General features: G+C 38.6%; 1 protein-coding gene and 1 pseudogene across 1 annotated transcript; one reads left to right on the top strand and one right to left on the bottom strand.

The window, feature by feature from the left end:
* The first annotated feature begins 272 nt into the window (after positions 1-272).
* Positions 273-7,579, top strand: Utp23 (UTP23 small subunit processome component). The gene is made up of 3 exons (XM_026393871.2): positions 273-541; positions 4,642-4,816; positions 5,448-7,579. Exons 1-3 carry the CDS (start codon positions 354-356, stop codon positions 5,829-5,831), a joined length of 747 nt encoding a protein of 248 aa, XP_026249656.1. The 5' UTR covers positions 273-353; the 3' UTR covers positions 5,832-7,579.
* A 40,150-nt stretch (positions 7,580-47,729) lies between these two features.
* On the bottom strand, positions 47,730-48,337 carry LOC113186416 (grpE protein homolog 2, mitochondrial pseudogene; annotated as a pseudogene).
* Positions 48,338-60,948: the final 12,611 nt, after the last annotated feature.

Below are 60,948 nucleotides of genomic sequence, written 5' to 3'. Positions count from 1 at the left end.
GTCTTTGGAGGCTTGCTACGTGCAAAAGAATGACTTAAAGGAGGCGAGATCACTATCAGGCCGAAGTCAAGGTGCGCCCCGGCCAGGAATCGCGCGCTCCAGCGATTTTCCCGCGCCGGCCCGGGCCCCGCCCCCGAGAGCCCGCCCCTTAAAGCGCGGGCACGACGCTCCAAGCGACCGAGAGTCTGTGAGTGACGTAAGCTAGAAGGCCGGTGGGGGGAAAAACCCGGGCGATTGCTTCCGGGGCCATAGGTCCTTCATTTCCGGGAGGAGCCGGCACTGCGGGACCCAGCCGTGCGTAAGGCTTGTGCTACGGTGTTCGGCCTGGTGGCCTCGGTCGGAGTAAGCCAGCCATGAAGATTACCAGGCAGAAACACGCCAAGAAGCATCTTGGCTTCTTCCGCAACAATTTCGGAGTCCGCGAGCCGTACCAGATCCTGCTAGACGGCACCTTCTGTCAGGCAGCGCTGCGGGGCCGCATCCAGCTGCGGGAGCAGCTGCCCCGCTACCTTATGGGGGAGACGCAGCTGTGCACCACCAGGTGGGCCCGGCGAGGAGGCGCAGGGGTTGGGGGATGTGCTAGAGGCCTGCGTTGTGAACCCTCGAGGTGTAAAACGGGGCCCACGAGGAGTTGGTGATAAGTGGAGGCCCCCTGGCAGTTGGTCTAAAATCTTCGTAGTAGGCAGTTGTGCAGTACCCTGCGAATATCAGGTGTGGCTAGCCTGGCGAATAAGAACTAGTGTTTGGCTGTCAGGGAGACCTGGCGTCGAATCTCGGTCCCCCTCTTACCAGCTCTGTGATTTCGGCAGGGTTACTTAGTCTCTCAATCTCAAATTGCTCAGAAGCAAAAATAGAGATTATAAGTACTTATAAGATTGTCTTAATGTCATGTAGAGCATTTTTCAGCACACACAAAAAAAAACTCCTTTAAATGGTTGCTGGTATTTGCATAGCTGGTTAACGTGTGTCGTCTATCTAGTTCTTTACACATGTGTACACACAAACACAGCTCTTAACTGTGTACACTGTATTTTTTGTCTGCTTTATTCACATCACACTATTTCATGGACAGGTTTCCACAGGTGGAATTTCTCAAGCAGCGCCTGAACTGGGTTGCAGATACCCTCAAATTTTTGATGCCCTTAGTCTTCAGTGCTGCCAGACAATGTCTTCAATAGCCTGGGCCTTTGAATTCGTCGCTTCAGGCTATAAGCATTTTGTCCACTTAGTCTCTTGTACCACAGAAATATTACCCTTTAAAAAATTGTTTTGGGCACCGGGGATTGAACCCAGAAGCACTTAACCACTGAGCCACATCCTCAGCCTTTTTTATTTTGAGACAGGATCTCACTGAGTTGCTCAGCCTGGCTTTGGATTTGAGAGCCTTCTCCCTTAGCCTCCTGAGTTGCTACATTATAGACATGCACCACCATGCCCAGCTAGAAATATTACCATTTTAATAGCATAGTACCAAGAAATTTAAAAAGGTTGAGAAGTTCTGCATGAACATATGTAGTCTACAGCATTTCTTTTTTCAAGAATTTAACTTCTGGAAATTTTCAGCAACACAAAAGTAGAATAATGTAATGAAACTCACCTAGCTTTTGCAGTCATCAACATGGCCAATCTTGTTCACACTTTCGACTCCCCCTTTATTGATGGTTTTTTTTTTATTTATTAACTATTATTATTGGGCTTGTATCATGAAGAGATAAAGAAGTCTTTTTAAAATAAGGATCCAGCTGGGCATGGTAGTGCATGCCTGAAAAAAAAATCCCAGCAGCTCAGGAGGCTGAGGCAGGAGGATTGCAAGTTCAAAGCCAACCTGGGCAATTTAGCAAGGCCTTAAGTAACTCAGGGAGACTCTGTCTATAAATAAAGTATTCTTAAAAAGGCGGGGGTGCTGGGGATGTGACTTACTGGTTAAATGCCTGTGGGTTCAATCCCCATTTCAAAAAAAAAAAAAAAAAACCCTAGGATCCTGCTGGGTTTCTGTTCTCCCGACTAAAAGGCTCAGGGGTCACTCCAGTTAAAACTGGGCTAACTGGGCTGCACAAAATAACCACACAAGAGACACAAATACCTTTTTCTTTGGGGTTGCTGTGACAGCTCTTCTGACCTTAAGGGTCCTCAGAGAGAGAGAGAGCAAGAGCATGCACTGACACCTTTTATTGAGGAGAAGCTATTCAAATGAGGCAAGGGGTCAGGTTTCAGGAGGCTGAGTCTATCTTCATGATGTCCACTGTCAGCAGGTTGACTGACACCTGGGTAGGCCACACCCAAGGACACAGTAAGAGAAGGGGACACACACAAGGCACTTCCATGAAAGATTCTATCCTAAACAGGGCAAGGAATTGTATTACAAAGGAACAAGTGAGCACAGCTTCACCCATGAGGCTGTAGCAAGACACACCCATACACCCGCCCTCGAACCAAAGAAGGTTGGGGAAAGCTCTGCCTCGTTTCTGTGACTGAGCGCCTCAGCACCCAGCTGGGGAGTGTGACCCAGTCACGTGTAAGATTGGTCTCCCACAGGATCCAAACAAGATATATAAATAGCTTTCATTCTGCAACTCTGTAAGATTTTCAAAATTATAACAGTTTATCCTTCCCATTTTTTATTTTTGAAATGTTTCTGAGATACTGGGGCATGCACTTGCTAGACAAGCAGTCCACCTGCACACCTGCAATCTCAGCAGCATTGGAGGCTGAGGAAGGAGGATAGCAAGTTTGAGGTCAGCCTCAGCAACTTAGCAACACCCTGTCTCCAAAAAAAAGGATAAGAAAAGGAAAAGGAAAAAAGAAATAGTGCAAGCTTAAACCTGGGAGATGAAAGGCATCACCCAAAATTTTTGTAAGGAGACTGCTGAAATAGGTAGGACTAACCAGCCACTGATGGGATATGGGTAGGAATGAGGAAGAAGGGTCAGTTATGATTTTAGATTTCTGCCTAAGGTGTCTGAAAAAATAATGATTCCAAAAGGATACTAAATCTTAGAGGAGAAATTTGCAATTAGGAAAGTAGTTTGATTTTAGACATGGTGGATTTAAAGAGCTGATAGAAGGACAACCAGGAAATATTCAATTAGTCTGCAATTCCTGAAACAGGTCAAAAACTGATTACTGGGGCTGGGGATGTGGCTCAGCGGTAGCGCGCTCGCCTGGCATGCGTGCGGCCCGGGTTCGATCCTCAGCACCACATACCAACAAAGATGTTGTGTCCGCCGAGAATTAAAAAATAAATATTAATAAAGTTCTCTCTCTCTCTCACTCTCTCTCCTCTCTCACTCTCTCTTAAAAAAAAAAACTGATTACTGAAAAAAATTAAATCATCTTTCTTAAAAAACAAAATGAAACTAATGAGATGATAGAGGAGATGAAGCAAGGAAAAGTCTGGCAAGGACTGGGTAGGGTTGAGGAAATCTCTGGCTCATTGGTGTTCTCTCTCTCTTTTTTTGTTAGTGGGAACAAGTGCCTGAATAGCCTTTCTTATTAAAATGCTAATACAAGTGGGTCTCCATAACTATGAGTGCGCATCTGTAGATTCAAGGAACCTTAGAAAACATTTTGACGAAAAAATTGCATCTGTAACAAATGTGTAGTCTTTTTTTTTTTTTTTGTATTATTCCCTAAACAATGTACTATAACAACCCTATGTAGCATTTACTTTATGTTAGGTGTTAGAAGTCTCTAGAAATGGTTTAAGGTATACAGGAAGATGTGTTTAGATTATATGCAAAGACTGTGCCATTTTATAGAAGAGATGAGTATTCCCAGATTTTGGTATCAGTGGGGATCCTAGAACCAATCCCACAAAGATATGAAGGATGACTGTACTTGGTTCTTCTATAAGAGATGCAGACTAGGGGATGAGAGAGGAACTAGAAATTTTAAAAAAAAATTAATATCACTGTGTCATTCCAATTTGGGTAGTTTATACATGAGACTTTGAGAAACATTGACTTATATTAATATGAAAATGAAGATTGAAAAGAGATTATGATTTTAAACATCCTCATGACTTGAGAATTTTTACTTTTCTGAGTTGAAAATATACAAATTTTGAGAGTATACACATTTGCACTTGAATTAGAAGCCTGTCCACTGGTGGCGAGCAAGGGATCTGTTGTCAAACTTTGGATTTATGTCTTGGCTTTTCCACAGTTGCTTGAATTGGAGTGTGTTAATTGAAATCTCTCAGAATGGGGTGCTCTAAAATAAGAATAATTTTAAAGTAACTTCATAAGTTATTTTGAGATAAAGCAAGAATTTATGTGAAGAACAATTTGAATGGGCTGAAGATATAGTTCAGAGGTACAGTGATTGCCTAGCATGGACAAGGCCCTAAGTTTGATTTCCAGCACTGCAAAAAAGGGAAAAAAAAGCAATGTGCATGCTGTCAGGCACATAATAAGTACTAAGTAAATTTTAGCAATTATATTCTTTCTGCTTGGTCCATGCATTTTCAAAGTCTTTTAAGATTAAAATAGCTACCTTATGACAATTTCAAATCATAATGGTATAGTTTTACATTTTAAAAACTTCAGTATTGTGTTTTATACTTCCTTTTTTTTTTTTAAAAGAAATATCTTTGTTACAATTGTGGGCTACTAATAGCATTTTTTTCTTGTTTTTTTTCAGATGTGTGTTAAAGGAATTAGAAACATTGGGAAAGGATTTATATGGGGCAAAACTGATTGCACAGAAATGCCAAGTTCGAAATTGTCCCCATTTCAAGAATGCAGTGAGTGGATCAGAATGTCTGCTTTCCATGGTTGAAGAGGGAAATCCTCATCATTATTTTGTGGCAACACAGGTATTTTTGAACCACAAATCAATTTTAACTATTTCTGTATTTTTAAGTATATGGAGCTTTTTGTAATCAGAAAAAATTTGCTGAAAGTGATTTAAAAAATATAGATCTTAATTTTCAGTCAATAAAAGGAATTGTCATTTGAGGCTATGCAAGAACCTGCAGTATATTGAATTTGCTCTTATCACAAAAGTTTCTTTTTTGAGAATGAGGACTTATTGATATAGAAATGTGTGATTTGTTTTAGGGTTCTTCAAGGGAAGATGGTCAAGAAGTTCATATGCACACTGATTTGCTTAAATATTTTCTTCCAGAATTATAAACTTACATAGAGGCAAAGCTGAATCTAGAATCCAAGTCTTAATTTCTGTTTCTCTTAGCACTTTTCTTCCTTCCTTCCTTCACCCTTGACTATTGACAAATCCAGTTCATACTTCTGCTACTTACACTGCTTGATCTCAGTTTGTGTTTTCCTTCCTTTATTATAAAATATACCCTTAGTGAGACATACTTATTTAAAAAATATAATTTATGTTTTATTTTTAGTGCACCCCTCATTAAGTTCTTACGAGCGTATATAAGTTACCTTAATTGACATATTTGAATTAAATAATTCTATTTTTCTTTTTAATAGGACCAGAATTTATCTGTGAAAGTAAAGAAAAAGCCTGGGATTCCTCTAATGTTTATCATTCAAAACACTATAGTCTTGGACAAACCTTCTCCCAAAACAATCGCCTTTGTTAAAGCGGTAGAGTCAGGTCAGCTTGTCTCAGTGCATGAGAAAGAAAGTATCAAGCAACTCAAACAGGAACAGGGGTTAGTGAAAAATCCTGAACAGAGAAGAAGAAAAAAGCGCAAGAAAATAAGTGGCCCCAATCCTCTTAGCTGTTTGAAGAAAAAGAAAAAAACAGAGGACACAAAATCACCTGCTTCTAAAAAGAAAAGAAAAAGAATAAGAATCCGGAACAGATCTACCTCCAAAGTACTTTCTGAGAAGCAGAATGCAGAAGGATAATGAATTCTTTGGATACTTTTAAAGACATTCACGTGTGAAAAATTAATTTACTTTAAAGACTATATTTATGATTAAAGATTAAACTTATTTTTATAAATGAATAATGACCCATATGCTTTTTCCTAAAATAACTTATAAAATAGAGTAGTTAGGTTTAGGTATGATAGAGTGCACTTTTTTCAGGGTTTTGATAGAGATTTTTCATTGTAAAATTATTGTTTCCTATCTCTCCCAAATGTTATATGCAAATAGGTTTTAAAATCAAACAGTTTGGGGCTGGGATTGTGGTTCAGTGGTAGAACGCTCGTCTAGCACATCTGAGGCCCTGGGTTTGATCCTCAGCACCACATAAAAATAAAGTTATTATGTCCAACTACTTCTAAAAAATAAATGTTTAAAAAAAATCAAACAGTTCTAAAAGGCTTGTGACAAAAAAGAAAAGAGGCAGTGCCTCAGATATACAGAGGAAATTTCCTCTTTCAACTTTATAGAGTTCACATTTCCAAATTATATGGATATTGCTACCTTCTATCCATTCTTTATTTGACCTACTACTACAAAGAATGGAGATTGTGTTACTTTGACTTCTCTCCCATTTTTCTGACACATATATTTTAGTTTTTGTACATCACAAATTCCATGTTTGTATTATTAACAACTAGAGTTAACAGACTTTTCAAAAATGTTCTCTTCTGAACTAAGTGGTATGCTATGATTACATTTGTTTATTATACCATTATTTCTGACGTTAATGTCCTCATTTTTTTTTTTTTTTTTTTTGGCATCTGACTTAATTTTGCAGTATTTGCCATTAACAATGTAAAGGACTTCACAGTATAGTTTTCCATATGGTTATTACCAGGTCATTCTTTTCCCCTGGATTACTCAGGTACCAATGTGCAAAGTATTCTCTTGAGCATTTCCTTGTCACCTAAGTATTCTTTGCCTTTATCCAGAGGATTTTGTCACGTTCTTTGCCTACATTCTTCGTTTTATTCATCCATATTTTTACCCTAAAGGAGCACAGAGTATATAGGAAATATATATTTTGATTTTTTTTAATTTGCAGTGCTGGGGATTGAACCCAGAGCTGTGCACATACTAGGTGAGTGCTCTACCTACTGAGCTATATCCCCAGCCCAGTGTTTGATTGGCAGTGTGTCTCTGTCATATTTGTTGCACTGATAATCTAGCAAAGTATAGGATTCCTGGTTGAAGATAATTTCATTCACATTTCCTTAAGAACCTCTCAATTATAAGTTGCTAGGGGAAAAAAGTCCCTTTACCTTCTTTGAGTTCCATTTGTCCTGTGGGTTGATAATTTTCTTTTAGATGTAAATGTCAACTTCAACAGCAAGAATCCCAAAATAAGATTGTATTGTTCAAAGTGTACAAAGATTCAAATGTTTTTGCATTGTAAGATTGAATGTATAAAATTATTGGAAAAGTGAAATCTGATCAACAGCTCCTGACTTGGCCTTGATGTCACCTTAGAGCAGTGGTTCTTAATCTACCTTCAGAGCATCATGATGAGGTACAAAGTACATCATGAATAGCTATTAATAGCTAAACTGACATTTCTTATATGTGAGAATTGTAATTCCTACAGAAATGTTATTTTCAGTTGAGGTCAAGGATACTTTGGAAGTGTCCATTTCAATATGCTAAATGCATGTTTTAGGCTTTCATTCTAACAAAATTATCTATACTCATTCAGCATTGATCATCTGTTAATAGTCTGAACTAGAACTGAAGAGCTAGGAAAACATTTATGCAGTAGTTATTAAAATATTAAAATCATTAGTATTTTGAAACTGATTAATTACATATTTTTCTGTAAAATTACCTTTAAAGATATATTTTAAAATATTTCATGTCCTTGTACTATAGTTCTTTAGTGAATGGTACCGTTTTGTTACCTCCACTAAAATCCGAATCACGACTTTCTCTCTAAAATTTGGTGAAGGGAGCCCTGGTACTATACATATGAGATTATAACCCATCTTGTAGTTTTGGGTAAAAATGTTGAGAACCTTTGCTTTAAAGAGTAGTTACTAACTTTATTGGGCATAACACTTGGGAACATTGAAACTTTACCAACCTAATAAATAATGTTTCTGAAGACCATTATCTCTTATGAATAATCCAAAATAATTTGCAGTTATGTTTAAACAGGATTTGGTCAGATTCCCAACATTTTTACAGCCTTTTGGCCTCTTCTCATTCCCACAGAAAAACTGAAGTTTGAAAGGCAGAATTATTCTCCTCTTTCTCTTTATTTGTGCAGAGTTAGGAGCTTGTATTTTATGTTTGCATCTAGGTAAAGCAAGGTGGTTGTGATTTGACAAGCTTAATAGTTTTTCATGTGCAAGTAGAAAGAATAGTTTGAAACATTTTATTGTAGTATAATTTCCATTAAGAATTCTTATTAGTTTAGATGTAAATTAAAAAACAAAAAGGATTGCTTACACCAGTTAAATACTATGAAAGTCCTGACCAACCACAATGCATCTCAATTCATTCCCAAGTTCTTAGTATGTGATGTTACTTACATCTTTATTTCTTAAACATTTCCATCCAAATATTCCCTGATTAGAGGATCATGGAAGTTTTCTCTTAGAACGTCATGAAATAATTATCCACCTCCCAAAATTTAAATAATGCTTACTTACTATCCCCCTACCCCTGCCATTGCTAACTAGATTCCCAAAATACCACTAGTCCACATTTAAGTTTGTTACTTTGACTCAATTAACTAGTCTCCTATTGAAGTGTGTGTGTGTGTGTGTGGGGGGAGTTATGATGATCAAGTGACAAATCAACTGCATTATAGGTCAAGTTTCAATCTAATAGGCTCAGTAGTTTTGTGAGCTCATCCCTTGTTTTCCCCCAGTTCCAGAATACATACTAGTTAACAGCTGGTTGTGTTCCCATATTGGCTCTCATTTATGGACCAAGGGTCATTAGGGTAGAGAAAGTTAAGTGGGAACTGTTGATTTCTCCATCCTGCCAGATAGTGACAAAAGATAGACACAATGGAGTAATTGCCAGGATTACTATGGTTATCACATACTTGAATGAGGCGGAAGTGTTGATTCCTATTATGTCTTCACTTATTGGGCCTGGGCAGAAAGCAGATGGACCTTAAAATAGGACTGGATTAGAGAAATGAATTACAGTAGATGGGGTAGAGAGAGAAGATGTGAGGGAAGGGGAGGGGGGATAGTAGGGGATAGGAAAGGTAGCAGAATACAACAGTTACTAATAGGGTATTATGTAAAATTGTGGATGTGTAACCGACGTGATTCTGCAATCTGCATTTGGGGTGAAAATTGGGAGTTCATAACCCACTTCAATCTAATGTATGAAATATGATATGTCAAGAGCTTTGTAATGTTGTGAACAACCAATAAAAAAAATAGGACTGGATTATTTCAACATTAATTAGAGGTGGTTTATTGGTAGTTTTTCCAAGTGTAATACCTTTGCTAGAACAAATCAACCTGGTATGGAAAATGCTACCTCTCCCTCTACCAATTTGCAAGGACCACCAAAAGAACTTTCCTTTTCCTTGACAGGATCAATAGTATGCCTTTGGTCTTGCTCCATGTGTATGGCAGCTTACTAGCTCAGCCATAATACAGTCTTCAGAAATTTTGAACATCTTGACATTTTGCAGAATATCACACTGGCCCACTACATTGATGACATTGCACTATGAAAGTCCTGAAATTGGATTGCATGAGCAAGGAGTAGCAAGTAGTTGCACTGGAAGTAGCAAATGAGAAATGTTTAATCAAGCTTTGTAAACAAACTGCAGATGGGAGATAAACACTATGAGAAGTCAGAGGGCACTCACCTCTGCTATGTATATGTCATTTACAGTGCCAATTGGGAGATGGTGCTCTGAAAGTATGGAGGTTCGTTCTGCAAGATGAATATAAGCTTTGAATCAGAGACCAATTGTTATGGATTGGATTTGGAACGTTCCCTTAAGCTTCATGTATTGCTGACTTGGTCCCCCTCTAGTGGGGGCAATGGTGGGAGAGGTGGAAACTTTAAGGGGTGGAGTCAAGTGGAAGAGATAGATCACTGGGAATGCGCCTTTATGGGGTTTATTTCCCTGCCCTCCCTTCTGTCTCCTGGCTGCCATGTTGCTCTGCTGCACCCTACTCACCATGCTGTTCTCCCTCACCACAGGTTCAGAAACAGTGGAGTCAAATGACCAAAGACAGAAGCCTTTGAAACTATGAGCCAAAATAAACCTTTCCTCAATTCAGTTGTTTTTCTCAGGTTTTTATCACAACAACAGAAAGCTGACCAACACACACAGATAGTGTATCTCTCCTATAAGAGATATAGGTTCAGGAATTAAGGGGTAGAACTAGGAATAGCTCCTCTCACTATTACATTTTGTAACCAACTACAAACATCAGAAATAATTCCTTCTATCTAACTGCACCCTTGTACCATTGGCCATCCTTTCCCTGTCCCTTTCTCCTCACACCCTTCCTAGACTCTGGTAACCACTGTTCTATTCTCTACTTCTTTGAGATCAACCTTTTGGCTTCTACATATAAGTGAGAACATGCAGTATTTGTCTTTCTGTGTCTGACTTATATGTAAAGCCAACACAATTTCCTTTAGATTCATCCATGTTGCTGCAAATGGCATAATTACACCTTTTTAATGACAGAAGAGTATTCCATGTGCATGTGTACCACATTTTCTTTATTCATCAGTTATTGAACTCTTAGGTTGCTTCCATTTCTTAGGTATTGTAAATATTGCTATAGTCAACATGGGAGTACAGATGTCTCTTCAACAAACTGATTTCATTTCCTTCGGTTACATACTCACTAGTGGGGACAGCTGCATCATATAGTAGTTCTATTTCTAGTTTTTTGAGGAAGCTTCATGCTGTTTTCCACGATGACAAACTTACCTTTCTACACTCTGCCTTGTGCTGCTGGAGCTGCAGCTTTGTAAATCACAAATCTCTGGTGGCAGCTACTCCTCGTGAGCTTCTGTCAATAAGGGGTTCTAGAGTCAGGACCTGGAAGAAGGGTAGAGGAAGAAAGGCTTGCTCCTTCCTGTTGATTCTGCTACTTGTGGCTCTAGTGAGTGTCACTTCATTATTTGATCAGCAGCCCTTTCTTACCAAACTGTCCCCCAAATCCAGCTCAATCCAGTTCATAACACTTGAAGAACTAGATTTATCGTCTCAACCCACCTCCCCATCAGAGAACCAGACAAACCACAAGCTGGTTGGAGCCATTCTTGTGAGATTTCTCTGGTATCTGGCCTGTGGGACCCTCCTCTGAGATGGGGGATGAGCATGGATGAGAGCCTGTTTTCTCAGAGGTTTCAGCTCCACAGGCCTCCTTAACCAAATATCTCAATTTTAATAATTCTAGCCCCTCCCCTTTTCCTCTTGACTTAAGGGGAGAACCTTCTTCCAGCAGTTGCTACCTCCAGAATTCTTGATGCTTTTTTTTTTTTTTTAAAGCTCTTTGGTTATTCAGTGAACAATTTTATATCTAACTAATGTTTGTTTATATTGAATTCTCTTTGCTCATGTAACTGGTGTGATTTTTCTCTTGATCTAACATAAGGTTTCTAATTGGCCAGTCATGCTTCCTGTGTCCATTCCAGAGCTTAGAGCAGAGGGTCAGCTCTACCTAAATTACAAAGACTGAGATTGGATAAGGGGTGGTCAACTCAAAGAAAAATGGGGTACTATTACCAAGAGAAGCATAGGGGGATCAGGCAAAAATCACATCTGAATGTCAGGTCAATCTTCAAAAATTATAAACTGTGTCTCAAACTTTCTTTCTCTTTCTAAAACAAATTGTATTTGTTCTTTTTAGTCATACATGAGAGTAGAATGCATTTTGACATATTATACATATATGGAGTATAACTTCTCATTCTTGTGGTTGTAAATCATGTGGAGTAATTCTGGTTGTGTATTCATATATGAACATAGGAAAGTTATGTCCAATTCATTCTACTGTCTTTCCTATTCACACCCCACTTTCTTCCCTTTCATTCCCCTTTGTTTAATTCAATGAACTTCTATTCTTCTCTCCCCATCCCTATTGTGTGTTAGCATCTACATATCAAGAGAACATTCACCTTTGGTTTTGGGGGATTGGCTTATTTCACTTAGCATGAAAGTATTCAGTTCCATTTGTTTACCAGCAAATGCCATAATTTCATTCTTCTTTATGGCTAATGTTCCTGTGTCTCAGCCTTTCTCTGCTCCCCAAAAACCTAAGTTGTGAAGGTGAAAAGATAAACCACAGAATAGGAGAAAATTTTTTTTTTTTTAAAGAGAGAGTGAGAGAGGAGAGAGAGAGAGAGAGAGAATTTTTAATATTTATTTTTTAGTTCTCGGCAGACACAACATCTTTGTTGGTATGTAGTGCTGAGGATCGAACCCGGGCCGCACGCATGCCAGGCGAGCGCACTACCGCTGAGCCACATCTCCAGCCCGGAATAGGAGAAAATTTTTGCAAATAATATATAATTTATAACTCATAAAGGACTTCCATCTAGAATATAGAAAGAACCACTGTAATTCAATAATAAAAAGACAAGACCATTTTTGTCAAACGATGTGAATAGACACTTCTCTGAAGAAGTATACAAAACACTGATAAGCACATGAAAAGATGCTCAGTACTTCTAGTCATCAGGGAAATGGAAATCAAACCACAACGAGAAGCCATTTCACACTTAGTAGAATGGTTATGATCAAACATGAAACAGAAATAACAAGTGTTGGAGAAGAGGTGGAGAAATTGGAACCCTCATATATTGCTGGTGGGACAATAAAATGGTGCAACTAGTTTGGAAAATGGTCTGGCTGTTTTCCAAATAATCGAACATAGAATTACCACATTATCCAGCAATTCCATTTCTAGTTATATATCCAAGAGAAATGAAAAGAGATATCCACATAAAACTTGTACACAAAAATTCATAGCAGCATTACTGATGATACCGAAAGTGGAAAAAAACAAATGTCCATCAACTAACGAATGGATAAACAGAAGGATGTGCAATGAAATATTATTTGGCAATAAAAAGAAATGATACAATATAATATGTTTGAACCTTAAAAACATGCTCCGTGAAAGAAACCAGTCACAAAGAATTAAATATTCTATGATTAAATTTGTATAAAATTCCCAGTATAGGCAAATCTATGGACAGAAAGTAGATTAGTTGGTTATTAGGGTTGGAGGAAATGGGGACAAGAGGGAAGGTATGAAGTGTAGAATTCTTTTCATAGTAATGAAAATATTCTAAAGCTGATTGTGGTGACTGATACACAGCAATGTGAATTTATTAGAAGCCATTGAGTTGTATTCTTTATTATTTTTTTCTTGGGTTGTATATTTTAAATGAGTGAATTGTGTATTCGGTGAATTATACCTCAACAAAGTTGTTTAAAAAGCACTGTATACACAGTAGGCATGTTACATATACTCATGAATTAGTCATGTAAACAAGTAGATTGAACAAAATATACTTCTGCATTTAGATGTATTTTAGGGGTAACTAAAGGAGAAAATAAAATGTATGCAATTGTTTCCAGATCTTTCAAAGGAAGGAAAAAAGCAAAATTTACTGACAATCCATGTGGTTGCTGATATCTCATTTCTTTTTCTCTCATGAGTTAATCTCAAGTGGGTCTTTGCCAGCTTGCTAATGCTCACTGTCCGCCACCTGATACAGTTAGAAAGCTGCCATCTGTTTCTTTCAGATGCCAGAACGTTATAGATTACCCACAGGTAGTAAATGTTGAAAAGATAAATCTTCCAAACACTCATCATTTTGCACAACTATCTTACAATGATGTTTTGATCACCTTGATGTGAAAATGATACTCCCATGTGATGAAATATTTTGATCTCCAAATTGTATCAGCAAGTGTAAATCTTTGATAGAATAAGCAACATGAACAGGATGTAGCTTAGCTATCTGAAATAATAATGGTCAGACTGCCACTTGTGCAATTTTGTACATTCAAAAGGGGAGGACGTGAAAGGAATGCTCTCAAAGTTTAGAAGACCCACGTTTGGTAGTAGCATGTACTGTCTCCATCTGAGGCCACTCGGATAGCTGGCCAGGTAGGTGGTACCCCTGACCTTGACAGCTCTGTGTTTTTATGTCTCGTCATCACTCCCTGAAATAATACATTTAGATACCTGGACCCGTCACTAGGAGATTCTTTGGTTAAAGTTCAAAGACATTGTTTTATTTTACCATTGTTTTGTAGTAACGCTTGATGTCATTTATAGTATGTTGTGCCTAATAAATGCTAAATGAGTGGTTGAATGAATGAATCAAATTGAATGAAATTAAATTTATTATTGTCACCTGTATCGAAGAGTCTCTACCCTTCCTATATCATGACTGTCAGGATCATAGTCTAGTGTTCTTGTTTTTACATGAGACAAAACAGAGGCTTTGATGCCCACATAGCACACACATTGCTCAAAACATTTTTTTTTTCTGGAGCACTTTGGCAGTTAGGAAAAGGAATCTTGAATTTGGGTGAAAAGGAAGAACTATGTAGAAATATATTAGTTGGCAAAACATCATGTATCTAAACTGAAATATTAATAACTTCATCTACCTCTAAAAACTATTTAATACTTTCTAGTCGCTCTGCTTTATGAATTATTCTGGTTGGGGTAATCTGATTGCAGGTGTGTACATGTGTATTTGCTCTGTTGCACATACAACACCAATAATGTTTTAGAACAAGTGGGGTCAGAGCGCGTGGCCACCTGCGCCCTGTCCTGACCCTGGCAATTTGAAAGCTGTTTCCCAAAGATTACCACTAAATCCAAGGGAACAGAAGATCATGTCCTTGCTTTCTGTCGAGAAAGAGAAAAAAAGAAAGGCTTATAAGAGAGCCATCATCCCATGCACGTCCTTCCCGCTGTGTCGTTGCCCTCTGCTCTGCGGTACACTCTGTCCTGGCCTCCTGGGAAGAAAACACGTAGCCAACCCCCATTCTTTCTCACTGCAGTGAGAGAGCACTGTGGCTTTTCTGGATGTGATGGCCTATCATTATGCACCCACGCCTACGGTGCTGCCAGGCACTGGGTAAATCCATTCAGGACCTTCTGAGAGGTTTGTTTGTTTGGGTGATTTTGGTTACCTGGTAAAAAATGGGAGGAGAGGAAAGTGACTCTGCTGTAGCTTAGAAAGGAAAAAGGAAGTCAGAAATAAGTACCTTTATGATCAGTGTGAAAAGCAAAATGCTGAGGGACAGAGATTCCCCATCTTTGCCATGCACTATAATCCCTGGGAAATGGGAAAAACTAGACAGATATGATGCCAGTCCAAGAGATCTGGATTCCCTTAGTCAAAGCTGGGTTCAGGTGTCTGTGTAATTTAAATGTATTTCTGATGGGCGGCCTAGTTGAAAGCTCTGGTGTAGAAAAGAACTTGAGTTTCGGATTCAGGTCATTCTAGGTTCTTCTTAAGCTTCTCTCTATCTCAATTGTCTGGGAAGATGGAGTTAATATGAATTGTAAATAAGTTAGTGTCTGGCCCCTAGTTCATGTTCAATAGTTTAGATTGGAGTACTATGCAGCCATTAAAACTCATATTTTAGAAGGCTATTTTACCAATTTAAGAATATAGATGTTCCCTCATTCTCTCTCCTCACCCCTCCAGCAAGCTTTAGATGTAACATGTACACCTGGCCATTTTCCTTCCTAAGGACACTATGATTGACAGCAGCATTTCTTACCCCTTGGCTGCAAGTTTATCTCTAACAAAATCTTTCAAAAAATTAAATGAGACTCTCAAAAGGACATGGGTAGATTCTGGAATCATTTAAAAACTCCTTAAGTGATTTTAATATAAATTCAAGGTTCAAAACCACTTAATTGGGGCTGGGGTTTTGGCTCAGCAGTAGATCGCTCGCCTAGCAAGTGCAAGATCCTGAGTTCAATCCTCAGCACCACATAAAAATAATATAAAGATATTGTGTCCATCTACAACTAAAAACAAAAACCAAAAAAATACTTTATTGTCAAACTTTGGCATTCAGACTCATTTGAGTTTTTATTTAACAAATCTCAACTGGGTGTGGTGGCACATGCCTGTAACTTGGGAGGATAAGGCAGAAAGTTGGTGAGTTCATAGCCAGCCTCAGCACTTTAGCAAGGCCCTAAGTAATTCAGTGAGACTGTGTCTTTAAAAAATAAATAAATAAAAAGGGCTGGGATGTGACTCAGTGGTTAAGCACCCCTGGGTTCAATCCTGGTATGAAAAAAAAAATCTCAGGTTTTTGGGTCTTCAGAGAGCCTGATTTAGCAGTCTGGAGGAGGACCTATGAATCCACATCTTTAACAAGCTCCTAGCAACTAGGACCAGCACCTGTCAGCATCATTTGAGAGCTTTTTAGAAATGCAAAGTAATGAACCCTATTGCAGAAGAGCTAGTCATAATCTCTGGGATGGGGTCCAGAAACCTTTATATTATTGTTGTTATCATTGACTTTTTTTTTTTTTAATAAGGATGTTGCTATGTTGCCCAGGCTGGTCTGTAGGCTCAAGTGATCCCTTCCACCTCAACCTCCTGAGTAGCTAGGAAGATAGGCATGTGCTATGTTCCACCGTTCCTGGGAACCTCTGTTTTAACATGCTTTTCAGGTGATTCTTAGCATGCTAAAGTTTAGGAACCATCTGTGTTCATTAGCACATACTAAAGTGATGTTACGCGCATGTGCAGATACATCACAATAAATTCCACTACTATATATAATTATTATGTACCAATAAAAAATTTAAACAAAGAGATTACTTGAAGAGAAGAGGGGCAGCATCAGGAATGTGGGACATCACTGTGATTCCGCGTGCCCAGGTTTGGATCAAGTGTGTAATGGTAGACCCAGAGTCTGAGGCCACCCTGGCAAACCAAAAGGATTAGACATGAAGGAGAGACCAAGCCATCCAAGGAAACTCAGATAACCTTACCAAAAAAAAGGGAGAAAGAATGTTAAGCTAAAGAGCTATTTTCTACAAACACCTATATTATGGAGTTGTTTTGAGGATGAAATATAACAATGTATGTAAAAATGCTTTTTGGTGTCTGACACATAGATATTTAGTCAATTGTGGGAATTACTTTTATTAAAGCAGCATATTGTGGGCATTCAGTGTAATTAAAATGGGAAATAAAACCTTTATGTTTCTGAGGTTTATGTTTAAGTCTATGATCTATCTCAAATTAATTTCTGCCTAATGAGTGAGTTAGGGGTCAAATTTCATTTTTTCCCTATAGAGTTATCCAGTTGTTACAGCAATCTTTTAAAAAGACTTTCCTTTCCTAATTAAATTAACTTGGCTCCAATTTTCCCATTTTGATTACATACTTCTAGAGGGCTTAGGCTTTGTATTGTGCTCCTTTGTATCTGTATTAATTAGGATTTGGTTCAGTTCTGAATAATAGAGAGCCAAAAGACAGTAGCTCAAACAGATACACCAATTAGGCACCCTAAAAACACACCATCCCCAAACTCATTGGCTTAGATGATAATCCTTTATTACTGTCAGCTACTTGGCTCATCTGGGCAGAGCTGTACTGCAGAGTTCTCAGGTTGTGGTGGCTGAGCACTGTGGATCCCACTGAAGGTCTTGGTTTGACTGGAATGGCCTCTGGAGGGAGGGGGTCTTTTTTTTCTTTTTTATTTATTTATTTTTTTTGGTACTAGAGATTGAACCCAGGGTGCTCTACCATTGAACTTGAGTCCCCAGCTCTTTTTATTTATTTTTGAGACAAGGTCTCGCTAAGTTGCCCAAGCTGGCCTCAAACTTGCAATCCTCCTGCTTCGGCCTCCCAAGTTGCTGGGATTATAGGTGTGCAACCTGTACCCTGAAGGCTGCTTCTGGCTTACTGCTCTTCTGTGCTTGACCACATTGTCAAAGTTCACTCATGGACTGACATGACATCTTCAGCTCTAGCCATTAGGTAGGAGGAAGGAACAAAGTAGGAAGGGGACAGATGGCACATGTCAACTGTCCTTAGAGAAGGCTCCTAGAAATTGTGACATGTCACTTCCACATCACAAGGACATGCTTTGTTGCAGCGGAGACTGAAAATATAATCTTTATCCTAGTTAGTCATGTAGCCAGGTGATCAGGGAAACTTTTACCAAGAAGGGAAGGATAGATATTGGGAACAAGTAACAACTAGGACAGCTCACTTTGCCCAGAGTATGGGTTCAGTAAATACATGTTGCTCTTATTTTAATGTAGGTACTATAAAACACTAGTTGCTATTTTTTGTGTGAGATAAAAGAATAGTACTTAGCAATAATAAGATCATAAGAAAAATACTTATGAAAATTCAGTGATTTGAATTTGTTACAAGTGCTTATATCAGATCCAACATTTACGACTGAGAAACATTTTTCTAAAAAAAGTATTCGGTCTGTACTTCTAGACTTAATGCATTGCCTTCGGCAGACAATTAACTGAATTAGAATTAGAATTAATAAAATTGAGAATCACAATGGGGTACCTCTTAAAATGCCCAAATTAAAAAAAAAAAAAACAAATGTTGGCCAAGAAGAGAAGCAAGTGGAGGTTTCAGAAGTTGTTGACAGTGATGCAAAATGGTACAGGTACTTTGGAAAATAGTCGTAAAGCTAAACATTCACTTATCAATATCCAGTGATCCCATTCCTAGGTGTTTATTCAAGAGATATACAGATACATGTCCACACAAAAATTTGTTTATATCAGCTTTTACTCATAATCATTAAAACCCAGAAGCAACTGCTGCATACATATTCATTGCATATCCTTGCAATGAAGTACAACTGGTTCACAAAGATAAATTAATTACTGATACATATGGCAAAAATGGGTGAATCTCAAAAGAATTGTGCTAGTGGAAAGAAGCCAGAACCAAAAGCTACAAACTATATGATTTCATTTAGATGACATTCTGGAAAGAGCAAAACCTCAGGGACAGAGAATAGGTCTGTGGCTGCTGCAGGCTGGGAGCCACGAGAGCAGATTATTAAAGGGCACAAGGAAACATTTTGAGGTGATGGAAATGCTCTTTATCTTGATTATGGTGGTGGTTACAGAACTGCATATGTTGCCAAATTTCATGGAATTACTCACCTAAAGTGGGTGAATAATTTACCCCAATAAACCTGACAAAATTCTCTGCTTAATTTTTTTTAATCTGCCACCACCTTCCCCCACCCCTCCAAAGTTATACAAATTTAAGAAAACTCAAGAGGGAAAAGTGATTTAGGTTTAAATTTATGGATGAAACTTTTTTTTTAAATTCTTTAAAAGAAAACAGTGGAGTGAGTGAGTTATTTCCACAAAGATTTATATACAGCATAGAATTAAATCTAGCTTCAAAGAATTAATTACTTTCACATTTTGCATTTTAGACTAATCTCTGCAATTGCACGATATGAAACAGATAAGCCTCTTTGGGAGAATGCCTGTCTCTCAGCATCATCTGATACTGACTCAGACAAGTTACAGTCCACTGGACATCGAAGGGCTAGAAGAAATTGTTTTCATAATGCAAAATGACATATCCTGGAACCATGGAAATGATATGAGGAAATTCTTTAAGAGTAATTGTTCTGTTCTGGTAAAAGAGTAATAACCTCTCTTTCACAGACTGAAGATGCAGTTCTTTGCTTTCATTACCACCTTGGCTTACTCAAAGAACCACCTGGGTGGAGGAGATAAGGGCTCCAAGAATGAGCTATCCGGGGAGTGGAGGATACTGGATGAGTGTTGTTTCTGGGTGGGAACTGCCCCATCCCATTGGCAGTGAAGAGCCATTCTAGAAAGTAGAGCCATGCTATGTGCACTTTGAATAAGTCACATTAGTAATTCTGGGGAGTGTGGAAGGAAGAGAGGGGTAAGAGTGGGGTGGACAACGGAGATGCTTATCCCACTAAGGAGACCACTGCAAAATTCCAAGTGAGAGACGATGGTATCCTGAAATGACAATGGGGGGAGTGGATAACTTTGAGAGAGATGGCAGAGGACATCTTCATCTGCAATCTACTATTCAATCTACAATCTACTAGTGAATATTTATTGAAATTACAAATAGTAGGGTAAATTTTTCACTGAAATAATCCCTCGTATTCACTCTGTGGCTAAAATTAATAATACAATCATTAAAATTAGACTTCAGGATAAGGTTTGAGGAAGATGCAGAACCTTGGAGAAGGATCAGTCTATTAAAATCTGCTTTAGAAGCTGTGTCGGTGGCTGGCTGCAGCTCACTTACGTGATGTCACCCATCACACTGTCACTTCTCCACACCCTCCTGTCCTGCATATATCCTCTTCCTAGTTTCACTCTCAGGCAGGGTTGTGAGAGGATAAATGGCCCAACATTTTCAGGCTTGGAGGGAAAAGGCCCGGTGATGGGGACACTGGCCAAGTCTCTGTGAGGTGCTATTCTGAGGCTGTCAGAGTGGGAAGTTGTGAACATATTTCTTCTAGAGAAGAAGTATTATCAGGGGAATAGTAAAAAAAAAAAAAAAAAAAAAAAAAAAAAAGACTGGGAAATAAAAAAAAATTACAAAAATTTGAGTTCATTGCATGTTCCAAATCTCCACAATAGGAAGAGTTTTGAATTGTTATAAAATGGTATGAAATACGGAGCCATGTTATTGCACAACTCATGACCAGGTCTGGAATCCCCGGGTGCTCTTGCATTTGGCGCCACCGCATGGCCGATGTCTGCTCTGTCTCGATATCTCAGAACAGTTATTTATCACCTAAATGGGTTCCTTTTATTTTCTGGAGCAAACGCAGTACTAGACAAATACCTGGGTGAAAGGCACAAACTGGTACCGTCCCAAGAAAACTAGAGCACATGGTCGCCCTAATTCTCAGTCCTGCATCTGGTTGGGACTTCCAGGAACTTCCTGGTTATCTGATGCTTATTTCTTCCATCTATTATTGGAACATAAAACCGGGGCAGTGAGCATCCATCCTCTGTCTCTTTGCTGCCAGAGATGCTGGCTGTATGTGTGTTTTATTTCATGGCTTTCCCCGGCCTTTCTCTCTATTGTTCATGGCCACCCAGAACATACAGATGTTAACCTGGGGATGGGGCCAACTTGCCTTGTGTTCATATTGTCATCACCAGGCTTCTGTTTTTCTATATTATATTGATAATCAACAAAAAATAGCAAAAATTGCAAAAATAAATCATCTTGAGTATTTGTATGCCTTTGTATCTTGAATACATACGTTTTCTCTGTATATGTCTTTTTCAGTTCCTAGCACATAATATCATCGGTATCACTCTCTCACTAGACGGTGGGCACCCTGAGTAAGAGCCAGGCCTTCTTTTAACTCTTTCCTCATTATTTCTTATCACAGTGCTTGGACCTTGTCTAGCATTTGTTCAATTAAACTGAAGTCTAATTTTAATGATTGTATTATTAATTTTAGCCACAGAGTTAATACGAGAGATTATTTCAGTGAAAAACTTCCCTCGACTATTTGTAATTTCAATAAATATTCAATAGTAGATTGTAATACACTGCTCAATCATGACAATATTTAATCTCTGATCTTCTTGGCAGTGATCATAACAGGTAAGTACTGTCATACAAACCTGATTAAGAGCATGAAATTAATTTTTGTTAATGTTTTTAGCTTCTGAGGAACAAACTAAGCTAAGGGAACTAATTTCTGATTTATTCATTGGCTTCAGAGCTAAAACTTAAGATTTTTTATTTTTTAAAAAATATTTATTTTTTAAATTATAGGTGGGCAGTGTCTTTATTTTACTTTATGTGGTGCTGAGGAGGAACCCAGTGCCTCACTCATGCAAGGTGAGCGTTGTACCTCTGGAACCACAACCCCAGACCAAACTTAAGATTTTTTAAAAAACACTTTTGACTTTGGTAGGCAGTGGAGAGGCATTTTGATAAATGTTTAATAATCAGCTCTCCTAAAAAAACCCCCTGATTTTAGAGGTTGCCATTCTTTAAAATTTTATTTTCATATTTTTTTATGAAATATATGACAGTAGAGTGTATTTTGGCATATTATACATACAGAGAGTATAACTTATTCTAATTAGGATCCCATTCTTATGGTTGAACATGATGTGGAGTTTCACTGGTCGTGTATTCATACATGAACCCAGGAAAGTTATGTCCAGTTCATTGTACTGTTTCCTATTCCCATTCCACCTCCCTTGGGTTTGCCGTTCTGTAGTGTAGATACTCTGATCATGGCTTATTCCAAGCTATCAATGTGATCTCACTCCCTGAGGACCTGGAAAGAGATGTACATAATCAGTCTTTGCAACAGGCTCTGGCATACCCAACTAGGTCAGCTCAGAACTGACAAGGACCTGTGGCTGATGTCATCTTGTAGTGTTCATCCATCCAACAAATATTTATTGAGCAGCTACTGTACATATACTTGGGATTCTTAGGGACAAAATATATAAAGATTTCTATGTTGGTTAGGGGAGTTAAATTCTTTTGGGGAGAGGGAGAGTGATGATGAACAAATGAACATATTCATAATAAGTTATATTATTACAAGGAGGCAATACATGAATAAAACGTAAATAGACCGGGATAGGTAACAGACGGGGTGCAAGAGCTTGTAATATTAAGTGGGGTCATCTGAGCGGGCTGCTCTAAGAGGATGCCATTTGAGCAGAGATTTGAAGGAGGTGACAGAGCAAAATTTCTGGATATCTAGGGCCAGGATTTTCTAAGCAGAGCAAACAGCCAGTGGTGGGAGACTGCAAGACTTGACTAAATGGGAGCAGAGGGAGAGAGGGGAAGGGACTCTAGGCAGAAGGGAGTAGGTGGAAGGGGATGTCCACAGGGTGAAGGCTTAGGGAAGGCGTGTTGCGAGGACTCTGGATTTAATCAGAATGAGATAGACAGTCACTGCAGACAGAGAAGAAGGTGACATGATCTGTTCAGGTGTTAGAAGTATCACCTGAGCTTCCATGTCCAGAATAGACTCCAGCTGGGACAAAAGTGGATGTAAGGAGACTAGTCAGGAGACTGGTAAGGAGTCATGTTAACCTGGACGTGTGCTGAAGGTGGAGCCAACAGGATTGGCTTACACCTCTCATAACTGGATGAAGGGTGGCTTCAGTTTCCTAGATATGCCATAAAAGACAAAGGGGGTGGTTGAAGTCGTGTAAAGCCATCATCTCACAGTCCTGGAGGTTGTGCATTGGAAAGCAAGGTGTTGACGGGGTGATGTTCCCTGTGGGTGCTTCACTGCCCTCCTGCTCTCCGTGGCTGCTGGCAATCTCCAGTGCCCCTTGTGCTGCCAGTGAAGCATCCCACCTCTGCCTCCAAGGCACGCAGGCCCTCTCCCCTCATGTCAGTCTGTGTGTCTCTCTTCTTCTTGTAAGGACATCAGTCACATCTGAGTCGAACTCAGATGGTCCTTGACTTAACAGATGACCCGACTTATATATATATATATATATTTTTTTTTTTTTATTTTATGATGGTGTGAAGTGATGAGCATCCAGTAGATACTGTAGTTTGAATTTGGATCTTTTCCTGGGCTGGTGATATGTGGTACGACACTGCTTGTGATACTGGGCCACGGCCCCCAGCTGGAAGTCCCAAGTCAGCCAGGCAGTCACGAGGTTGAATGGCCCACACCCTATGGTGAGCCACACTGCTAAGTTGTGCTGTCCCCACAGGTTGGTGTGTTCAATGCACTTTCCACTTAAAACATTCTCAGCTCACAGCAGGTTTATCAAGACATGACCTCATAATAAATCAAGGAACATCCATGATGTCATATTCCGAGGTTCTCAGAGCTAGGACTTCTACCAATCATTTTTGGAAGCACAATGCAGTCTACAACTGGGTAAAAATAAAAGAACTAAGGATGACTCAGGTTTTTGACATGAACATTTGGAAGGATATTGTTGGCCATCAGCCAAAATGGGAAGGGCTGCAGATGAAGCAAATTTGGGGGGAAAGATACCAAAGTATGCCAAATTACAGTCACAAAGACCATCAGCTTATTGTCCCATGCCTATAAAGAAGGGAGAGATTAAATTGTTGTGAATTTATGAGGATTCTAGCAAAATAACTCTGAGAATAACTGCTCTCATTAGAAAACCATATATATTCTATAAATAGTTATTCAGTTTCCTGAATAAAAACTTAAATTGTTTTAATTAATGGGAAGTTTCTAAACATTGCCCTTCACTTTTGTGAGAAGCTGTCCCCCCCCCCCCCGCCCAAATTCACCTTTAGTATACAGAGGGTTAAAGCATGGAGGAGGAAGAGCTCTTCGAAAATCTCTGAAAGCTTTCTGAACTCTTTAGAAAGACAGAAATGATTCTTAGGGGATGAGTCTAAGTAAACTCTTACCTCATTATGTAAATTAGTCGTGGGCATCCACATCAGGGTGATATTTCAGTTCAAGGTTCTTAAGTGCTCCAAGCTTTGAATCACCTTCAAAGGGTTTCATCTTTCTCTGAACATCTTGGCATATTCCTGTCTTAGGGATTATTGTGCAGACTGAAATCAGTTCAAAGTGACATAGACAAAGAGAAGATTCTAGTACACTCAAGTGTCTCCCCAAATCTCAAGGAGGATAGAGAAGCTGGGCCTCATGAAAACCAGGAATTGGGAATTGGAAGTACAGATCCAAGGCAGCTACTCATTCCTGCTCCATGTCTTTCTCCCTAAGCATTCTCTGTATCTACTCCATTTCTTCCCTGTCCAGACGGCCAGGTGCCTCTTCTCGGCTTGCCCAGGCCCCTTCTCCTGCCTCCAATGATGCTCCTGACCTCAGAGTTTATATCACTGTACCAAGCCAGGGATGATGGCTCCTAAATCTGTTTTCTCCAGAATCCAAATTGAAGTATTTGAAGGACAGAATCTGGGCCAGGATCTGAAATTGTCAGAGGAAGATGTCCATATTCACTCATTAAGCAAGAGTTATATTGAGAGCTTACTTATGGGCTTTTTGTAGGTCCTGAAGGGACTTCAGGGAGTAGAGTCCTCACTCTCAATGCAGCGTAAAATCCACTGTGTACACACATACACAGGATCCTGTGGAAAAGTCCCCTCCTGTGTATGCGTGTACACAGTGGGCTGGTGTTTGAGAAGGACAGACAGGCATCCTAAAGGAATACCGCTTTCTGGAGTCTGCCCAATTTAGAGATGCTGCATTTGTCTGGGATAAGCTATACTTTGATTCTTTTGATTGCAATTGCAGTAAAGGGATTCACTGTCTCTTTATATCTTATCAAATGCCCTTATCACTCCCACCAGCATTTCTATAAACTGTGGTAGGACTCACTGCCAGTTCTCAGTGTGATCATCTAGCCTTTTATTGTCATTGTCATATGAATACAGTGCTATTAAGGGCTGCATATTTCTGTCCCACTCCCAACCCCTAAACTCTTATGTTGAATCCTAACCACAAAGTGATGGTATTCAGAGGCTGGTTCATTGGGAGCCAGTTGGATTATGAGGGCAGAGCCTTTTTACAAGGCCCAGGAAGCTTCTTCCCCTATGTGAGGACACAGCTAGAAATTCCACCTAGGAATCAGGAAATGAGCACTCATTAGACATCAAAGTTTCCAGTATCTTGATCTTGGGCTCCCAGCCTCCAGAACTGTTAGACATTTAAATCAGACATGGTGGCCCATGCCCATAGTCCCAGTAATTTGAGAAATTGAGATAGGAGGATTGCAAATTCTAAGCTAGCCTCAGCAACTTAGTGAGACCTTGTCTTAACATAAACGTGGCTCAGGATTCAATCTCCAGTACCCCCTTCTCACCAATGTCTATTGTTTATAAGCTACACAGTGTTTGTGACATTTCAACATGGCAGCAGGAATGGACTAAGACAATATCCAAAACCCAAATGCAGAACTTTACAATGTATCTTCATCTGTCACTGTCCATCCTTTTCATTTTCTTCACCTGGTTTTAGTTTTCAGATGAAATTAACAGGAAATTGGGATAATTTTGAGGAGTAGTATGATAAATGCATATGCTTTTCTTGTAGGATTACATTCTAGAAAACACACAAAAATTCACTTTCTCCCCAAGATACTTTGAAAAGTAGATTGTAAAGAACTTAAGATTTAAAAAACAAAACCCAAAAATCTTTTATTGGTCTTGATTATTAGAAACGTTTACTTTATTTAGGAATTCTTGGTGGCAGAACTAGCAGCCTTTTGAATTTAAATTTAATTCTAACATCACATAAAAATGTAATAATGCAAAATATACATAAAATCACTGTAATACATTGTGTATATCATAAGACTGATTTTTTTTTTTAAAAGCAGCTTCAATATCAGAATACTCTATAACTCACACTGTGCCTGGTATGTAGTAGACACCTAATATTTGCTATATGACTGTGTAATCCAAGGAGAGTTGTTAAATCTGTCATTTTGTGAGATTTTTTTCTGGTGACCTTGTATCTTAAAGCATTAAAAAGTTTTGTTTTTGTTTTTGTTTTTCCCTTAAAAAGGATGTTTGCCTTCAGAGCCAGTGCTACATTTTGGAGACTACTTCATCTTGGCCTCTAGGGGGAGCTCCAGTCTCTGTAAGCCTTACCAGCAATCCCCTCCAAGTTTTTCTCATTCCATGTCCAAAGAGAATTGAGAAGAATCTGTTAAGGGTAAGAACATTCCTCAGGCATGTTTCTTGGTGTGCGGATATCTCTAGTCCAGGGCTACTGCTGTTTGGGACTGTCTCTCTGAGGAAGGTCTCCCAGTTGTTGGATTTCAACACCCATGTTAAACGGATTTAACATATGTTATTTGAATGCCTACCAGGCACAGTCTAGGGGCATAGAGCAGTAGTTCAAGTGTCAGGAGATGACATTTCTTGGAGTCTGTGACCTGCTGTATTTTTAACATCTCTGCCTTAGTCCTTAGAAACTCTAAATACAGATACATCATCAGTAGGCTTGCCAAGCTCTCAGCCTCCTAGGAATCTAAAGTGTTCTAGGTCTCTGCATTCTGGCAAGGGTAGTTTCTTAAATATTAATTGGCACTGTGATAACATGAGTCCTTCCCCCTTCCTTCTTGGGAGGAACAAAGCTGATTGGCCAAGGGGAGGGCATCTGATAAATAGTCCACCTCTAGATCAGACGACAGGGTAGCCTGGCCTGAGAGCTTCATTCAACAGAAACCATGTTCGTGAACTTGGACCCATCGGATTCTGTCTCATTGGAACTTTTTGACTATGAGATGCTGTATTAGTTTGTGAGGGCTGCCATACAAATACCTGAGACTAAATGGTTTAAACAATAGAAATATATTCTCTCACAGTTTTGGAAGCTAGAAGTCCAAGATCAAGATGTGAGATATGTGGACTTCTGAGGGGTCTCTCTCTCTCTCTCTCTCTCTCTCTCTCTCTCCTTCTCTCTCTCCCCCTCCCTCTCTCTCTTTCTCTGGATTATAGCTGACTATCTTATCTCTGTCTTCATGTGGTCTCCCTCCATGTGGATTTGTATCTTAATTTCCTCTTAGGAAGACACTGGTCAGATTAGCACTTTTCTCCCTAATTGGGTATATTTTAATCTAATTACCATCTTAAGCATCTTATCTCCAAAAAACTGTCACATTCTGAGGTATAGGGGTCAGGACCTCAACATGTGAATTTTGGGGAGACCCAAATCAGCCCATAGCAGGTGAAAAGAGAATGGGTTAGTTAGTGATGGGAGGAAAACTAGACATTATCCCATACAAAGTCAATGTCATGAAGAAACAAGACCTCTGAGTAGGCAGAAACACAGAGGTGATGAGCATATCAATAGTACTTACATAAAACAGGTATTAAAAGCATTAATAGAGTTATTATAAATAAAATGCTAGTATGTTTGTCTGGGCCAGTATGTTTTTAGATATGACCCAAAAACACAGGTAGCAAAGGCAAAAAAATAGGCAAATGTGGATGGCATCAAACTAAAAAAGCTTTTGTACAACAAAGGAAACAACTCGCAGAAGGGGAGAAAATATTTACAAACCATAATCAGATACAAGGAACAAAATATAGGAAGAATGGAATGAGTCAATAACAAGAAAACAAATAACCTCATTTAAAAAGGACAGGGAACCTGGGCATTGATAAAAAGGAAACATATTAATGACTAACAGAACATGCAAAAATGCTCAGCAGCACCCTTTGGGAAATGCAAATTGAAATCACAATATAATGTCACCCCACACAATTAAAATTTTTTTTTTTTTTTTAGAAAAAGGAAAATTAAATTTTATTGTTTTGCTAGCAAAGGAGAAACACAACGGACTCCTGTTCCAGAGGCTGTGATTCTACCCATTACAGGGAGCAGGAGTTTTTTTAGACGTAATTTGAAGGCTATATCCCAGGTGTGCTCTGATGAAGTTGTAATGGACTTGTTAATTTGGGAGCTTTCTTCTTCTTCTTCTTCTTCTTTTTTTTTTTTTTTTTGGTACTGGGGATTGACCTCAAGGTCACTCAACCACTGAGCCACATCCCCAGCCCTATTGTGTATTTTGTTTAGAGACAGGGTCTCACTGAATTGCTTAGTGTTTTGCTTTTGCTGAGGCTAGCTTTGAACTCAAGATCCTCCTGCCTCAGCCTCCGGAGCCACTGGGATTACAGGCCTGTACCACTGCACCTGGCAATTTGTAAGATTTCTTAGATATTCCGGTGCCACCCCTGAAGTCTGAATACTTCATTCCTATGGTGGGTGTACGCTCAAGGACAGAGAACTCAGCCTAGGGTAGGGAAAAAGGGTAACTCTCACCCTACATCCTTTAGAATGGGTTGTATAAAAAAAGAAAAAAGATGAAAGATACACATTGGTGGGATGCAGAGAGAAGAGAACTCTGATGCACTAACTTGATTAATCATTTACATTGTATTCATATATCATCACCTTGTATCCTATAAGTGTGTACAATTATGATTTGTCAATCAAAAATAATATTACTACTAATAAAAATTTTAGCTGTTGATTAAAATTGATTTAAAAATGCTTATCAAAGTGTTCCATATATATTAACTCTTCATTTTCTTGTTTCATGTGAAGAAATGGAAGCTCAGAGAGCTCAAATACTTTGACCACATATAAACATAAGTGGCAGGCTGCAGCCTGAACTCACATCTTGAAATCAAAGTGGTTTCATGCATGGATGGGGTGAGGGGCAGAGTGGAATCTTTGTGGCAGGGTGGGATTAAAATATTTAGCAGCCATCTGCAAGATTTATACCTTCACTGTGGTGGTTCTTTGTCCTTTGAGGAGGAATTTGACTTTTGGAAATAGCCTCAAGAAATTTATAATCAGTCTGGGAGAATAAAGTGTTTGGGGGAAAAATGGATGGGTAAGAGACATTAATATTTTTTGTTCTCTTGTGTGCTTTTGAAACATGTTCTGAAGATAAAATTTCAAATTTAGGAGAATTTTTTTTTAGTTGTACCTGGCCACAAGTGTTCATTTTCTGAACACTTACATGTGTTTGGATTTGATGATGAATAAGCTACAGTGTCTCTTCATGAAGTTTGTGGTTCTCTTTGGAAGGCAAATAGTTAAATAAAGAGTTTTATTACATTGAGACAGTGTTATAATAAAACTCCTTCCAGCCACAAAATCCTTCTATTGCATGATGTATAACATCAATTTTAATTTATTTTTTGGCACAAAGCAAGAGAAATTATAAATGAGTAAATGGATACATTTATTTATAAATAGTTTTTTTTTCAAAGAATTCTTCTGCTTGGGAGCTTTAGGAAAAACAGAACAGGGAGGTGACATTTGAACTAGGACTTGAAGTACTCTAATAACGATATGAACCAGAGACAAAGAGGTGTTCAATGAGAGTTTCTTTAGTGAACAAATGACATAGGAAGCCTGTAGCTGTAGCCTGTATCTGTACCATTATGCTTTTGTAAGAACTGATTATCCTTTATTTAAATTATGTTCATTCTGATCGAAAAAGCCTTATATAATAGTTTAACCGAATGAATAAATGAATACAGCATAAACTACCAGATATAGGCCAAATAATTTTATGGTGATCAACAGTAAGAAGGCTTTGGGGTGGGGGGGACCAGGGCCCAGCAGCCTTGGTTTCATGCCTCCTGCTGTTCCGTTCCGCCATCCCCCTAAGGACTTGGTAGCATTAGTTCACAGTTTAAGGAGCTTAACACTTTCCTAGGTTACAGACTCTGTAATTGCATAGGATTAACTGCCCTTTAGTGTTACTTTTCTAAGTAATTTCAGGCCATTCCTTGTGAAGTCATGAAGACAGGAGCGGAATAAGAGCTGGACCACTCTCTCCCTCATTCTCACACCATTAAGCACAGGCAAAGTTGCTTCTGGCTTTGGCCAGTGCTTCTCCAGTGTGGTCCATGGAACCCCTACATCAGCATCACCAGGAGCAGCACTTGATTAAACACAGATTCCTGGACCCCACTCAGAACTACCAAAGCACATTTTTGTAGAGATGCTTTGTGCATTTTTAATAAGTACTCGGTGATTATTATTCTTATGTACCCTGAAATTTAAAATCTGTTAAGAAATTACATTCTTACTCCTTCCTTCTGTAGTTTCTAGATTTCTTAGGAGATGGCCAAAAATATGGTAGCCCCTCTGCTAGTGGTTGCCCTTCACTTCCACCCTCTCCTCATGTAATAACACTGTGATGTTTATATCTTTATCTTACAAACAACAAGGTTGGTTACAAAGGTTGAGTGCTCTTTTTTAAAAAAAAATATTTATTTATTCTAATTTGTTATACAAGACAGAAGAATGCATTTCAATTCATCATATACATACAGAGCACAATTTTTCATGCCTTTGGTCGTACATAGAATCACACTGTTCATGTCTTCTCATACGTGTACTGATGGTAATGATGTTCATCTCATTCCACCGTCTTTCCTACCTCCATACCCCCTCCCTTCCCCTCCGTCCCCTTGGCCCTATCCAAAGTCCTTCCATCTTCCCATGCTCCCCGCCCCCATTATGGATCAGCATCAACATATCAGAGAAAACATTTGGCTTTGGTTTTTTGGAATTGGCTAAATTATAACTTATAACTTAGCATTATAAGTTATGTTACAACTTATAACTTAGCATTATATTCTCCAATTCCATCAATCCATCTGCAAATGCCATGATTTTATTCTCTTTAATGCTGAGTAATATACCATTGTGTATATATACCATAATTTCTTTGCCTATTCATCTATTGAAGGGCATCTAGGTTGGTTCCATAATTTAGCTATTGTGAATTATGCTGCTATAACATTGATGTGGCTGCCTCACTGTAGTATGCTGTTTTTAAGTCCTTTGGTATAAACCGAGAAGTGGGATAGCTGGGTTAAATGGTTGTTCCATTTCAAGTTTTCTAAGGAATCTCCATACTGCTTTCCAGATTGGTTGCACTCACCAGCAGTGTATGAGTGTGCCTTTCCCCCTCATCCTCGCCAACACTTATTGTTGATTATATTTTTAATAGCTGCTATGCTGACTAGAGTGAGATGAAATATTAGAGTAGTTTTGATTTGCATTTCTCTAATTGCTAGAGATGTTGAACATTTTTTTCATATATTTGTTGATCCAAATCTTCATCATGTCGGATTAGGCCCCGACTTCCTTAACACGACTCCTATAGCGCAAGAAATAAAATCAAGAATCAATAAGTGGGATGGATTCAAACTGAAAAGCTTCTCAGCAAAAGAAACAATCAGTGAGGTAAAGAGAGGGCCTACAGAATGAGAGCAAATTTTTACCACACGCTCATCAGGTAGAGCACTAATCTCTAGGATACATAAAGAAATCAAAAAAACTTAACACCAAATAAACAAATAATCCAACCAATAGTGGGCCAAGGAACTGAAAAGGCAGAGTGCTCTTAAGTTGACATGTAGCTTCTGGCCTTTGGAACTTGGGGGCCTAAGTTGAGGGTTGTTAAGTGATTGCTCTCAATGACTGGTCTGCAGAGGAGAGGGAGTAGGAAAGCATGACTGAAATCCAGAGAGGCATTGCACATTATAAAAACACAAAAATGTGACTTGAAAAATGCAAGTTGATATCTTAAATGTCCTCAAGAGGGAAAAGGTGAAATAAAACATGGCAGATATTTATTCTATTGAATTCTATGTAGCCATTAGGATAACTGAGGCAAGGATATGTACATTGCTACAGAAAGAAGTCTAAGGCATGTGAGGTAAAAAGCAAGTATCAGAACATATTATAGTATGGGCACATATATCTTTAAAACAACAAAAGATGCATGTGGACATATGTACACACAACACACACATCACTTAGATATACATGATATATAAATTCATAGAGAGCAAAAGCGACACTTACTCATAAAACTGTTGGCCATAGAGTAGATCTGAGAGAAAGAAAATAAGATTTTTGTGTTTCTGTTTACTCCTTTTTTAAAAAATTATTTTTCACCAGGCACAGTGATGCACACCTGTAATCCCAGGGGCTTGGGAGGCTGAGACAGGAAGATCTCAAGTTCAAAGCCAGCCTGAGCAAAATCGAGGCACGGAGCAACTCAGTGAGACTCTATTCTAAATAAAATACAAAATAGGGCTGAGGATGTGACTCAGTGGTTGAGTGCCCCTAAATTCAATTCACAGTACTTCCCACCAAATTATTTTTCTGTGTAAATAGCTGTTTTAAAAAATATGTCTGGGCTGGGGATATAGCTCAATTGGTAGAGTGCTTACTTCATATGCACAAGGCCCTGGGTTCTAATCCCCAGCACCACCAGTAAATAAATAAATAAATAAATAAATAAATAAATAAATAAATAAATAAAAATAAAATATATGTCTATAATTTAGAAAACTACTGCAACATTTTCTAGATGAACCATGTGGAGGACCTCATAAATTTCTACCTTTGAAGGGAAAGCCTAGCTAAGGTGAAAATGAAGAGCTTGGGGTGTGTGTGCTCATCTCTTCATCCATAAATATCAATTTGCCAGATGTTGGATTAGGCATTGGAGTTTCGTGGTATCCAAGTCATCACCACTACCCCATTAGTGTTACTGAGAGCTCAGTCCTTGTCCCTGATGCCAATCCAATAATGAGGATATGGTTTTGAGAAAACAGAAAAAGAAGGTTTATTGCTTTGCTAACAAAGGAGGAAAACAGAGGACTCCTGTCCCAGAGGTTTTTAAAGAGATGATTCAAAGGTTACATTCCATGTGTTTGTTGGGAGTTAAAATTCACTTGTTTATTTGGAAGATAGTCATTTCTGAGATCATCTGGTGCATTCCCCAAAGTCTGGATTACTTTGTTCCTAAGGTGGGTGTGTATTCAAGGACAGATAAACCTGCCTAAAATCTGCCTAGTCATGGAGATTAGGAAGGGGGAGAGATTAGGTAGGAGTGGGGAGAGAGGAAGAGAAAGAAACATGTCCATTTTAAAAATAAGTTGCAGTGGCAGAACAGCAAGGGCTATATTCAAAGCACAAAGTGGATCAGTGTTACAGGATCTTGGGGGTGACAGAAGAATAAAAAAATAATAATAACTCTATTATAGTTCCATAATAGAGCACTTGCCTAGTCTGAGTAAGGCCACAGGTTTGATCCTGACACCAGAAAACCAACAAAATAAAACACTTGAAATAGTTTGGTAGGTGCCAGGATTGAGATGTGTAGAAGTATCAGAAAGTTGGGATTTGGGAAATCAGGGAACATTTCCAAAAGAAGTGACATGCACTAAGCCCTGAAGGATGTGCTCTTATGATTCTGAATGGCATTGAAAACATGCTGACCTTGTTCCATACATGTTTTAAACATTGTGGAATTTTGCAAACAAATATAAATTTATAACTGAAAAGCAAAACTTTTGTGAGCCAGGCATGGTGGTGCATGCCTGTAATCCCAGCAACTCAGGAGGCTGAGACAAGAGGATCACGAGTTCAAAGCCAGTCTCAGTAACTTAGCAAGACCCTGTTTCAAAAATAAAAACAATAAGTAAACATTAAAAGGGGGTGTTGCTGAGGATGTGGCTCAGTGACTAAGCACCCCTGGATTCAATCTCCAGTACCAAGAAAAATAAAAAAATAAAAAATACTTGATGATCTGGCCACAGTGGCCCTTTAGAAGGGGCAAGAACCCTTCACAATTTGTCTCATTCACTTGTCCCTTGCCTGATTCCTGCAGATACTTGAGTTGTGACCTCTTCTATATGCTTAGATCTTCCCTCTGCTACCTTCAGAAATCCCAAGGAAGACTGATGACTGTATGACTGCACTTAGGAGAGAAGTAGGAGAAGCTTCTATGGCATCATAATGGTGGTGAATACCTGAATAGAGTTATAGACAGCAGTCTTACTATTGGGAAAACAGTCATGGAACTGTCACTGAGAATTCAATGACAGTACATTCAAACAATGCACATTGATATACAAGTTTCCCAGCACCGTTTGGTTAATAGACTCTTTTCTCCACCAAATTCCCTTTGCACATTCAAAAAAAAAATCAATTGAAAATCAATGTGTTGGTCAATTTCTGGACTGTTTGTTCTGTTCTATCAATGTATTTGTCTATCCTAATGCTAATAATGATGCAGAGGAGGATTCCTGTGGAGCAGAGTGACCTTGGGACTCTGTATCCACAAGTTCTTGCTATCTTGCAGGAAGAATTTCAATTGATTTGTGCAGAGTAATAAGCAGAGTTTGTTAGAAGGTGTTGGGCATAGATGCTCAGGACAGACTGAACAGGTCGACTCAGGGAGGTTAACATGGCCCTGACAAAATTCAGGGTTGTTAAGGGTCTTGAGTCTCCTTGTTCTTGCCTCAATTTCGCGTGGTCACTTTATAAGTGACCATGGTCACTTTTATAAGTTTATTACACTCTGAATAGGCCTTGGCCAGCTTTCTCGGTGAGGGTCTTGATGTTCTGGTCTCAGGGGTGGTTGGAGTAGTTTTGACAAAATTTCAGTGATAAGGAAGGGTGGTGGCTACCTGGTCTCCAGAGAGAGTGGTGACATGATCTAGAAATAGTAGTTCCCTTAAGGGATTATCATTAACTAGGTTGGGATAGGTTCCCATTTCCCAGAAGTTTGTTTGCTTTGATAAGGTTTCCCAAGTTTTTAAGTAATGTTTGCCTTAAAGGATTATAATTATCTATGGCTTGGGGAAGGTTGGAAATTCTGGCTCGCATTCTCCAGATACTTGCCTGCCCAACAAGGGCTCCCTGTGGTCTTAGTTTTGGATTTTTGTTAATGTTTATGTCTGATGTCTTCCCTGTACATTACTGCCCTTCGTTGTCCTTCCTCTCCCCATCTGTCCATGGCTGACTAACCTACCCAACAATACCATACTTTCTTGCTTATTGCAGCTTTATAGTGAATCTGGAAATGAAGTAGTGAAAGTCCTAAACTTTGTTCTTTTTTAAAGTTGTTTTGACCATTCTTAGTCCTCTGCTTTCTAATTAAATTATAAAAACTGATCAATTTCTGCAAAAAACAAAACAAACAAACAAACAAAAACTACTGGGGTTTTCATTGATATTGTGTTGAAATTATAGAAGAGTTAGGAGACTTGATACTAACAATATTGAGTTATCTACCCCATAAACACAGTTTTTCTCTCCATTGATTTAGGTGTCCATTAATTTTTCTTTCAGCAATGTTTTTGTTTTTAGAGTGCAGGAGTTGTGTTGGTTAGATTTATCCCTAAAATATTTCATATTTTTGATACTATTATGAATAGTGTAAATTTTTGAAATTTCAATTTTGACTTGTTTATGGCTTGTGCATATAAATACAATTGATTTATGCATATTGATTTGGCATCCTGTAATCTTATTGGACTCACTAGTTCTAGTGGCCTCATTCCAGTTCCATTGGATTTTCTACATAGATGATCATGTTGTCTGCAATGAAGACAGTTTCATTTAATTTTCTAGACTGAGTTTTGTATGTTGATTTTGTAACCTTCTACTTTGCATCTTTCAAACAACATCTAGATTGATGTTGTTTGTTTTCTGCCTTATTATATTGGTTAGAATCTCCACTACAATTTTGAATGGAAGTGATGAGAGTGGATTCTTTATCACAGGGGGAACAATTCTGTTTTTCATTATTGAGCATTATATTAGCTATAAGTTTTCTTCCTACCTCACTCTCCCCCTTTCTTTTTCTACGATTTTTATTGGTGCATTATAATTGTACATAATGGTGGAATTTGTTACATAACCTTACATGCCTACAATATAACAGCATAATTTGGTCAATATCACTCCCCTTCACTTGCCCTGTCCCACTCTTTTGTTCCTTTCCTCTCCTAGTCTCCCTTTGATTTTCATGAGATCCTTCACCATCTTCCCCTCCTTTTTCCTTTCTAGTTTCCACATATGAGGGAAAATATATGACCCTTGACTTTCTGTGGCTTATTTTGCTTAACATAATGTTCTCAAGTTCCATCTATTTTCTTGCAAATGACATAATTTCATTCCTTCTCCTCCTCCTCCTTCTTCTTCTGTACAGGGAGGGTATCGATCCCAGGGACACTTAACTACTGAGCCACATTCCCAACCTTTTTATTTATTTTTTTGAGACACGGTCTCACTAAGTTGCCACTGGGATTCCAAATGTGTGCCATCACACCTGGCAATTTTATTCTTCTGAATAAAAACTTTATTATGTATATATGCCAGATATTTTTTTCTTATCCATTCAGTCATTGATGAACACATAGTCTGGTTCTATAGTTTGGCTATTGTGAATAAACATGGGTATTCAGGTATCCCTATAGTATGATTACTTTAATTCTGTGGAATAAATACTGAGGAGTGATATAGCTGGGTCAATTGGTGGTTCCATTCCTAGTCTTTTGAGGAAACTCCTCATGGTGTATCTACTAATTTACAATTCTACCAACAGTGTAAAATTGTTCTTTTTCTTCACATCCTGTCTAGCATTTGTTATTATTTGTGTTCTTGATGGCTGCCTTTGTAACTGGAGTGAGATAAAAATCTCAGTGTAGTTTTGATTTGCAGTTCTCTAATTGCTAAAGATGTTGAGCATTTTTTTCATATATTCATTGGCCGTTTATAATACTTTTGAGAAGTGGCTGTTTAGTTCATTTGTCCATTTATTGAATTATTTTTTTGTTGTTAATTTTTTTTGAGTTTTTTATATATTCTAATATTAATCCTATCTCAGAAGAGTAGCTAGCAAAGATTTTCTCCCATTCTGTAGGTTTTCTCTTCACAATCTTAATTGTTTCTTTTGCTGTGCAGAGATTTTTAAATTTGATGCTATCCCATGTATTAACTCTTGGCATTATTTTCTGAGCTTTAAGAGTTCTCTTGAGAAAGTCATTGCCTGTGCCTATCTGTTGGAGTGTTAACATTACATTTTCTTCTAGGAGTTGTGTGAAATTCTGGTCCAATTTCTAGGTCTTTGACCCATTTTTAGTTGACTGTTGTGCATGGTGGGAGATAAGGATCTAGTCTCATTCTCATCCTTTGACATACGGACAGCCAGTTTTCCTAGCACCATTTTTCAAAAATGTATTTTCTTCGATGTATGTTTTTGGCACCTGTCAAAGATCAAATGACTGTAGATATGTGGATTTTTCTCTGTGTTTTCTATTCTGCTCAACTGGTCTATATGTCTATTTTTATGCAAGTATCATACAGTTTTTGTTATTGTAATTCTGTAGTATAATTTGAAGTCAGATATTGTAATGCTCCAGGATTTTTTTCTTTTTGTCTTAGAATTGATTTGGATAGAGGCTGTGACTGTGGCTCAGTGGTAGTTTACTTGCTTGGCATGTGTGAGGCCCTGGGTTTGATTCTCAGCACCATGTATAAATAAATAAAAATAAAGATCTATCAACAACCCAAAAATATTTTTGAAAAAAAGAATTGATTTGGCTATTCTGAGCCTTTTATTCTTCTAAATGAATTTTGAAACCATTTTTTCCTAGTTCTGTGAAGAACGTTATGGTATTTTGGTGGAAATTGCATTGAATCTGTGTTTTGCTTTTGGTAGTATTACCATTTTAGCCATATTAATTCTGCCTATCCATGAACATGGGAAGTTTTTCCATCTTCTTGTGTCTTCTTCAATTTCTTTCTTCAAAGTTCTATAATTTTCATCATTATATATATAACATATATGTTATAGTTGTTAAATCATTTAATTGAAACATTCCTTATCAGGTTGTTCTTTGTTAGATTTATTTCTAGGGTTTTGTTTTGTTTTTGTTTTTGAGGCTATTATGAATGGGATTGTTTTTCTAATTTCTTTCTCGGCATATTCATTATTGATGCATAAAAAGCTATTGAGTTTTGTATGTTGATTTTGTAACCTTCTACTTTGCTGAATTTATTAGCTCTAGCAGACTTCTGGTGGAGTTTTTCAGATCTTCTGAGTATAGGATCATATCATCTGAAAATAGTGATAACTTGACTTCTTCCTTTCCTATTTTTATGCCTTTTAATTCATTCTTTTATCTAATTGCTTTGACTAGAATTTCTAATATAGAAGTGGTGATTTATTTATCAACTTATCCTTTATACATAACATTTATCCATTTAATCAAATCCTCTTTCTATTTATTACTTGCTGAGAATTTTTATCAAAAGACTTTAATTAATGAATTATAATTTTACACAGTAGTAGTATTCATTGTGCCATATTTGTATATACACACACATAATTCAGTCAATCAGTAATTTGGGTTATGGTATTCATACACAATGGAGTTTTATTCAGTCATAAAAAATAAAATTATGTCATTTTCTGGAAGTGGATGGAACTTGAGAACATTATGTTAAGCAAAATAAGTCAAACTCAGAAGGTCAGGGATCACATGCTTTCGCTCATATGCAGAAACTAAAGAGGAAAAAGGAAAAGAAAGGTGGTGAAGAATCTGATTTGAAAATCAAAGGGAGATCAGTAGAGGAAAGGGACCAAGCAGGGGGAATGGAGGAAGGGCTGGGGAGTGATATGGTCCAAATCATGTTGTTATATTGTGTGCTCGTATGGATATGTAACAGCAAATTCCACCATTATGTATAACTATAATGCACCAATAAAAATGTGGAAAAAATAAAGTGGGAACAACAACAAAAAGAATTGTGGTTAGATTTTGGTCAAATACTTGTACTACATCTCTTGGTTATGATGGTAAAATTTCTCTTTTTAAAACTTGGGATAAACCCCACTTCATTATGATATATATGATATATTCATTCTTATATATTGTTTGATTCTATTTGCCAAAATTTGTTAAGAATTTTTGCCTCTAGGTGTATGAGAGATATTACTATGAATTTTTTTTCGCGCATTATCACTGTCTGGTTTTAATATGAGTGTAATTATGATATCACAGAAGTATTTTGGAAAGGTTCCTTCCTCTTTGAATTTTTGAAAGAATTTGTGATAACTTTTTGAAAGGATTTTGTGGAATTTACCCTTTGCTCTATTTGTGGCTAATGTTTTTGTTGTGGAAATGTTTTAAACTGCAAATTCAATATTTTAAGGAGATAACTGTTCATATTATCTATTTTTTTCCCCCAGCACTTTTTATGTTTTATTTTGAGACAGGGTCTCACTGAGTTGCTTAGGGTCTTCCTAAAAAGCTGACTTTGAACTTGTGATCCTCCTGTCTCAGCTTCCCAAGCACTGGCATTGCAGGCATATGCTACTAGGCCCAGACTCATTCATTTTATTTTTTGCAAGGTCTAATCTGCTGTTACTTTCATTAAATTGTTTGTTTGGATTTTCATTTTAGGTGTTGTAATTTTCATTTCTAGATGCATGAGGTCTTTAAATTTTTTGCATCTTTCTATTGAATGTGCTTCGTATTTCTTTCCTGTAACTGTTTTATTGTCTCCCTTTACTATTCTGTACCTGTGTCATTAATGTGTCTGTTTTCATTCAATGGTTTTCCTATTATCATAGAATATATTTTCTGCTTCTTTGAAAGCCTGAAAGTTTTAATTCAATGCTAGACATTGGAAATTGCACCTTGTTGCTAAATATTTTTTTTAAATGCAGTTGAATTACTTGGAAACAATTCAACAATCTGAGGTTTCCTTAAACTTTGTTAAGTGTGACCAGGGCAATTCTGAGCTGCTTTTAAGCAGAACTCCTTTAAGGGTATATCCAACCTCCTGCACCCGATACTCTGAATTCTGGCTGGTCAGAACAGGAGCTATTTCTTAGCCTTGTTTTAAATCCAAGTATTATTCTTTATTATGCTTTCAGTGGTTCTTTTTCAATCTCTGGTTATTTCCTTCTATACTGGTGCTCAATACTTCTCAGCTGAAGACTCAAGGGATGACCTCTGCAGATCTCCCAGGGTCCCTCTCTATGGCTAATACATCTCTGATACTGTTTTGGGAACTGTAGTTACCTTATCCTCTCTGGGCTCCCAACTTAATCTCTTCATCTCAAGGAGTCTGATGGGATCTCCATGGTCCCTTCCATGCTCTGCAGCTTGGAATTCTCCTGAGGCAGAAAGCCACAGCAATCATAGGGAATCATCTCATTTGTTTCTACCTCTCAGGTAACATACTCCTTTTTTTGCTGAAGTCCAATATCTTGAAAACCATTGCTTTACATACTTGTCTTATTTATTAGTAATTGCAGGTGTGATTACTAATAAATTACTAACTCTGGCTCCTGTTAGTTTATCCTGGTTAGAAAAAGAAATTTCTCAGCTGTGGTACTTTGAGATTTTAAGATTAAAATATTGGTGACTTTTGGTAAGGAATGGCTGCAGGTTAGAGGTTAAAAAGGTTTAGTTTTAGAAGAAGGAAGAGGATTGCATGGATATGCGTAAGATCAGTCCAAATGAATGCAGGAGTTATTTGGTTAACAGGAATGAATTTTCTACCTGATGGTGGAAGATGTATGGATCTACACGGGACCATCTGTCTTTATGACCTCATTCTAGATGGGACTATATGGAAGAAAAAATTCCTAGGGAGATATGTGTTCCGAATCTAGAATAGCAGCATCAGATCTTACCATGACTGGAGCCACTTGTGTGGATAATAATTCATGATAATAACAACTATGACTTTTTGAGTCTGCTCTGTTACATGGTTTATGTAAGTACAGAACAATCCCAATATGTAGATAATTTATCTGTACTTTCTAAATGATAGAACTGAAGCTCAAATAGACAAAATAACACATACCATCTCTCTCAGCTATTGAAAGCTACAGAAGGGATTTAAAACAAGATTAACAAGATTCCAAAGCCCAAATCCTTATATCCTATGACATGCTAAAAGAACTCTAGACATCTACTTTAGTGGCCTTTTGAGAAAGTTCAAGAATTTGAGAAGTGAGTTTTGTACCACCAACCACATTCAGCAAAGCATCTTGAGGAGTAAAGTATAGAGCTGTCATCAACCAGCATTGGCCTGGCTTCAATCAATCCAGGGGAAGAACAACCAGGGGACTTGAATAGGGATCCCACGCATCATGAATTCATTTGGATGTCCAGGGTCCTGCCTGAACGTTGCCCTTTGAAATCTAACTCGAGTTAAACAGAGATTGACAGGTTTCCTCTAGAAGAAATCTCATGTTTGCCCAAAACCCAGGAGAGATTTGGTCAAGATGTCATGTTGTTCCACTTTAGTAAGTTCTTTGAAGATAGAATCATGAAAGTTGAATTTTTATTATCTTGGGTAAGAGTTCTAAGGTTCTGCCGCTAAGGCCAGGATTCAATTTAATCTAATTCAACAAACATTTATTAAGTAAGTGCCTGTCTATGCCAGGTGCTGTTTCAGGCTAGGAAATCAAAGAGGAATAAGACACTATTCCTACCCTAGAGGAAATCAGTCTAGCTGGGGAGACGAATGCATAAACAGATAATTACTGTAGTCTGGGATAAATGTGATAGAACAAAGGCACACAGAGGGCTATGAGGGCTCGGGGAGGAGCCAGTGATCCTGGGGCTGGGAATGGATGTCCCATCCGGACTCTTCAGCATTGTTTGGTTGCTTCAAGAACAGTGTTTAGAGTTTCAAGCCTTTTAATATTACACTACACTGCTGACACTTTCCCCCCCCCCCCCTTGTTCCTGATGATTTCAAATGTAATCCCAGCGACTCAGTCCTGGGAATACACAGAGGAAAGTGGGGGAATTCCAAGTGGAGCCTTGAGTTTGCCTTCCATGTATTCTGTGATTTGGGTCTATCATTGGGGCTTTTGGTTTTCGTCAGGGATTGATCTTGTAAATATACTTTGTTCAGTCATCTGTTGAATATTAATAGCAGAAACCAAGAGTTTTACTAAAAGAATGATATGGTCAGAATTCTATTAGTAAAGGGTAACCTTTTCCTGAAATGGGTTGAAATTGGATCACATTGTGATCTAGAAAACAACAATAACCAGGCTATGCTAAAATGTAAAGTATTATTGGAAAAATAATAAAATAAAAATAATAATTCAGATGTAAAGTATTATTAATAATATATCTTATAGCAAGCTATGCTAATTCCTTCTTTAATTTTTGTCTCATAAAAGTAACATATGGGAAGTATAGAGACAACTACTGTATTAGTTTACTATTGCTGCTGTAACAAATTAACACACATTTAGCAGGTTTACAGTAACACAGGTTTATTCTCTTTACAGTTCTAGAAGTCAGAGGTCTGAAACTGACTTCTCTGGGCTAATGTCAAGGTGTGGACAGGGCTGGTTCCTTCTGGAGGCTCTAGGAGAAAAACCGTTTCCTTGCCTCTTTAGTGTCTCATTGCTATCCATGTTCCTTGACTTGTAACCTCCTTCCTTCATCTTCAAAGCACATCACTCCAATTGCTTCTGTCATTATATCCCCTTTTCCTCTGACTTCTCCAGCATTCCTGTTATAAAGACTGGTGTGATTATATTGGGCCAACCCACATAATCCAAGATAACCTTTCTATTCAAATATCCTTAACTTAATTATATTGGCCAAGTCTTTTTTTGCTATGTAAAGTAACATTTACAGGTTCTGGGGATTAGGACATTGGTATATTTGGGGACCCATCATTATACAATTCACCACAACGATTATTGTTTTGGGATTGACTCAGTACTCTTCAAGAATTTATGTAATTCAAATGATTCTATGTACCTACATTAGTATTTATGCCTTTTTCCTTTAACCTTGCGTTATTTAACTATCCCAATGTATTTTTTCAAATGCTTTTCGACAGCTGCATAATTCTTCTATAGGGTTATGTCATAATTTATTTAGCCATTGCATTATAATTTGTATGTGTTAGGAATCTTGCTTATAAGTAATAGAAACCCAATTCTAGCCAGGTAAGCAAATGAGTGAAATTATTGTCTTCAACAGCTTGATGAAATGTTAAAGAAGCCTCCACAGGATTCTACAGGGCTTCAGGAACCACTGAAACCCGGAATTTCAATAGTACCAGGTAATATCCCTCTTCATATCTTTTTTATGTTCTCTCACTGAAGTTTTCACCTCTCTCCCTACCCCCACCATGGTATGATTTCAACCACTGGAGATGGACTAGCTGGCCAGACTCTGTTTAACTAGGTCAAACCAAGCTAACTTACAAGAAGTAAGTTCTTCTCATCAAGGCATGGATTTAATCTTAGGGAATTCAAAATCAGGTCTTACTGATTAGGGACCTTACTCAGAGTGTGGCCCACAGGCCAACAGCATCAGTTATACGTAGGAGCTTGTTAGAAGTGCAGGACCTGATCATCAGGAATCATCTGCAATGTAACAATAACCAGGGGCTTGCATGCCCATAGAAACACTATTGTAGTATCAGCCTTTTTCTGTCCTTTGATTTTTGTGGGTGTTGACAAAGCCTGTGTTGACTGGTGAGCATGGCTCAGTGAGACAGCGAAACCAGCAGCTCCGGGGGCATTGAGCACCACACTCATACCAACCATCATTGCGTGGCAGTTTCTTGCATCATGGGGTAGTCAAACCAGAAGATCGAAGATCTGCAGCTGCATCATCCATATGCTGTCTAAAGCACCTCGGGAAAATATGGCCTGGCCACGCAAATCTGGTGTTGGGCTCTGTCCCTGCCTGGCCCACCCCAGACAATCAGCTCATTTGTCCTCCCATATGTTTGTGATTTTGGTAACACAATGGGCAGAAAAGGGTGAAGCCAACATACTGTGATGTCATTTTGTTGATTACCTGTGAGGCTCTTCCCCCATTGTACATAAATCACCTGTGGGGACTTGCATCTGGGCCTGCCGTGATGCCCGTCCTATTAAGCAGCATATGGTTTTCATACTGTTGCGAGCCAGGGAAATGTCCAACCTCTATCACCTGGAAGGAAAAACTAAGAATTTTCAGAGGAAAATAATCAATTTAAAATCAGCTGTGGATACAATTAATATAAATATGGGTAAATAGAGAGATAATAGGGCTTTTGAGATCAGATATTCCTATACTGTGATACAGTGAGAAAGGGCATAGACTCCTCTGTACCTGGGTTCAAATCTTAGGTAGTCAGGTAAGATGGCTTCAACTGCAAGTAGTAAAACTCACAATGCAACCAGATTAAATAAGGAGGGCACTGGTTCTCTCAACTAACACCTGTTCAGAGAGAGGGCTACTGCAGCCATTGGATGTCTGGGCTCCATGTCCATCTTCCTAAAATTCTGGATGTCTGGGCTCCATGTCCATCTTCCTAAAATTCTTTTGATTCTATCTCCCTCTATATGTGTTGGCTTTGAGAGACAGCAAGATGGCCACAGGTGTCCCAAGTCATCAGTTTTCATATTTCCTGGGTCCAAATATATCATATGCCCATGTCTGCACCAGAAGTAAATAGGTCCACCTAATTGGCTTAGACAAATAAAGATATACTTTCTGGTTCAAAGATAAAGCTAGCTTCCCTAGAAAAATAGGATGCTCACAGAAGGAGGAATAAAAATAAAAATACAATTCTATTAGGAAAGAGGAAATGGGGGTATGGAGTATAGGGTTAGGGTTAGGGTTAGGCAAACAATAGTGCTACCAGGGGTCAGAGCAGCATCTACAGCCTAGAATTTGAAAAGTGACAGTATTTTTTTTAGCTCTAGAGAGGATTTAAGAAGGAACAGTCACCCTGTCCACATTCTCCATGTTAACAAAAAATGTTCTGCAATGGATTTTCTTGTACAACAAATATAAATATTACCAGAGTGGAAATGATATCAGAGACACAACAAAGTATTTCAGGGAATGGATCTCACCACATTTTCCTTCTAATTCTTAAGAGAGAAGTAGCACTCTGGGGATCTTTCAGACTAAAGGTGGAATGGATGGATGATGCCAGAGCAGGTGGGGATTACAGGAGTGAATTTAGAGGTTCAGAAGTATTTATAAAAGAAGAACATGAGAAATGTTTGTGAGCATGAAAATCTTTTGTATCTTGATCTATTAATATTAATATCCTTGTTGTGATACTAGACTATGGTTTTACAAAGTGTCATTATTGGAATAAACTAAGAAAAAGGAAGCTATTACTAGAAGAAAAAGTAGGTCCAATCCTATATCATGTCAGCTTAGGAACTGACTTCCTTAACAAGACTCCAAAAACACAAGAAGTACAATAAAGAACCAATAAAGATACAGTATCAAACTAAAAAGCTTCTTCACAGCAAAGGAAACAATCAAGAATGTGAACATAGAGCCTGAAGAATGGAGAAAACCTTTACCACTTGCACCTCAGACAGAGCATTAATCTTCAGGTTATACAAAAACTCAAAAAAGTTTAACACCAAACCAAAGCAAACCAAACAAAAAAAACTCATAAGAACAACAACAAAAGAAAACAACCCAGTCAATAAATGGGCAAAGGAACTGCACAGTCACTTCAGAGAAGAAATACAAATGGTCAAAAAATACATGAAAAAATGTTCAACATTAGAGAAATGCAAATTAAAATTACACTGAGATTCCATCTCACTCCAGTCAGAATAGCAATTATTAAGAATACAATTAACAATAAATGTTGGTGAGGATGTAGGGATAAAGGTACACTCATACATTGCTAGTAAGACCACATATTGGTGCAACCACTATGGAAAGCAGTATGGAGATTCCTCAGAAAACTTGGAATGGAACTACCATTTGATTCAGTTATTCTACTCATTGGAATATACCCAAAGGACTTAAAATCAGCATACGACAGTGATGTGGCTACGTCAATGTTTATAGCAGCTCAATTCACAATAGCCAAGCTATAGAACCAACCTAGTGCCCTTCAACAGATGAATGGATAAAGAATATGTGGTATGTATACACAATGGAATATTCCTCAGTCATAAAGAAGAATGAAATTATGGTATTTCCAGGTAAATGGATGGAACAGGAGACTATCATGCTAAGTGAATTAAGCCAATCTCAAAAAACCAAAGGCTGAATGTTCTCTCTGATATGTGGATGCTAACACACAATACATCCGGTGGGGAAGAGAAGTTCATTGGATTAGTCAAAGGGGAATGAAGGGAAGGGAGGGGGATGAAAATAGGAAATACATAGAATTAATTGCTCATAGATTTCCTAGCTTTGTATTTGAATACATACACTAGGTATACAAACCTTATTTAATAAATAAAGGAAACACAGGTGGCATTGTGTACACATTGTGTACAACCACAAGAACAGTATCCTTTTATTATTATTGTTATTCATTAAGTCATTTATTAGACATATCTTTTATATTATACCAGTTGTAAGACTAAAAAACTCCATATAGACCCATTAACTTTAAGAGGTTAATACATAAGAGGGAAGCTATATGTTTTATACAAATATGACTTAAGATGGATACAAAAACTAGGGATTTAAGCTTATCTGGCTTGGGGATATAGCACAGTGGCAGAACACTTGTCTAGCATGCATGAGATCTTGGGTTCCATCTCCAGCACTGCAAAAACAAAACAAAAAAAGTTTGTCAATGTAAGAGGGGCAGTGATTTGTTAGTACCAATTAAAGCAAAAAGAAATCTCAACATAACCAAGTGAGATGAGAAATCGTGGGAATGTAACATTTTTGTCCTGATCACTTTTCCTCATAATCTAATATAGGATCCTAAGGCAAATTTAACCAATAGGACATAGGAGTTGGGGCTGGTGGAATAAGCGGTTATAGGTAGTTACCAATATAGATTCAATTATCAATACAGTCTTTTCCAAAATGTCTGTCATTAGCTGTTGGTGCTGCCTCAGTTTACCTGAAATTATTGTATATCTAGTGAGGCTAAAAAATAATTGTTTGCTTTAAAGGGATGTAGGGATCTTGAATTTTCTGATGCTCCCTGCCTTCCAAATGGAATTGGAAAGGGGTAGGTTTTCCAAAACAAAGCAAGTATGAAGCCTAGCAGGGACTGTAAGGACAAAAGATGGCTAAACAGAAAAAGAATAAAACAAAAAGGAGAAATCCCAAAAAATCTATGTATATAAAAACCAATCCAAACAATCTAAACATATACAAGTGTAAAGCTTTATCATCTAAATACCCAAATGTTGGGACCAATCCATGCTGTCCCCTTTTCCCACAAAATACAAGACACTGTACAAGACACTGTACTAATTTCAACCAGTAGTTGAAAATACATGGTTAAGAAGAGGATTTTGGATTCAAAGTCATCAAAGTACCAATTTAAAAATAACTTTTATAAACATATTTTGATAAGGGCCATAGAAACACCTGTCACATTGTTCAAATGCTCCATGGCAAGACTTCTGATGAGACCAAGCAGGTCTCATGATATTAAGAGAGTATCATAGAAATAAAGCCAGTATAACTGAATCCAAATCAAGTCACATGAAGTGCCTCATGTACAATACAAACCTAGTTTAATAAATAAAGGGAACACAGGTGACTGTTCTCTGGGAGAACCTTCAGTTCTTCATGGCGGGTTCATAATCTTGTCTGAGACTCTACTGCCACTTGAGTAAGTCTAAGTATGGCCATGAAGTTTGTCGCCATCTTGCCTTGCTGATGCCACTGTGCCAGGTTGTACCCAGACACCAGCTGGCACATGATGAATTCATGCTCATGAGGATTGTGTGTATCACCAATGGAGTCATCTTCTCCAGGCCAAGCTGGCAAACCCACTTCTCAGCTTTGCTTCTCAAAGTAACAGTAGTCCAGAAACTTTCTCCAGAGTGAACTTCGGGTCCCCAGATTTTGTTTCTTCAGAAGTGCACTCAGTTGTCTTTTCCAGAATGTCTGCTACTCCCAAGTCCTTACAGAAATCTGGATTCCAAATATCGTGGAGTCTTCCACACGTCTCTGGGTTCTTCTTACGTTTTCACAATCAGCTACAGCTCTCTGGTATCTCAGTGTTAAATCCTGGACTTCCTTCTCCCGTTTAACAGCTTTGAGCTTTAAGGCTCATTCAGCAAGAGAGAGCCCAAGCTCATCAGGAGGGTCCTCCGAATGCAGTCTTCACCAGCAGTTCTCTGGGTGGCAGTGCTGATTGGGTGCAGCCATACCCAGAAGGGATTTTTTTCCTTCCTGATCATTTCTCTACCTCACCAACAAACTGCCAAAAGAACTGCTATGTGAGGCCCAGGAGGCCAAGAGCAGGATCCCGATCAGAATAAGTCATACTCTGTGTATGCATAATATGCCAAAATACATTCTACTGTCATGTACCACTAAAAAGAACAAATAAAAAAAGAAAAAAGGTAGTTATCATTTCTTTCAATTGCAAGTGAACTCACAGTCACCTCAACAAAAAAAAAGTTTAAAACATTGTATTAAATCAGTATTTTTCTTGATAACTGAGTTGTTGTTTTGTTTTTTTGCACCCGCTAAATTTTTTCCTGTGACAGGTGTCTCCTCACACTTAGGCTGAGGGCCACTTTCTAGTAAATTATCTCAGGCAAATAAGATATCCTCCCTAAGTTTTGGTGTCTTCATACCATATGCAAAGTGGGAATGACAGCAGTTCTTATTTTGGGGATTTTTGTCAGGATTAAATGATAACACATGTAAAATAACTATTCTAGTTAGTTATAGAATTATATCAGAACATGGCAACTGGAGTGTCTGTGTAAAAATAGGCACACATGATTATAGGGCTTGGGTTAGAAGAAGAGTTTATTTTGTTTAATGACAAGTGATAGGGCCAGTGTGGGTCCCGAAAATGTAACCCTCTATGCTTGTTTTAATGCTCTGCTGTCACCACCTTGAAATTCTTATTAATTTTTCAACAAGAGGCCACGTCTGTGTTCACACACACACATGCTCTTTTCTTTGTTTTTCTTGTTAGTATTTGTTCTGCATCGCTCGCTCCACAGATAGGTAACTAGTCCTGTTCTCCCCACCACCCTGACTTTTTCAGCACTGAGAAATGAACTCAGGACCTCACACATGCTAGGCAAGTGCTCTTCTCTTTGAGCTACACTCCCAATTCTCTTTCTCTTTGAGACAGGGTCTCATTAATTTGCCCAGGCTGGCCTTGAACTTGTGATCCTCCTGCCTCAGCCTTCAGAGTCACTGAGATTAGAGCCATGCACCACAGCACCCAGCTCAACTCTGTCTCTCTTTATTCATAGTGTGAGAGAGAGAGAGAGAGAGAGAGAGAGACTGGCAGAGTCACTGTCTCCTCCCTGCGTGAAGACAGAATGTCTCTTACCTCAGCAGCCAGGGCTGTTGGTTCACCCCGAGAGCTAGTTCTGCTCTCAAAGCTGTTCTCCATAACTCAGTCCCTTTGTGACAGCTCCTCATTCCGTGATGTTCTTCAAATCCTACCAAAATAACATTTATCTGCAGGTGGAAACCTCACTGGGCTTTGTGAGTGTGTGGCGAGCGGTGGCCTTGTGTGGCCTTTCCCTCCAATTTTGTGGGTTTGAGTACTTTTGCCTGATCATTTTTCATTAGGTTAAAGAATTTTGTGGACAAGATCGGGGCTTTGCTTAGCCACAGTGAAAATAACAGTCTATGGGTCTTGAAGAAACAGAGGAGGCTCAAGAAGAAAAACACAGAAAATCACTAAATTATCACTTTAGTAATATTTCCAAATTGTCAAAACCACTCTGAAGGGCTGTCTTGCTCATGAGAGGCATTCTTGGGGTTTTACAGACAGCGTGGGGAAGGAATGACTGCGTCAGATGGCTGAGGATGTAGCTAGTAAAATGATCCGGCAGAGCAATATTGTCTTTGGAGCTGACAAGGGTGAGTCCTATTTATCCAGGTGCAGTGCTCATGTGCAAATGTGTCCACTCAGCCCTCCGCCTCTAGGCCCTGCAAGATGGCCAGGTGTTGCCCTGGGCTAGCAGGTTTAGTGTGGGGAAGGTTGCACCTTCCCTGAAGCTGGGGGAACCAGGAAGGGCATCAGTGGACCTCGTGGTGAAATGATGTGCCTGCAATAACAAAGGAAAGAACTCTAAACCAAAGGAGCCCACAGTAGAGGAGTTCCAACCAAGCTTAGAAGTGATGAAAGTGAAAAGAAAACTTAGCTGGGGTTGGAACTGTGGTGAGGGTTGTGACAGTTCATAAATCAGTGAGTCTGGAAAATGTTAAGTCCCAACAATAAAATTGAGAAGTTGCAATACTGTCATTAAACTCGTATTATTTTAAAAATAGTAATTGTTAACATGTGTGTGTGTCTTCCCTCTGCAGATATATCTTATTTATTCATAGGAAGGCCTGCATTCTCCTGGAGAGAGTGTAGTGTATTGGCTCATGAAATGGGTTCTGCCACTGCCAGCCATGTGATCATGGGTGGGCTTGTTAAGGTCTCTGAACCTCCGACTATGCACGGGTAAACCAGGTTTAAGAATAATCGTCTCTATAGATGTGGTTTTCAAATATTTCTTGGAATAAGAAAGACAATTTAATATCACAATACAATATGCTAGACACAAACATATATCCACACAGGTATAATTAAAACAGAGTTTTTATTAAATGATGTGTCCCATTATTATATTTGGTTCACTCTTTTTCCTTTGCATTTTATTTAAGAAATACTGGTTGTGACCTACTAATGTGATTTCATAACTTAATGTTTCAAAAATACTGTGGAAGATTAATATGCATACTAAAAAATGCAATTTACATAAAATGCTTAACTCACAATACTTGGTCAGTATATATAAATTTCTGTTTTTCTTCCTTCTTGACCTATCAGACTTAACATTCACTACAATTTGTTATGTATAATGTTTATGGAGTTGTCGTAATACAGCTAATAAAGTAAACTAAAGATGTTAGGTTTCGCAGTGTCGGTTCTGAGTTGATGTGGCTGATGATAAGCTGTTAGACACCTTGACTATTCACCGAGGATTTATGTGATCCTGGGTTATATTTAGTTTACAACAAAACTAATCAACAATACAAGAAATAAGCTTTTCAAAATTGCTATACATGGATTGTTAGGGATAACACTTGTGTTTTCAACTCAAGCTTCAGATTAGGACAATTTGGAGAACGTTTAAAATATGGCCAATGACATTCTTCTAATAGTCTGCATAGAGCCTGAATATCAGGATTTTGCAACATGGCCTCAGGTTAATCCAATGTGCAGTCAGGGTTAAGAGCTGCTGCGTTTTACAGTGCTGAGACTAAGACACCAGTAGGATAAAGAAAAGTAGATATAACATAGTGAGAACTTTTCACCACTCCTCCAACACCCTAATCCCATCAAATATTATCTCTGCTGGAAGACAAGTTCTGGCAATTTGTTTGAATCATGGTATGCATTTACCAGTTGTAAAGTGAAATTTCCTTGCACATATTCTCAATGCAGATTTCTTGCTAATTCCAACCAGCTGGTGTCTGGGTTGGTGTAAACTATGGGGTCTATTTGTCATTCTGTCTTCCTGGGCCACCTCAGGAGCGTAGAGACTGTCCAGCTGCCTCAAGCCTGCTATCTATAGCAGTTTATAATAAGTATCTTCTTCCTCTTTGTCCCCAACACTTTGGTCCACTCTTCTGCTGTAATGCCCTGCAGATTATGTTATACTCCATCTTTTTCTAAGCTTTTATCCCTCATAGGCCGTGAGTCTTTAGACCATACTCTGTGTTTTGGATGCCTTTATGTTTCCCCCACCTAGCACAGGGCTTGAGTTTTTGCAGGGGTTCAGAACATTTTGCTGAATAAATAAATGAATGACTTTAATATTCAGAGAAGTTGGTGGCTGTCTGGGAGGCTGGGGAAGAGTTTGGCATTACAGCTTCTCTTGACCTGTTCTTTGGATCACTCAATCCTTTTGCTGGAAATGGGAGTTTTCTTTATTGTAATATCAAAGGGAAGTAAGTCAAAACCTGGTGTCATTTGCTCACAATTAAAAATCCATAAGTTGGAAAGCCCTGTGCCAGAAACTTCAAACTCTGTGATGGATTTCTGGTTTCTGAGCACTAGTAGTCCTAGTAATGTGGCCAGTTGTCTCCTGTTTTGGAAGCCAATATGATACAGCAGAGAAATCAAATCTCCTGAGAACTAAAGGTTTTCAGGTGCATGCTACCCTCCCAAGTGGGGCTGGAGTTCCTTAGCCCAGGGCCTGGACTTCTGGCCATTGGCAATGATCATGATCTAATACATCAGACTGGTGAAGAAGCAGTTCGAAAAGTATGTTTTTTTCAAATCAACCAAGAAAGCTGGTTAATTTTTCTTGGAAGGAATAGATGAGCCTGGGTAATCCTGGTCCTTGCAGGGAAGCAAAGGAGATCATAAGTTACAAACATGAAATGCCTGTGTTTGATCTCTCTCCCTTCTCAGAACAGTTTTTTTTTTTTGGGGGGGGGAGGGGGATGCCTGAGGTTCTAGGGATTGGACTCAGAGGCACTCAGCCAATGAGTCACATCCCCAGCCCTATTTTGTATTTTATTTAGAGACAGGGCCTCACTGAGTTGTTTAGCACCTCACTTTTGCTGAAGCTGGCTTTGAACTTGAGATCCTCCTATCTCAGCCTCCCAAGTAGCTGGGATCACAGGCATGCGCCACTGTGCCTGGTTCAGAACATTTTTATACACCATAGATTATTTACTTCTAATCTGAACATAAAGGCTTATATGTACATGTAGCAAATATCAAAAATATTAAGTCTTTGGAAGACACTAAAAACCAATCATAATCTCATTCTACAGAGGAAACATTGGTGGTATTTTTGCATGAACATTTGCTCTCTTTTTATTAGGTGTGTGTTTACATTTGTGTTTGTATATAACAATATTATATTTAACTTCATAACCAAGCTTTTCACATAAAATACACTATAAAGGCTAGGAGTATAGTTCAATGTTAGAGTACCTGCCTACCATGCATAAAGTTCTAGGTTCAATTCCCACTACTGCAAATAAATAAATAAATAAATAAATAAATAAATAAATATCTGTGCTTCTAAACTGTTTATCTCTGCTTTTCTAGTTAATGAAATTTCTCTTAAATAGACTTTGAGAAGTACAGTCTTTACCTAGTCTAGCAATGTGGTACCAGGAATTTCTTATGATTGTTGGTGCATCTGTGGAAGGACATTCAGGTCATTCTGGGTTAAATCTCTTTCTCTGTTGATAGAAATCAAACTATGTGCTAAGCACAGTAAGTGCTTGATGAACTCAGGAGGTGTTCAGTTATGTGAATGGGATTGAGCAACTCAGGTATATCCACAATTAGGTGTGGGTTTGAAGGTTATATCAAAGAATCTTGTAGAAGCTGAAGTTCATCTCAGGCACCCTTTCATGAGACAGCCTGTCGCTCTGGAGTTTGAGGGACATAACTGGACATACATGATCCACTGACTCCTGATCTATATAGAATCACAAGATCTGTTCTTAAGACCTTCAACTCTCTGGGTCTTTATTTCTTCATCCACAATAATGGCGATCCTGACACTTACCTCACAGGGAGGTGACGTAAAGGACGTGAGAGTTCTTGGGAAGGGTTGTGAAAATGAGCTCTCCATGGATCCTCAATTGAGTAGGATTTCTGTCCTTTTTAGATCATATGTCAAATCATGGTTATTTCAAATTCCCTCTGATGAAGAAATATGACTGAATAGGTATCCTGAAAAAGCTCTTGTTTTTCCAGTTTCAAACTGGGGTTTCACATGTAAGTGTTTTTATTTATTTTCATGACATATGCAACCAGTGCACCTTTTGGTCTCTTGGAATCTGGTTTGTTTAATAACGTCATCTTCCAGCTGTGCTTGATTTGCTTTTGATGAGCACTCACTCTAAACACTATGCAAACATCAGGTTTAGGTTACGTTGACAGGAAAGGAAATACTGGAGGCCCATGTGGCTTATTCATTTATTTGTCTGTGTATTAAATCATTCAACAAACATTGAACATTCACTTTGTATATGCTGCGATAAATGTTGGATACAGAGGTGAAAGGGACCATCTTTGACCCTCAGAAACTCACATTCCTGTGAAACTGGAAGACTTGTCAAGAAATTATGTTGCAATCTGATAGAGTTATAGTAATTTGCTAAATATTCTTGAGCTCCTTCTCTGTGCCAGAGAGTTTTCTGAGGCTGAGATATAATTGTGCATGCACAGCACTTGGCTCCCCAAAGATAATGCATTGGTTGGAAGAAAGTTACAATTTGGCTGTCCTGAATGCTGAGATGAAGGCATTGAACTTTATGTTTGTGTTTTGAATAAGTTTTCAATGGCAATGAGAAAAATGGATTTCTTGGTGAGGGGAGTGGGCATGAACATTGTCAGGGAGAAAGGTTAGGAGTCTTATCCAGCTATCTAAGAGAAAAATGAGCCTGGCGCACCTATAATCCCAGTAACTCTGGAGGCTGAGGCAGGAGGATTGCAAGTGTGAGACCAGTCTGGGAAACTTAGTGAGACCCTTTCTGTACAGTTAAATTAAATTAGAAAGTCTAGGAATGTAGCTCAGTGATAGTGTGCCCCTGGGTTCAACACCTACCATCACAATAACATAACATAACATAACATAACATAACATAACATAACATAACATAAAATCAAAATGATAAGTGCTTGAATTAAAAGCAGCAGTGGTGATAAAAGAGGCGAAGGGATGGATGGAATAGAAACTCAGGATACAGGATTATAGATCTATAAAATATAAATTGGAACATTGGATGAGAACTATTGAAGAGGTTGGATTCAGGGATGGCTAGGTTTTGGTTTTAGGGACTTAAGTGATTGATGTGTTGTGATGCAGTGGGACCATACAAAATTATCCTGCATGTTCCTCCATTAATTTTTAGGTTGCCATGTAAAGAAGGCACCACTGTCCATGGTACAGAGAGATGGCTTGCTGACTTGTGCAAGTCCTTTCAGGTTAGGAATACAGTTTTAGTATATATGTGTATAAATATATGCATATTTAGGGTGTGTATATAGATACACACGTAAGTTTGACATAAACACTGACCTCCACTTGGCTAAGTGATCACCCATGTGTTTATGGACATCACTTTTTTTTATTTTTTATTTTTTTAATGACATGTTATTGTAATAGGACAGTACTGAAGTCATGTTCATGGGTTCTAAAGGCAGACTACCTGGGCACAAGCCCCTGGCTCCATCTCTCACTTGCAAAGAGACCTGGTGTGCATAAAGTAACCATTTCTTCTCTGTGTGTCTGATCTCTATAAAACCACCATTACAATTGCACCTGCCACACAGGAATGTTTGGGGGATTAAATTAGTTGGTTCATGGCAATTCATTTAGAATGAAGCCTACCTGGTACATGGCAAGTGCTCTCTGATGGTTATCTCTTATCATTTCCTATTATCACTTTTGGACAAAAACATCTCCATGAGAACAAATCCTCTAAGGGTCCCCTATTGCTTGAATGGTGTCTCTGTTGCTGACACACAGGGCCCTAGCTCCATGCCAGACTCTGTATCATGGCTATGCATACATTGCCTCCTTCAGTGTCACAGCAGAGTTATGTGCACCTGCCTGTAGATCATATCCCGGTGTTATGGATGCAGCAATTGGAGATATTATGCAACTTGTCCCAAATAATTACACAGCTGGCAGGTAGAGGAAGCAGGAACAAAAGTGGACCACCTGACTAATGCACATAGTCATAATCCAGGCTGCTGTGGGGGTAACCAGGGACCAGAGCACCTGCTATTTCCAGCAGGACACTGGTAGGAAGGGCCTCATTATTCCAACCTCAGAGCCACGTTGCTTCTCTGAGTTGAAGAGCTGAAGCTGTGCCACACACAATGATGAAGTGCCACCTAGGAGGTCTTCCATCATTTAAATGACAGATGGTGTTTCTTCCTTTATCTCGCTCCCAGCCATCCAGCCTGCCACAATCAAGTGCCCCTCTCCTGTTACTCTTTCTGAGATTTAGACTATTTATAGAATCTTTGAAACAAAAGATATAAATGCAAGTGGCAAAACATTGTAACAGTGTGATATGAAAAAGATTATTTTAAATGCCAATCAACTCAACTGGGTTGTCTGAATGGGAAGAGCCACTTGGAAGAGAATATGCTTTGAATACACAATGGCCTGAGTGATCCGTTTATCCGTTTCCATACCAACACTTTCATCTTGTTGGAACTTGGTAAACATCAGGGCCCATCTTTCATTTTGCCTTTCAATTAGATTCCTTTCCTGCACATGCTGTTGATGTGAGTTGCCATCTTTCCTGAAGCTAGCCCTGGTGCACAAATAGCACAGGCCATTTGATACAATATGAAATATGAATAACTCCCCTGTCTTTTTCAATTTCAAGCTATTGATGTAGGTTCTTTCCCTGGTTCTGAAACATGGGAACTTTGTCCCATCCAGGTCATAGATTTTAATCTTAATTCAGGCTTCTATTTCTTAGGATCCATTTCAGCCTAACATGTCTTCAACAGACAGCTTTGAGAAGGCTGTGGCCATCTTTGAATCTGATGCTGAAAACAAACACATCTTCCCTTTTCCCACAACCCTCTGCAGTCTCTCATGTCATTCTCTGCTGGAGAAAGAAATCTGGCTTTCATGCAAGTAAGGTGTACTGTTTTATTTTATTTTTATTTTTTTAGGTGTGCTGTTTTAGCTCAGCTGAGTATTTGAGAATCTATATGCTAAAAGCAGACAAAATAGATAAGCTGCATGAATCTAGCAAAAATCCATTGCTTTTATTAAAGATTCATTCCTGAGATTCTTTATGTTGAGAGCTTCCCTTGAACCACTAAGATGATTTACAAAACCCAATTCACAACTCTTATCTATATTTTAAAAATATGGCCTTTTATTACTACAAAGATTAGAAGTAAATGAGAAGTTCACTAATTATTGGTTTGGAAAGGATGCATTCTCAGCGACTCAGGTGTGGCTTCTGTATTTCATCTCTGAATACACTGATGCGAGTATGGTGAGTTGGAAAGTGACTAGGAGGCTAAAACCTATACAGTGAAACCTTAAAACATTACTGAGAGAAATGAAAAAAGACTTGGTTAAAACTACCATTGTATTCTGTATTTTAAATTTGTCAGTTGGGTATTTCTCATGGACCAAATAATTTACAAAATGCTTAATATACATCATCTCATTTCATTTTTGCATCAAACGTAAATGGCTAAAATAAATTATCTTCATCTTGCCCATGGGAAAACTGAGGTTCTGGGAGATGAAGTCACTTGTTCAGAGTCACACAGTTAACCAGTAGTTTTTGATTGAAGTACAGGGCTAAGATTTATTGAGCTTTTACTATGAACTCAGCCACTATTCTAAATACTTTACATTGATTAAACCCATTTAATCTTTACCAAGCTCTGTGCTTGAAGAAATGAAGGTCCCAAGAGGTGAAGATTACTTGCCTTAGAGCATGCAGTTAGACAATTGGAGAGATGAACTAAGAACCTAGGTCCTCTGGCTCCAGAATTTCTCCCCTGACCATTGCGCCTTTGGAGTTCTCTATAAAACCCTGGCTCCCCATTACTACACTGCTGAACCCCCTTTTCTACTTTATTTTTTACTGTTACACTTCTTATAGTTGAAATACTTCATGCTTGCTTGAGTGTGTTTCTTGGCTTTTCTTTTGGAGTCATATCCTCACACAAAAATGTAGCTCCAGGACAAACATCATTATCCTAGGTACATGTATGATTGCACAAATGTACAACCTACTTCATGTACAACCAAAGAAGTGAAAAATTAGCTCCATTTGTGTACAATGAATCAAAGAGCTTTCTACTGTCATGTATAACTGCTTGGAACTAAGAACGAAAAGAAAGAAAGAAAGAAAGAAAGAAAGAAAGAAAGAAAGAAAGAAAGAAAGAAAGAAAGAAAGAAAGAAAGAAAGAAAGAAAGAAAGAAAGAGGGAGGGAGGGAGGAAGGAAGGAAAGAAGGAAGGAAAGAAGGAAGGAAGGAAATGTAGCTCCAAGAGAGCAGAGGTGTCTTGCTTCCTATTTCACAGCTGTATCCTGGTATAGTTCCATTTCCTGGTTCATCCATGAACTGATAAATGTGGACCAGTGCAGGGCACATAGTAGGCGGCAACCAGCTCAGTGAGAATGATTGAATCATGGGCATAGGGGTAAGCTCCTCAGAACTGGCAGCTACTCAAGGTCTGCCCTGTTCTCATTCTGCTTGCAATGGTGATTCTGAATCCAATTGAGTATAATGGTAGGTATATCAAACAAATTACTCTGGGCTAAGGAGTGAATCAGAAGTCAAGAAGTAATTCAGATGAAGGAAGGGAAGATGGGGGATGTGGGATGGTTGCTGGTGGGAGTGTATATCTGTGGGAGAAAAGGCTGGAAAACTAAGAGGAAAGAGCAAGAGAAAGGGAGAACTGAGTGGAGGTGATTGATAGCTCAGCAAGGGAGACGGGAATTGGGTTAAGCACTCTAGCAGGGCTGGGGGGCAAGCTTCTGAAGCAGAGCAAAGGGAGGGGATGGCTGCTAATTATGAGGAGAAACTTGATGTGAAGAGAAATTGGGAGAGTGCCTATTATATGCCCTTTATCACCCTAGCATAATAGCAGGGTAAAGCTTTCCACAGATGACATTGCAGAAAATTCTGTGTTTTTTTTTTTTTTAAATGATGTCAGATAAAATGATGGTTTGCCATTCCTGAAATAAGGAACAGACTGAACTTCACCTCATCAAAGACATAAATTTCTTGTAGGCGATCAGTAACAATGACAGGAAATCGAGACGGGGCTGTAATTAGTGTGAAATTGCTCTCTGTAAAACGGTTAGTAAAAGAGACCGTGGTGATGGAGGAGCCCTGGCTGGAGCTGTTTCATGGACTCTGCTTTTACAGGAAGGAAGCAATTACTTCATGTCGTGATGTTCTCATGAGGTCTAGCAAGGATTTATATCAGTAGCAAAAAGGGAGAGCCTCCCTGCCCAAGTAACATGGTCCCTTACTTTCTTAGATGGGAGAACCCCGGGGTTGTGGCCACCATGACAATCGTTCTGTTTCATTTAGATCTCAGGTGGCATTGGTTCAATCAACATGAGACCTGCATCTGGTTTGCTGCCTAGAACTTGGCCATGACCTTATTATCTTCCCAGCGCTCTCCAGGGCATTAATCTTTCCTCTTTTTCTCTTACTGATAACTATTTTCATTCTCCAGGAATCCTTCCACTGAGAAACTCAGTCCTTCCATCCATTGTCTATGGCTGAGCAACAAAATCATCCCCAATTTGGTGACTTACAACAGAAAACATTTATTTCCTCACAGTTTCTGTGTCAGGAGTTTGGGAACAGACTAGCTGGTGTTTCTGCCTGGGGGTTGCTCACCAGACTGCAGCAGCCGTTTGTCTTGGGCTGCAATCTCAGCAGAAGGCTCTCCTGGAGGAAGACCAACTTCCAAGTTGGACCTCGTCCTGGGGAAGCTCACACTATGGAGGCTGCTGCCTTTAGAGTCAGCAAGAGAAGTCAGGCAAAATGAAAGTCAGGGTGTCTTTGTAACCTAATCTCGGAAATGAAATCCTGTCACTTTTGTCAAATTCTATTCATTAGAAGTAAGTCACAAGGTCAAGGCCACACTCAAGTAGAGAGAAAGGCACGACTATCAGGAGGTGAGGATGTGAGGACAAGCTTAAAAACCACCTCCCATGCTCACATTGGCTGCTTCCCCTATTCCATCCTCCTAATTTTCCTAAAAGTAATAAGTAAAGGATAACCATGCCCAGATACCTCCTTGAGTCTAATTGTTGTAATCACTGTGCCTAGATGGCATGGATTCTTCTCTCCCCGAAATTTTGTTCACATATTTGAAACCAATGGCACTACTACAATGCACCAAGAGGACATGAAAATGTTTATTGTTCAAACAATGAGGTCTGAGGAGAGCAGGGCTGACTCCTGAGCTGATCCAAAATGACTTGAGAGAGAACAAGGGAAAAAGAACGGTTTAGGGGTATTGTGGTGGTTAGGGGCTGGGGCTGGGGATAGGGTTCCTGTGCGTGGAGCAGAGCTTGTGTGGTTTAATTGCTGCTGGGGACACTGGAGGACATATGTAGACTTTCCTTTTTTACAATTATTTTTCTTATGGTGCCAAGGACCAAGCCCAGGGCTCTCACATGCCAGGCAAGTGCTCTACCACTGAGCTTCATCTCCAGCTTATGTAGGTTTTCCTAACTGTTTTTTCAGATGTGAGGCAGAAGGTGAAAGGGAAGTGGTGGGATGTGAGAACTGTCTGCAGTCAAACATCAAAAGTGGAGTCAGAGTCTTAACTACATGAACTTGGAATTTGGTGGATAAGGTTGGGTGTTGACATTCTCAAACCTGATTCTGCAGTAGATCTGATGAGTGAGGTACTCATCCACATGTGGACACATATACCCGAAAAGGGCTTTACATCCTCAGTAAGGAGGAACTAAGAATAGATTTGGATGATCTCACTTACATGTGGAATCTAAAGGAGTTGAATTTATCAAAGCAAAGAGTAGAGTGGTGTTTACTAGGGACTGGAATTTTGGAGATGGTCAAAGAATACAAAGTTTCAGACAGAAAGAATAAGTTAAAAGACATCCGTTGTGCAGTATGGTGATTATAGTTAATAATTAAGTATTACATTCTTGGAAATTTTTAAGAGAGAAGATGTTAAGTGTTCTCATTACTACTAAAGCATAAGTATATGAGGCAATACATATGTTAATAGCTTGATTTAGCCATTCTGCAATGTCTGCATATTTCAAAACATGTTGTACGTCTTTATGTATGTAAAGATATGTACA

The sequence above is a fragment of the Urocitellus parryii genome, chromosome 7 (assembly GCF_045843805.1).
Source record: "Urocitellus parryii isolate mUroPar1 chromosome 7, mUroPar1.hap1, whole genome shotgun sequence".
In the NCBI taxonomy this organism is placed as follows: Eukaryota; Metazoa; Chordata; class Mammalia; order Rodentia; family Sciuridae; genus Urocitellus; species Urocitellus parryii.
Note: the sequence above shows the minus strand (reverse complement) of the source record. Positions and strands in the feature narration are given on the sequence as shown.

Excerpts from the sequence above, each read along its gene's own strand:
- Utp23 (XM_026393871.2), top strand. The coding sequence starts at position 354 with ATGAAGATTACCAGGCAGAAACACGCCAAGAAGCATCTTGGCTTCTTC. Across the intron at positions 542-4,641 it reads ACGCAGCTGTGCACCACCAG|ATGTGTGTTAAAGGAATTAG; the intron begins GTGGGCCCGGCG and ends GTTTTTTTTCAG. Across the intron at positions 4,817-5,447 it reads ATTATTTTGTGGCAACACAG|GACCAGAATTTATCTGTGAA; the intron begins GTATTTTTGAAC and ends TCTTTTTAATAG.